Source organism: Cuculus canorus, chromosome 1, assembly GCF_017976375.1.
Source record: "Cuculus canorus isolate bCucCan1 chromosome 1, bCucCan1.pri, whole genome shotgun sequence".
Lineage (NCBI taxonomy): Eukaryota > Metazoa > Chordata > Aves > Cuculiformes > Cuculidae > Cuculus > Cuculus canorus.
The window spans coordinates 197,329,504-197,401,592 of record NC_071401.1 but is presented as its reverse complement, the minus strand read 5'-3'; the positions used below and the strand labels follow the sequence as shown (position 1 = coordinate 197,401,592).

General features: G+C 36.5%; 1 protein-coding gene across 6 annotated transcripts; it reads left to right on the top strand.

The window, feature by feature from the left end:
* The first annotated feature begins 11,720 nt into the window (after positions 1–11,720).
* HGF (hepatocyte growth factor) lies at positions 11,721–68,912 on the top strand. 6 transcript variants are annotated; one of them, XM_054056152.1, is made up of 19 exons: positions 11,724–11,958; positions 17,321–17,417; positions 23,734–23,899; positions 28,495–28,607; positions 29,151–29,265; positions 33,891–34,033; positions 35,711–35,831; positions 40,188–40,306; positions 48,507–48,681; positions 50,447–50,574; positions 51,847–51,949; positions 53,878–54,017; positions 55,991–56,029; positions 56,482–56,578; positions 59,270–59,344; positions 59,926–60,072; positions 60,771–60,877; positions 62,690–62,835; positions 64,849–68,912. In XM_054056152.1, the coding sequence occupies exons 3-19, from the start codon at positions 23,790–23,792 to the stop codon at positions 65,017–65,019; spliced, it is 2,049 nt and encodes a 682-aa protein (XP_053912127.1). In that variant the 5' UTR covers positions 11,724–11,958; positions 17,321–17,417; positions 23,734–23,789; the 3' UTR covers positions 65,020–68,912. The 6 variants fall into 6 exon arrangements, with proteins under 6 accessions (XP_053912126.1, XP_053912130.1, XP_053912125.1 ...); XM_054056153.1 differs by having other exon boundaries at positions 11,879–11,958; positions 17,361–17,417; XM_054056151.1 differs by lacking the exons at positions 17,321–17,417; positions 64,849–68,912 and adding an exon at positions 63,720–64,840 and having other exon boundaries at positions 11,721–11,958.
* The last annotated feature ends 3,177 nt before the right edge of the window (positions 68,913–72,089 follow it).

Genomic DNA, 72,089 nt, shown 5'->3' with positions numbered 1-72,089 from the left:
ACTGGTTGCAGGATGGTTTCCTAATTCATTAGAACACTTCTGGTGCACTAGAACAACATGATTTCATCCCTTAACCTACTTTTTTTTTGCCCCATTGGATGTATTTCTTTAATTCATAGCATTTTATTCCTATTCTCTGCCTCTGTTAATTTCATCACCTTGCAATCAAAATCAATGAGGAAATTTCAGCTAGAAGAAGCTATGTTGATGGCACTCAGAAGGTAGGCATCTCACTGAGAGGAAGAAAATACTTCCAGGATACTTTGAGGATAACTTGAAAGGTGCCTAGAAAATGTATTCTATCTGATCAGGTTAATTGTCTATTTATTTGTAACAATGAAAGTTCAGTGATGACCTCATATGTAATTGCCAAAACCATAGATAACAAGCATTAGATTAAATGAATAGCACCAAAACCTAATAACTACTTAGAAGTGAGACCCTCTGCGTAATATTTCCTTTGGGAAAAGAGCATTTCGGATGGAATCATATGTTTTATGATGTTTGTTTGTGACCAGTCAGTATATGCATGCCATGTTACATGGCATAATGATATCTGTGCTTTTCAGAGTTCACCACTGAGTCCACTGCCTCCAGCCCAGCTGGTTGCTATAGGATATGGCAGGTTGCTATAGCATATGGTTGGTAGCTGAAAGCAGCTCTGGGACAAATAAGTATATTATTGGGAGGAGATGCATACCCGGGAAGCTGGGCTTCCTTTGGTAAGGCTGAGGTCTTCAAGACAAAAATATGTAGGATATATGGGATATAACATGGCAGTAATACAGTGTGAGTCAAGCAAAAATGTATATTTTCCCATCTATTCATGAAAGGATCACAGGTGTAAATGATTGTCCTCTCTTCCTGTAATATTTTTACAGACTTCCTAGACTATAGAATATACGTGAAAGTTTTCTTGTGTTCCTTATTTTCACTTTTGGTTCCCTAGTGTGTACATAAAATTGCATTTAAAAATGGATTTGCGGGTAGGCAGACTTCCATTCCAAACACAGATGGTATATCTGCATTTATTATTTAGGCATGCTAAGTGGAATGTTTTTTACAAGCTTTTGTGACTGTACTTTATTCTCTCTGACTTATTAAATTTGGATATGATACAGTGACCCTTTTATTTAAAATTGAATATTTGTGCTCTCTTACCTAGTGAAAAAAATGGGTAAACAAACTGCTTTATCCCTTCACTGTAGTTACTGTTCTACAACCTTCTTGTCTGCAGAGATTTTACCTATACAGAAAGTTGTGGCATTGCCTTGTGTTTCATCGAGCATTCCATCAGTCTTGGCTTAAATTGTGTGATGCACTACTGAAAAATGCTCTTCCTTCCTGTTGCAGTTATGGCTGGTTTAATCGAATACTGTTTCACCATGGTTGTTATTTGACTAGAATTTTTGCTGGCCAGATGACCTATGATTCTCAGTTGAATCCATATTTTTCCATCCTGACATTCTCTACTTCAATTACATCACAAAAGCTAGCTGTTCATTCAGATTAGACATTACAAGGCTGATACTTGTATTTAATCCATTTTGTTGTGTTTTGGCTCTGGATTAAATTAAACGGGTTTTCCACTCCTCTCTATGAGTTTTTGATCAAAAGTTTACAACTTACTTTGGCATCAAAGTTTTTTGAAGTACCTTCTCCAATTTCATAAGAGTAATCTCATATGCCTACACCCAAGAAAGTTATTTTGAATACATGTCTAAAAACACAAGTAGTCGTGTAGGTATAAATGGGAGATAACCAGGGATTTAAATTTGAGGTCATGTTTTATTACCTCTTTATATAGGTCACCTAAAACTAGTTTATATTATTGGTGATGAAGAATTAAGTGTAGGGCAAACCTAAACTCCCCTTGTGTTACATTTTTCTAAAACATAGCGGAATGAACTCTCAGGAGAATAAGGATGTCTAGCAGACTTTGATATGCTTTCCTGAAGCTGTATATAAGAGAGAATGGCTACAGCAAAAATATAGAAAACTTTGTGTTTACAACAATTTTTACAACAGTTTCTGCTTTTTGGCCCATAGAGTGCCTCAAAGCTTATACGATTTCACAGATAGGGAGAGGAGCATATTCCTGATGTGTCTCTTTGTAATGCCTTCTCCCAACTGTAACACCTTCAGGTGTGATCTTTCTGATCAGTATAAAAGCTTGTCGCTATTTTAACCCGCATCTTCACCTCCCTGAAACAGTAGAGCTTTGGAAGTAAAGATTTAATAGGCGGTTGTTTATTGTGTCAGTACTTTATATGTACTAGAAGGATGCACCAATGTGATAGAACATTTCAAGCTGTTATTATTCCTTTATCTCCTTAAAAGGTTTCTTCGAAAACCTGTAGCACTTCAAAGAAGTATTTTTTTCCTGGTTCTATTGTAACTTTATATTTTGGCAGTTATTTAGGTGTCTGTAAAGCCAGAAAGAGGACAATTAACAGGATGACTGTTAATGTATCTCATTATGTCACCTAAAATGCCTACTAGCTGGAGTTGTAGTTACTAAATTTTGCCCCTCATTTCATGTTACTCTGTAAACTTTACTTCTCTCTCTATATATATATTTATAGAAGTATATATTTACTTCTATATATATATATTTATTTAGCCAAAATTTAATTAATAAATCAGCCTGTATAAATGTATTTTTAATCTGACAATAGACAGGAAGACTTCTGTAATTGTGTGGGTTTTTTAATAAAACTTAATGAAGAGTAGAGAGAGTTTGAGACAGAAAGAGAAAAAGAAGGAAGGAAAGAAAAAAAAGAGAAAGGAGGAGAAAGAGGGAGAAAAAGAAAGAAAGAAAATGAAAGAAAAGGAAAGAAAAGATTAAATTCTATACACACTGTCAGCTACAGGCAATGAGGCATTTAAGTGGTTTACCAGAGTAATTAGCGCTCAGAGTTGTTTTGGCTTTATTTTTTTTATAAATGTGATGTATAGCATTCAAAATTTTTGTTAATTATGCCTCCTGTTTAGACATTGAATATTATTTCCAGATACAGAGTCAGCTTTCTGCACCAGTTCTTTCAACGGGACTATATCAGGCATCCTTGTCAGAAAATACAGATTAATGGTAGATAGTGCGCTTGCTATTTTAAGCTTGGGAAGCAAACACCAGAGTTTTCTTATTATTTTTATTACTCTTTTCCTGGAGAAACTATAAGAAAAGTAGTTTAAATGTTGTTCATCTCAAGCTGAGCAACATAGCCCTCTGTTTCCTGTGGGTGCTCAATGTGCATTCTCAGTGGTTTATTTGAAGTGCTTCCATAACTGAAGGGCATGTGCATAAAATAATCTCAGGCAAAAATACAGTTTGTTGCCATTGCTCTCTAATATGTGAATTGAAACCACATTGTTTCATCTACTGGGAATAACTGAAGAAATACGTCGGAATGTTAAAAATTAGATAATCAGACATGTGGCATGTAAATCTATGTATTTTCAGAAGTGATGGTCTTATTTTCTTATTAAAAATTTTTCAAGTGTTTACACAAATATTAAGTAAAGGACAGAGTATTTCATTGGGTTTTATATTTCTTAAGGAAACATAAACAAATTGTAACACTGAATATTTATTGTTCCATAGTACATGAAAAAAGCATTATTTTCCAGGAGTTTACATGTGAGATGCTTTGTAGTAGAAGTAAAAAGCAACTCCCAGCATTCTATATTTGTAAGTTCCTTGTCCAGCTGATTCATATTGTTTTTTGGGTTTTTTTTGGCTGTTTACATCAGAATCTCTGTAAGCTGCAAAATGAGAGAAAAAAGTCATAAATCACCATGAAGATAATTAATTTCGTTGCACCAAAACCTGGATGAACATCAGATGTTGGCAGGTTGGAAAACATTCTAAGAAATTATCACTACAAACTTGTTCTGTTTTTATACTTTTCCCTTGACAGTCTTCACTGTTTACTGTCGGATAAAATTTCTAGTCTATGTGGACTTGTCCTTCAACCCAACCTGTATATTCTTAACTTAAAAAAGCAATGTTACTAATCTGGGGAGTTAGATATACATTAAATACTAAACTATATATAGCTGTTTTAAGAAAGACTTCAAAAAACCTTGTAGTAATACTGCAAACTCAGAAATAATGTGTTTCAGTTTAAGGTACACCACAACCGGTATTCAGCAGAGAAAATAAAAAAAACACTTTTCCATAAAGATCTTCTATGCCAGTATTGTAAATGCATTCTTTGTTTTATGTTTATTTGTACCGATCTGAATTTACTGAGAAGATAATTTGATAACCTGACTGAAAATACTGAAATAGACCAGGATGCTAACTTGTTTACCAATAGTGCCTCCAATTCAAAAAGTTATTTGTTAATTGATACATCATGTTTTTTATGTGAAGAACAGGATCAAAACTTTGGGATAGGTGAGCAAAGCTGGTGCAGGTGAAAAAGCAGACAGTTTTAGAATTGTAACTTCAAATCACGGACAGTTAAATTCTGCTTCAATGTTATTTTGGCTATAGAATTTGGTAGTAAAATCCTCAACAGAAGAATAGGTTCAGGCAAGAATATATTCTGTCACTGGTTAATGTGCTGTGAAGCCTAATCATTCATGCTCAAATTTCATGTAGAAGAAAAAAGCTTGGCAACAATTAATCTCTTAAGAAAAGTGGGGATTGGGTACTTCGTAGAAATAGACAACATAGCGTTGAGGTATGGAATGTTAAAAATAGCATAGAGAAAAAGTGTATGTGTTTTATTGACATAGCAAATGCAGAGCAATCGCACAGAGTTATCAGTGTCATTTTGGTACCAGCACTGCAAGACTTGTGATAAGATATTTAAGGAATAAAAATGTACTGGAAAAAAAGTTTCACTTTAGTACATAAAGAAAAGGAAACAGCAAAGAAATTTAACAGTTTGCCCTAGTCTTCCTTTGAGAGTTCCTGTCCTGATTCTGCAGCCATGTCTCTTTTCCCTACTTGACTATTTTCCAGTAGCTGCATTACAAAGCTTATATCCCAAACAAGGAGACTTTGATTGAAATAACGTACCCAAAGCTTGTTTTTGAGAAGAATTCAAGCTTAGATTCTTCCTCTGATAACATCTTTCCTAATGTCTTGGCAAGCTCTCTGTCTCTGGAGTTACAAACCTTAAATCAGGAAAGATCAATGCTTATGGCCATGAATTGTGAGTTCATTATTGTTGTTTGTGTTTTCTCTGAGCTGCTATTAATACAACCTCATGTCAGAGAGATTGTTAGGGAGCTGATAAATCTGTATTTAGTTCTTTGTAAAATCTTTAACAGTACCTTAGGTAGAAATTCTCCGCTTTGATATGAAATCCTAGAGAATTTACTCTTGACAAGCATGTTCTGGAAGTCTTCACTCTGGATTTCAAAGGCCTAGTGCTTTTGTCTATGGATTTTCGAACTGCAAACATTATTCCTTTACGTATAATTCACAGTCAAAGTCCAGCTTAATTTTATTCTTTTTTACTCTAAATACATTGAAAATATAGTCTGAGAGATATTAACAGTATTTTTACTGCAATATCTTATTTTATTTACTTTTAAAACACCTCCGTACTTTATTTTTTTGTAGCTGGTCTTTTAGCATCAGTTTTGGTAAGGTCCTTTCAGCATGTCTCTCAAATATGTTTCTTTACAGAACAGTCACCTTGGAAGATAAGGACCCCCTGCTGTCTGCCAAACATATACTATAGAAAACCTGTTTTAAACTTTTTCTCAACTGAAAACCATGTTAAATATGAACAAAACAATACCTGCGCTTGCATTAACATCCTTGAACTGGTTTTGTCAAAATTTTCCTGGAAATCATTTTTCTTTCTTAGACTTTTTTTGTAAACTATATATTTTATAATGTATAAATAAAAACTGTGTCCTGACTTGAAATCCTTCAGAAGTTTATTTTACTTTCAAAATAAGAGTAACTACTGATAATAATAATACAAATACTCTAGAACATAAAAATTATGCTCAGTTTTATGGTTTAGCCACTTAAATGAACATATATTCAGCTAAGTATGTTCTGTGGCTTTACTTAAGTACACTCTTGGTTTTCTCTGACTTAAAAAATGCAGAGGAAGGGGTGAATTATCTGAATATATAAAAGTTATTATTTTCTAAATATATAGATAAAATATATAAAAAGAATAAACATTACTGTATTGCTAAAATCACAGATGTAAATACCTTAGCTCAGGCACTAATGTCATTAAACTGCTTTAAAAAGCAAGTGATTTTATAATCAATGTGATTTGAAGATTTCCTTAGTGGTTGAATATTTTGTCCTGATATTTTCAAGATGTTCAACAATATAAAAGCCTAGAAATATACCTCAAATGGAGATTTCCTTGATCACGGTTGAGCTTTGTAATTTACATAAATATGCAATGGAATGAAGACTTTTTTAATCAAAAAAAGAACAACTGGAAAAAAAGGAGATCTGAAGACTGGGTAATAACCACAGATGAATTTGGCCAAATCATTGATTTGACTATTTTGTCTTAGAGAATGAATCTTCCAATAAGCATGAATAAAACAGATCTTTATTTGCTAAAATTGGAAGACCTGTGGAGAAGTGCAAATGTGTGAGTTATTTGAATGGTTAAGAATTATAGAGAGCAACCATGCTCTGAGAAGTAACTCAGTTACTATGGCATGTAAACTAAGGGCTTCTAGGGCTGCTGCTCCATATCAGATGTATTCAGCTTCTGTTTGTTTTTCCAACGGCCAGTACCACCACTTGATTTTAAGCGAGTAAGGCAAAGAGAGGTTCCTTTTTTCTTACATCCTTTTCTTTAACAAAAAAAAGAAAAAAGTAAATACATTGTAAAGGTTTTTCAGATCAAATTAGGCTCTGAGTAATACTGGCGAAGTATATTAGAATCTGGAAACAATCAAATCGAAACCACATGAAGTAGAACATCTTCAGTCAATATACCTAAACTATGACCACAAGGAACAACTCTTCTGAGTAGAGTGAGGAATTATTTGTGTTCCTAAAAGCACATAGCCATAATTCAGTGGAACCCCAAAAACTTCAAATGGTTGTTTCCTGGAATTTTAGTGAAAATAATAATTTATTTCCTTGTATAAATCGCACTTAGGTGTGGACATATCTAAATTTTGATATTTCACACTAATAGGAATGTGCTCTATATAGATGCTTGCATTTTTCTTTCATTTTTTTTTTCCAAAATAGTGGAAGTATTAATTTCCACACTAATCTTTAAGGCCTATATTATTGTCAGCTGCTGTTGGGTACCATGGTACAAATGGCTTAAATGGCTTGTGTACTAGAATCTAAAATCTGTTTTATTATTCATCTTAACTACTTGTAGCTGGCATATAACATCCATGCAAAAAGCTGTTACAATATGTCTTACACAGGAAATCTGTAGAGGGTTTATTTTAACAACTGACTGCAGCGATGAACATTGGATTATCTGACTAAGGCTTAGGCCCCAGACCTGAGCACCTGGGTATGGGGAGAGTTATGCACGATATATGTTTGAATATACAAATACATGTGAATTATAACAGGTGGAACCAAGCACAACCAAGTCACTTTGGACCTCGTCTTTCTTTTTAACCTCAGCTACTTTAAAACCATACTTTTTATTCCCCAGGACCATGCATCTGTGTACAAAATAATGATCTAGACTATATCATATTTGCTTATGCCTTGCATTATTTTGCATGTTTGTGCCATGAAAGTGCTCAGTCAAGGTGTGAAGTTCCTTGATCAGATGTGTTTTGGGATAGGGAAAAGTGGAACAGTATATTTTCTAGCCAAGTCTTACCATACCTTATACCTACAAAGCCAGGCAATAACACCTGACTAATACTTATTTGTAAATTCTGACATGGTCTGAAGGAATAAGAAGCTTTTTAAAAGTAGATAGCTTATGTTATTATATACACAGGAAATTTTACCTGTGAATGCCATATTTGTAGTTGACTACCTCAAGACATCGCAAAGGAAGGTGTGGCTCTTGCCTTCATGCTTCTGTTTCCTTAGTAGCTGATCAACAAGAGGCTACACTCTCCTACTTCACTATATGGGGCTCTAAACACTTGACTGGTGCTGTGAATTTGTCCTCTGGGACTAATAGTTTGAACCTCCAGCATTTAGTATGATGACATGCAAAATCCTTTTGGCTGAATCTGGAACAATGGGCTCAAGGGAATTTATGAGCTTCTGCTTTCAAGTAAACATTAATCTCTGTGCTTGGATCTTGTTATTCTCACCTTCCTCCTTTTTATTTCAGCCTTCCCACCCCATTTGCCTTTTTCTTTCTGCATGAAGAAGGCTTGGGGATTGAGCAGGAAGGTGCCATGCGTCCAGCTGGAGATGCCTCAGCAAGTACTGACACCTGGCATGTACTGTACTTCTGCTTAAACTATGCCTTTCCCAGCAGTGTTGAATCTCACAGTCCATGCCTCAGTCTTTTTTATTCTTAGTCTCAAGCTCAGTTTATAAAAAAAAATAGAAAATAAAATTATCCTGCTTAAATGTGAAGTACAATTTCTTGTTTTAAAGTTCTCAGGCAGCCTGAGACTTTATCAGTCAAGTCAATGTTGAACAATAATTATTACAAGCACTTGCTTGTTTTATTTGGCTGATTATCCAGTAGAACCTTAACATAGTGATAACCATGCAGGATAAACCAAGAAGTAAAAAGCATTATTTTGAACACAAATGGTGATTCATATGACTGATGTGTGTTCATTTAGAAAAGCTTTCCTTTAAAGCTAATTGTTACTCGGTATTATTCTGTGTGTATGTGAAGTTTCTCGTCAAATATGTGAATATCTACCAATTCTGAACAGCAAGTTACATCTGAAAAACTGATCCAACTGTGGTTATGGTCAGAGAAGGGAATATAAAAACAGGAATTTCTATGTATTGGGTCATGTCTGCTTACTTTTCCAACCAAAATAGAGTTTTTCAAACCTTTTTACTATTGTAGGCTGTCCAGAGCCAATAAAAGTTTGGTAAATTGTGCAGTAACCCTTTTCTTTTTAGATCTCTTCTACATAAATGCTATGCTACTTTCCTGATACAGAGCTACACTGATTTGAAAGTCAGGCTATCGGAGCAAGTTTGCAAAGCTGCCAAAAAAAATAGAAGAATAAAAATAAAAGAAAACCAAAAAACCCCACTCTCAGAAAAAGAGATTTATAGGTCAGAAAACAAGCCCTCAACAGATCAGAAAACACAACAGCATATTCTTGCATAAAACCTGCAACTTTTGGTTATCATATTTAGATCTTTAGTTTCTCTGTGTGCAGGCTGAACCTTAACACGGAATTCTTTTTGAAAACTTAAGCATGAATAGCTGTTCTTGCAGCCCTCCTTTGTACGGAATTTCATTTCAAAGTAAAATTTGATAGAACTGAAGTAAAATACTGTGCTTCAGTTGTAAAATACATGGGGCAAGAAGACACAGAAGGATCATACTATGTTTTGCAGTACGTGACGCAGGACAAAAGAGCATTTTCATTTCCCTCATCCAGATGCAAAATTTCATCTTGACTGCCTACAAACAGAGAATTTGAATATAGCATCTATAGGACCTTTCCTTTTCTAATCTCCTTTCTGTCCCTGGCCCTCCACTCCATATGTCCTAGTTTCCACTGAGGGGAAATATATAGGGCTTCTGCAAAAGGCAGAGATGCCCTCCGGATCATCCCCAAAATTGGACAAATGGAGAACCAGGAACATGGAGTTGCACCTACCCAGCACACAAAAGCAGCGAAAGAAGCGTATGTCCACGACTTGAGATCTCAACTAGAACTGCAGGTACATCATGAATAAAACACAGGACTATGTATTATAAATGGGAATCCTTATAGCAAAATATTTTCTCCATTAGGGAGCACCGTGGTCCCAAAGAGATGCAGTAGAAGTGTTCCTAAAATTCAGGAGAAATCTGACTGCAGTCCAAGTACTCCCCTGAGGGAAGTCAGTGACAAAAAATTCCGCTTGACTTTAACGACACATGATTTTGTGCATTATACAAAAAAGGTCACTCATCACATGCATAGACAACAAGTCAAATATATCTGGTTAACAGAATGTGGCTATTTTGGGCTCAGCATGGTGCTAGGATTATTTCTGTTGCTTATTGTTTATATTTATGTCTGTCTTTAAGCACAAGGAGAAAAACAGAAAACAGAAACTGAGATAACCATGTTCTATCTGTTGCAGTGGACAAGGATTTTGCACAAGGTCAATGGCCTTTGGAATACATTTTCTCTGTTCTCAGGTTGTGCATCTTTAAGGAACTCCTGTAAATCAACTTTTACAGGAGGAGGAAAACAAGAACAGCAAGAAAAAACAGCCCTAGAAATAATTTTCATCTTGCAGATTTCAGGAAGTATTCCTTTTTTCTCACATAAATGTGTTTTTCCCGTAAAGCCAAATGTTCAAAATATTTTCTTCACAGACTCTCTCTCAGCTCCTTTCTGTCCCTTTTCTGTCATTTACCAAGGCAGTGATGTCCAAATGGAAGTGTTTTGTTTTATAACTGGGCATAAATTGAGTGAAAAGAAAAAAAAAACCAAACAACTATGTTTTGGAAATATTGGAAAAAATGAGTAAAAGTTAGGAATGGCTTGGAAAGCAATGCATTTTTGAGAAAAAACTGTTTTGCTCAAAGGTGTTTATCAGCATCATGGACAGCGGTAAGTCTGGGCAAAGGAGTTTGGGCTGGAGGAGACCTGTTTTCTGACTCCCACAACACGAGGCCACATGCAGGTCTCTGTTTTATCTGTGGAAAATGGAGGGAAAAAGCTTTCTGTGTTCTCACACACTCCAGCTGTAGATGGTAGGTGGGTGCATGGGAGAAAGGAACAGTTTAAATTACGGGAGAACTTTTTAGAAAGTGTTTATTTTTCAACACTCACATGTCACGAAGGCCGGACTCATGACTTTAAACAAAAACCAACGTCTTTGCTTCCAGGAGGTTAAAATGAAGTGCAATAGAAGAATTACAACCACTTTGCTTGTGACGGAAGGACAGCCAAACTTCACTTTGGAGGGAGGCTTGTCTCCACGGAGCGATGCCAGCTAGCTGATACTTGACCTTTAGATTCACCAGAGTTTCCACAGTTTTGGGGAAGTGGCATTTGTCAGATGGCCAAAGAGGGTGATGGAAAGGCCAGGCTGGTGTCCAGGGGCAGACACAGGCAAGTTGGAGAAAAGTTGTTTCTCTACTGGGAAACTGGCTTTACTTATCACTGGGCATGGGGTAGGGGCATCCTGATGAAAGGGCTGTGGATGAGGGGCAGGTGTGGGGATGGGGCTGAGGGGCAGGTGGATAAAGTGGGGCATTGTGAAGGGAAGTAGGTGATCTTTAAGGTCCTTCCAAACCAAACTATTTTATGATTCCATGAAATGTCTGCAGGAATGTTCAAGCTGCAGGTGAGAGGGGAAAGGGTATTTGGGGCAGGTTCCTGGGACTGTGCAGCAGCAGACTCCAGCCCTGGGGTTAGAGCCGGGAGGCTCGGCCAGCCCTGCTGCTCCTCCTGAGCTCCTGAGGGATGGAGCGAGGCGAGGGGAGGGATGGAGGGAGGGATGAGGCAGTGGGAGCCCTCTCCCTGGGCTGGCGGCGGGGCGGAGGGGAGGCAGCTGCTGGGGAGGGGAGGAGGAGAGGAGGCAGAGAGGGGATGTTGTTAAACAGTTTCTTACCGTAAGAGGGAGTTGGGACTCAGATCTTTCCAGTTAATCACACAACAAACTTAGATCATCGCAATAAAAACCAGCTCTGCTCACTCTGCCTCCTCTAGTGACCGGCCGTGCACAGGGTCCTTCCGAGGAGCCCTTCTCCTCTTCTCCTCCCCGACAGCCGCCGGGGGAGGAGAACATCAACACCATGCGGGCCACCCAACTCCTGCCAGCCTTGCTGCTCCATCAGCTGCTGCTGCTTCCTATCACCATCCCTGTGGCAGGTTAGTTTTTTCTATCACTTCTCTAGCGACCCTTCCTCCATCTCACGGCTGCATCATTTTCCCTCTCTCCCTCAGCGCTCGGGGCGGTGGCACCGGGCGTACCCCTCCCTAAACACACACACAGGTGGGGCGGGCAGGAAGGCTTCCAGCACTCGGCGGCTTTTACCTGCTCGGCAGGGCTTGTCCCGCAGCCGGGCGGGGGCTGGGATGCGCTGGTACCCACCGAGCCTTCCCCGAGGCTGCGGAGCGGGATAAAGCCGGGTAGGGGTTGGGATGCGCTGGTACCCACCGAGCCCTCCCCGGGCAGGGGTTGGGATGCGCTGGTACCCACCGAGCCCTCCCCGGGCAGGGGTTGGGATGCGCTGGTACCCACCGAGCCCCCTCCGGGCAGAGGCTGGGATGCGCTGGTACCCACCGAGCCCTCCCCGGGCAGGGGTTGGGATGCGCTGGTACCCACCGAGCCCTCCCCGGGCAGGGGTTGGGATGCGCTGGTACCCACCGAGCCCTCCCCGGGCAGGGGTTGAGATGCGCTGGTACCCACCGAGCCCTCCCCGGGCAGGGGTTGAGATGCGCTGGTACCCTCCGAGCCGTCCACGAGGCTGCGGAGCGGTGGGATAAAGCCGGGCAGGATGCTGGTGGGCAGCGCTTTGCGCATTTCGATGGTTTGCGGGGAGATCGCTGGTTCCCATCGCCTCCTCCCCCGGGAGAAGGGCCACTGGGGGCTCCCTCAGGACGGGGAGACTCGGGGACACCGAGAGCTGGAGGTGGAAACCTCATCAGTGCCCGCAGGTGCTCCCAGCCGTTATCCCGTCATAAGGAAACATGTGTCCTTAATTTCCAAGTGGTAGAATAAACGTGAAATAACAGAAGTTGACAGAAGTTCAGCAGTATGAGCATGTTATTTCCAGACCAAAATACTTGTAATTTCATTAGATGTTCCCGGTGAAATCCCGGGAGGAGGAAAGAACAAACAATAAGTAATCAAGTACTAGAAGCTCTTTAGCTGAATTTCTTTCCTGAAGTGTCCCCCTTGGACCGGGTGTCTGAAGAGCTAACTCTGTGTTTTCTATTGGCCCTCTGGGGATACGCTTAAGGAAAAAAAGTTTGCAAAGGTTGCTGCAAACCTTTCCTTCCTTCCGCCAACATTGTTAGGGTCAGACCTTTGCACAGAGAGAGACAAAAGACAGCCACAATTCAGGGAAAGGATCTGCCAGGATGAGGCAGAGCGAGGGCAGGAGCACGCAGCCACTGGGTCCTAGGGCAAGGTCTGAGGACATCAGCCGACGCGTATGGCAAGTGATGTTGATGGCTTCCAAGACATAACTACATTTTCTAGGTAAAAAAAAATAAATATTTTGAAATAGAATTTAAAAGTGGTATATTTTGTGACTGGAGAGTCAAAACCAAACTAGCATCATCACATGCAGTAAAATCTGTCATTTTTCCTCTACAGTAAGTGTGGTTCTGTAGGATGCTGAACATCTCAACAGAGCTTCTGTGCTCAGTCTGCTCAGTGATGTTTTTGTTTTCGTGGGGATTCATGATAAGTGACACAGAAATATGAGCATTATGTTACTACACTTTTCTGAACCCCTTTTCTATGTACATTGTAATTTCCATTTGATGGACATGTGATCTCTCTGAAAAGTGATGACTGGAGCTGGCAAGGAATTTTCTGAGGAAATACTTTTTTTTACCAGAAAATGCTGACCTATCAAAAGTTTTCACAAAAATAATTTCTTTCAACTAGAATCTTACTTTGGCTTGGTTCCCGCAAATCAAATGAGAGAAATTTGCAGCAGGACACATCCACAATGGCTTGTGGTATCTACTGTTGAGAAACCCTCACCTGTGACAGAAAGTCAACAAATGATGAGCTAGTTTGAAAATAAAGCCAAATAAACATACCCTTCCTCCCCCAGACTTATTCCACTGGCCAAAGATGCAGATACTGGTCTATAGTCAAGTTCCTAAGAAGCTATTCCATGGTTACTCGCTCGACATTCAGGATGCTTTTCTCGAGTTAAAGTCCTAGCTATCTCTGACTGTAGGCTTTTAGTGATGGTCTGTAGTTGTCCAAGATCTATCTGACACACCAACAGGAGAAGCTGAGAGACAGCCACAGTACTGCTAGTATCAGTAAGTTGACAATCAGGATCATGCTTTAGTCAATGGGTTCTCCAGTTTAGGAATGAATGGTTCATCTTCATGTGTAGGAAAATTAGACTTTGAAAACTTCAGAATTTTTCAGAATAGAACTTGTTTTCTGGCCAACTTGCATAGTGACAGTTTCTTGGCAGTACTCCCTTTCTCAACTTTCCTCCCCCACCAGCCCTAATATTAATCAAATCTATTGTTCACCTTATGGGCAAGAAAGAGGACTCTTACAACACAATGCCATTGTGCTTACCTTGCTTTTTAAAAATATATGTTCTTCAACAGTAGTGTATGGATTTTTACAAGTTTTGCCATTCCTTTCTGAAACTATGTTGACCACTTTCTAAACTCACATGATAACTGTACAGGATGTTGAATTCTTTTCACTGAGATGGTTCTAAGAAAGGTTAGTGTTTGCCTACATATTTCTTATTTTTATAAAAGAAAAACAAGCTATGTGATGAAAACAATATAAAAACTGGAAAAAATACATCTTTCACTAATGCATGTTCATACATTTTTCTACTACAGTTTTGTCAAAGATGTTTTTAAATGTAGCTAATCATGAGTGTTTTTTCTCCTTTAAATGTATCTGCTTAATAATGTTAATCTAATGAAATTAAAAATCACTTTTTAATCAAAGCAAAAAGTAGACTCATATGGCAAAAATGTGAATATTAAGAATTTATTTAAATTGAAGATACATTATTCTGTGAAAAGATGGTCAGAAAAGTGTGTTTATTCAAATTTCTCAGCACTTTCTGTAATTTGGATGATCTGAAGCAGTTGCTAATGAAGATGTGGGAGTTAAACTTAGTTCCTATAAATACCTATTGCTTAGAATAAAAGAATATAAAATCCTATGGCCATAATCGATATATGAATATTCTGTATTTCCATGGTCCGCATAGCTAAGTATATTTTAAAAATTTAATGTGATTTATACTTCCCCGTCCCAGCTGTAGATAATCATTATACTATATACTGTCAACAAAGCAAAATGGTATTCTGCCAGTTGGAAGACTGTATTCCTTCTGTTTAATGGAATCCTTTTGGCGCTCAGTGCCAGGGGCTGCTTGTTTTGCTCTCAGACATAATACAGCACTTACCCTTCTTAACAGATTTTCTGTTTCTATTAATGCCATTTTCATAAGCGACATAGCAGGAGAATATAGAGTTGAAAGACGTGAGATTAAAATGTTGCGTAAAACTCTGGAAAATTGTGTACTGAAGTCAAGGAAAGGAAAGTCTCTTATTGGAGGAGCTCATCTGTCATTATTGTAATATTTCAACTGAGGCCAGGGCTGGAAGGGAAGTGTGCATTCTCCCTTCGAGAACATAGTATCTCCTCTTTGGATCTTTATGCTGAAAATTAGTTTGCCACTTAAGCATTTCAAACTTCTCCAAGGAGATTTGAAAGCAGGATAACTGGGCCTCTTAATGGGTAAAAGCTTTATATGGAGAGCATTGCCCTGAACACTTGTACCAGATGCGTGTTGGAATTTTACTTTGTCCCCATCTGTTTTGAGGTGGAGAGGTTGAAAGGCAGAGGCTACAAGGCAGGGAGAGGAGAAAGGGTTGATCAAAAAAAGAGAAAGAATTGATCTCTGTGCTTGTTTGGGAAGCATAAATAGTAGCAGAACTGGCAGTATGTGAGCAGTGTTTGTACCTTGCAGTAGGGAAATATGGCAACTACAAAGAATTGGGGAAGGGTGAAGACATCCATAAAGTTATCCCATCTTGTTTCTATAGGTTTATTTTTTTTTATTTTTTTTTTTTGCCAGTGCTCTTAGAAGGCTGTAGAACCTAGATGTAAAGCAGCTCTGCGGCAGAGCAGAGCTGGGAACATGTTCCTGATTAGTCAGATGTGTTGGCAAAGTCTAGCTGCAAGAGTTTTCAACTGCTTGTGGGCCTCCACCCATGTTCTGTCTGATGAGCCATGGCCATCCTCAATGCTGCTGGCCCAGCTGGGGACTGGCTGCTCCTTCCATCTCCCCTTACCTCCTGCATTTCATTCAACTCTCGGCCCTGGCCACAGCACTATTTTTATGTATACAGCACGCAGCAATGCCTTCATCACTCTTCACAGGGGCTGTTTTGCTGCCCTCAGCAGTCCATCACTATTTATTTTGCCCAAATCCCTGCCCTGCCTGCTTGTGCTTTTCTCTGTACCCCACACTCCATGCCTGGACATCCTCAGTGGCAGCTGAGACCTCATCACAAAAGAAGTGCACAACATGCTGGGAGCCTTGGAGGAGACACCAAACACTTGTAAAGATTGTGGAATGCAATGTGTAATGGTGGGGATTTAATTCTTGTGCAAAATACATAAGAAGACAAATCTTACAAGGGAAAATCCTCTCAGTAATTTAGCCAGAGGTTAGATACAACAAGTCTGAGTACAAACTGCAGAACATTTGTTTCTGCCAATGGGTTCTGGCATCCTGCTGAGCAGATAATCTTTTCTTGAAAGAAAAAGAGCTGTCCTTTTGTGTCTACCATCCAATTTTAGCCTATACTATCAGTTGTTAGCATTATCCTTAGCATCTTGAGCTTTCATGCCAACTATAGGAGAGAGTTAAAAAGTCAGGACTCAGCATAAACATGAAGGTGGGTCCCAAGTAACAAGGCAAACTTTGCGGCTGCTCATAAGGAGTATGTCTGTCAGGGGTGGCGAGAGTGACTCGTAATATGCAATGTAAAGCCAGAAGGACATATCCTTTTACATTTCCTGAATCTTCTAGACAACTAGACAGAAAGCCCGTGTAAAAAGAAGGAAGAAAATATCTCTATGTTATACATCCATAGTTCAACTACTTTCTAAAAACTGTGGATTTTTTTCCATGACAGCTCTTTTGCCAAGAAAATAAAAAGTTAAAATAATCACATCAACCTCCAGATACCTTTCTGGGACACTGTTGAATTGTAACAAGCTAGAGATGCGTCCTTGGACATCTAGTTTTATTTTGGTGACTTTCTGTCTATACAGCTAACTGCGGTTTTTATGGGTATGGTTGGTAAACTTCTTTCACTCCGAATTATTGTCTTACATAAACAACCACATTAAACATAACCTGGCATCTAAGCCTATTCAATCTACAAAGTTCTTTTCTTTGGCACATTTCTGAATTGTTTCAGTTTCTCATTATGTTGGTCTTTCTTTCTCTTTTTTTTTTTTTTTTTTACTTTTTTTCCAAATGAGAAGTCATTTGGAAAAGGTGTTCACTTTTTTGCATTCTAACCAGGAATCTGGACATTTCTGATACTGAAACAGGCATAAGGAGAAGTCAAAGTAAATGAAAGTAAGTTAAAAGTAAGTTAAAAGTAATGAGTGATAATCCTTTTTACCAAAGTGACTCTGTTAGGACTTGCTTTGCCAGAGGAAACTGCTTTGAATGTTGTTTAAAAAGTGCTTACTAACTATTCTCATAAAAAACAATACTTTGATGACTCTGTTAACGATTTTAGTATCAACATTCACCTTTAACTTCTTTTCTTTTATTCTTGTGACCATACTCTTAACTTAAGCATGTGTTTTCTGAAATCGTTTAGTAACATCTACATCTACTTTCACCATCTGGTCAAGTTTGTGAGGTGTTTTGTTGTTTTTTTTTTTCTTAATGAAGCCAGTATATTTATGCTGTCATACTGGGGCCTGCACCAGTTTGCACTTTACCCTTGATTTTTAACATCCTTTGGAAAGCATTGTTTTGGAAATACATTATTGAATTTAAGTAAAAATATCCCTTGTACAATGCTCTATAGGCAAGTTAAACAGATCACTATGTTTACATACTGTTCTTCAGTCCCAGTATGCTGAGAATTGTTTTATTTCAGATTCTACTCCTTGATTTTTCTTCTCAAACTAGCTCTATCCAATGCAATTTTATGCAAATAATGAATCAGAATTTTTTATTTTCATATTAAATTGTCACTGAGATAAGAAGTTAGCTTTGATATCTCTTATGAAAAATGTTCTGTCACACTGTGGTAATCCATAGTCTTGCAGATTCTTGCTTTGTACATTTTATTGAGATCTAACATTTGCTTGTTTCTTTTTTCTCCATTCAGATACATGCTTATGAATATCTTTGCTTGGGTGTTACCATGCAATTTTTGTTGAGTATGCTGTTCACTGATAAAATGTTTGCTAGATTTATTGTATTGAACTGTGTTTCCCTGCATTTTCCCTAAGTTTCAAGCCACATGAAATTCAGCTATCAGATAGGTTTTTTTTCTAGCTCATTGGGAGAATCTAATTTTCTTTGTCTTGCAGTGATGATTGTTTGCAAAATTAAGTTAATAACTAACCTGGTTTTGACATTCTGACCTGGTTATCAGTTATAACAGAAATAATTCGTTCTCTAATTAAGCCATCTGTTACCTGCTTATGGTCAAGTGACTTCATTTCTTTAAAAACATTAAAAAGAGATCTAAAATTCCACTTGATACTAAAGAAAAGGGCTCCGTTTCTTCTATATTTCTGAAATAAATGTACCATTTTATGCGACCATTTTTCTTTACTGAATTGTATTTTGGATCTTCAGCTTCTGAGCTTCCTGCACAGTGTGTGGGCGGATTCTCTTTCAGTTTTTCTCCCCAGTGCCATCTTATTTTGCATTCTATTGCACTATTTGGAAGGACAGCACTTGATTCCTGCAGTCCTCTGACAGTATCTTCCAGCCTGAGGAATTTAGGTATCTTCCTTTTCCTGACTTTCTTTGAGAGATGTAGTTTCTCTCTTGACATCTAACAAGCACAATGAACAGCTGTGCTGTTATGTGACTGCCCATGTTTTTTTCAAAACTGAATATTATAGAAGGATTTTCTTCCACCCATGGCATGAAGACCTCTATCCAGCTTACATACATTAGTAACTATAATAATAATAATAAAAAGTCATTACTCCAGACAGTTGAAAGTTTAACACAATAAAACAAAAAGCTACTTAATAAATTGCTCAACTTCTGCAACTGTAAACAAATCGATTGAGGAAATAAAACTCCATACAAAACCATAAAGTTTTCACTACAAATCTTGATCAAAATATAAACCTTTAATTTAAATATATTTCTCTTCTCATTTGGATGATTTGGAGATAAGTTTTGGTGTGGCTCTGTATAATAGAGTGCGCTGCAAAATTAGAAAGAAATGGAAGGAATGAGCTCTCAGGTATTATCACAAGACTATATGATACATTTCTTTAAGAAAGCACTACTTATTGCATAAACTGCAGTAGAACTTGGAAACCCTGTAAGCTGACATGCCTAATGCATCATAACTCAATTGTTTAATAAAAGCTTTGTAGAGTCTATGGCAAGTCCATAAAAGTGGATATTTTTCTAGGGGACACAGCCAGTATGCTCCAGTTGTACTCTGTAAGGCTGTAATGCCTAAGCCTAAATGTACATCTGTATTGGGAAAAGCTGGACTGGCAAAGAAGGAGAAGGGGATTACTGATAAGGCAGACAAAGACAGATGATTTCATTGTAATATTTTGCTGTAGGCAGTACAAGTAGTGTTTTGATCTCGTATAATGACCAGACATAATCTTTAGACTTGTTGATGTCCTGTATGTTATTTTTGTTGCAACAATGGTATAATATTGGCTGTATTAGTTTTTTACTACTAAACAGCTAATACGAAACCTTTTTATGGTCAGAGTAAGACTTTAGTGTCCGAAACGTTACTTGCTTAGGTATGTAAGGCTAAATGGTGCAAAACCAGATCTATATTGAATTTGACTCCCATATGGAACAGTAGCAAACATTATTTTCTGCATGACGTGATTTTTCAATTGAGATATAGAAGATAATTGGGTAGTTTCAGGACTGAATGATGTGCTGCTATGGGAGCCCAAAGCCGTTTTCAGGGCCAAAATAGAAAAAGGAAGTTACTTTTCTGCCATTTTCCCATAAGCCCAATGGTTAGAACATATCTGGAGAGTGCAAGACATCAAAGTGAAAGACCTTTGCTGATTCAAACGTATGTCTCTTGTTAATCAAGGAGTCTTAATTTCTATGATACAGCATATTTTAGTGTCTATTATTCCCAGTACTTGCTGTTTTATTATATAAATGTAAATAAAATTGCATTTAAGTGGCTTCTAGAATACTGGTACTGCAACCTCCTGGTGAGTTTTGTCACCAAAATGCTGCAGAATGATAATTATCTCTGATTATTGATTTGGCATTGACTGTAACTGCTCCAAGACAAGGTTTTGTTGGAAACCTTTTCTCCCAAATGCTCTGTAGTTTGAGCATTCTGTTAGTGCTTCACCTCTGAGAAGATTGTAAAAAAACCTTATATGAAAAAGGTCATACAAGAACCCAAAAGTGGGTTCTAGTAGCTCACAGGTAAATGTCTTTCACTGTGAGGAACCCTATTTCTTCAGTAAATATTTAAAGTGTTTTTTGAAAATAGAAGTTCTCCAGCAGGGTGACTGTAGAAATTATAACTGAGAGTATGGAGTACTTACTTGTCCAGTGCTGCATCCTACGAGAGCAAACGTGGTAGCTCCTTGTCCCTTGGGCGTGGCTTGAGCTCTTCTTTTTTTCTGTTCAACCAAGGCTGCTGTCATGTTAAGAAACAGAAAGAGGCACCACTTTCACCTTTTTGAAGAATTTTTTTAACTTGACCAAAGAAATGTTTTTAGTTAGTGGTTGTTTCTGTTGAAGGAAAAAATGTTGATTCATATTTGACTGGATTCTTTTGTGTTTGAATCAGCTGCTATTATTTTCAGATTTAAGTGGAATGTCAGACTTCCTTAGCAATATGACATTCAACTAGAAGAAACATTGGAGGACACAGCCCACAAAATAACTAAAAGTCCTGATTAATCAAAGACTAGGAAACTGAAATGAATGACAATCGCAAATTTGGAACATTAGTTAACTTCATATTGCATGATAGCCTTTAATGTAGAATATTTCTAGGGCACTATTTCATTGAAGATTTTAATAATAAAAGCACCTAATTTGAGGTAAAAAGGGTCAATTATTTCTATTTATTTTGCTGTTAGAGTTATAAAAGTAATGCTTTGCATTATTCTGATGCTTCTAACAGTCACACCACAGATGTATTTGGCCCTTTGCCTTCTGGATTATAGGCAAGTCACAGAATGTTGTTTGAAAGCTAAAGTAAATCAGGCTGCCATGAATTGCTAAATGGAAGATCAAACCCATAATCCTCTTTGGACAACTGCTAGGAAAAGAATTAAAAAAAAAAAAAGCAGAACTGTGAACCGTGTTTTTCAGGGAGAACGGAATTTCTTCCTTTTTTAAATCATATTCTTGCATGCTAGCTGGTGAGTTTAAGAAGCTTTTATCATCAGGAGTTAAGATAATGACACTTATCAGTAGATGGGAAATGTAAACATCAGGAATTAAAAGAAAATAATTTGATATTTATGTACAGATTCTTACCTCCATTTGTCATAAAAGTCTTGCCTGAGATAACATAGAACTAACAAATATGTGTTTTAAGATATTGGATTGAGAAATTTACCACAAAATATTTATAGAAGGCTTGTGTTTCTGTGGTTTTCTGAAAGAGCGAATGCAATATTTTTTTGCAGCACTTTGACTCTGTCACAGGTACAGAAAAAATAAAGCATCTTCAGTGTAGACACAATAGTTTTCAGGAACTGGGTGCTGATACTTAGGGCAAGAGTGTCCTCACAGCATTTTCCCTAAACACAATGATTCATTTTGGGTGCATCTGCACTGCACAAGATCTGAAAAGGCTTAAGAGGGCTGATATGAGTCCCTAACACAGCACCAAAGCTATTAACATTTGATCTTTCATCAAAAGCTTCTTCATAGAGAACTAACATGGATTTGAAGGTAAATAAATTCTTTTTTTCTCAAAATGTTTGTAATTGGAATTAAAATCGTGAGCTATTAGGTACAGGTGAATAGCACAGTTCACCTTCAGCAGTTCAAAAAGAAGGAGAGTAGGATAGGGTAAAGACTATTTTATAGAGACATTGTGGCAGAGATAATCTACTTATTCGATTTTCTTTTTTTAAAAGGCTGAAGCTTGAAGAATTCTAATTAAAATGTCTTTAGTGTATATTTAGATGTCTTAGGGATAACCCACCACTGAAAGGTGTGATTTAGCTGAACCTAGTGAAAATGTGAACTCACTTAATGATCAGTTCTGCAAAAGGAACATCCTTAAGCCCACTTTGACTTTAGAAAATGCGGAGTTGACAATATACTCCTTCAGAGCCTTAACTATTCCAATATACAGAGTTATACTGAGCTTCTGCACAGAGTGCGCCAAGCAAAATTTTACTGACCTAAGTGCACTCTGCACTTGCATGAGAAATTATCTCTTCAAGATAACTCAGTACTTGGCTGAGTTTCCATATATTTGAAAGGCTGGCAAAATTTAATAAATCGATGCTGAACATTCATGTTCTATCATTGTTTCAGATTCTGTAGAGTAAAACTGAAAAACAGCTGTGAAAACAGTTATACAGAAAGAAGTTAAGAAAAACACTTATCTATTTTGTAAATGAAGTAGGGATTCATTCACCTAACTTTACCTGGTCAGCCATCTAATCCCAAAAGATCATCTAGAATCATTGAGTGAAATAGGAGACATAGATCCAAAGGCAAGTTGTCCTATCTTACTCATCTGTCAGAACAGGGAGAATCACTCTCCAGAGGTACTCATCTGCCTTCACTGACTATGAAAAAGCCTATACTGGCAGACTGGTTTCTATGGGAAAAAAACCCAAAATCAAACTGAAAAACTAACCAAACCCCATGCATACTGTAAAAATTGTGGGTTTTTCATTGAAAAGAGAAAGCCTTTTCCTCTTCCACTTTAGCCAAACATCTTTAGCCAACCTTCCCTGTTCCATTTTATACACCTTCCTCTGGGCCTTTCAACAGAGACAAGGAAAGCATATGAGTGCGTTCCTTTTTGCAGAAATGTTTGCTACAGTGCAGACTATTTCTGTACTATGGCCTCTGCCTCCCCTTGTCTTTTCTGTAGAACAACACAGTTGTAATTCAGTTACAACTAAACTGGACACAACACTTACACTGAGTCTTCATTGGAGTAGAGGGAGGACAGTTTATTATTTCATGTCATTTTCAGTCTCCACTGCTTTTCACAATTCATGAAAATAGTTTACTGTTCAAAGAACAGTTTATCATATTCAGATTGTGCTTTTCTATAATATTTATATCCTTTTTCTTCTAATGGTAATTACATGTTGTCAATCCAAACAGACTTTTGTTTATCTTTTCACTTCAGTTTTCAATGGAAATATATATAAGATCACAGATTATAATTATCAGGAATATTTTGGCGATTCTGAAAAAAATTCCTCTTAACCTTTCTAGCAATATACAACTCTTTATTTTTAATTTATTTTGCTGTAATTCCTGCCATTTCTGTTTCTAAGAATGTAGATCACAATCTAAAATAATAAATTATTTTCAAGTATCTGCTTGCCCTGCATTTTTGCAAATGTTTCTATGCATTAGGTACCAGTGTTTCTATAATTTCTGTTACATGTTATTTATATCTAATACCAACTTTAAACTCAGAGCTCTTATTTAAAGTGTTCTTTGTTCTTCTTCTTCTTTGCTTCTTTCCTAGAGGGTAAAGGAAAAAGGAGAAATCCTCTTCATGATTTCAAAAAAACAGGAGAGTTGATGCTCATTAAAGTAAACAAAACACTGGAAGTAAAAACCAAGCTGTTAAATACCACTGAGCAATGTGCCAAGAGGTGCAGTAGGAACAAAGGTCTTTCATTCACTTGCAAGTAAGTTGTGTATCTCTATTTTTTTATTGTGAGGTTTTGCTAATGGAACCTATATAACACCAAGTGACCAAAAAGTATCTCTATAATTGTCATTAGTGGTAGCTTTTACTGACAATGCTAAAAATTGTGCTTTTTCATTCCCACGATCTTATTCTACCTGTCCAGTGAGTGTCAGTCTCCTTTGAAGCTTTTTCTGAATTGTGCTGTCCTTTTAGCTTGTCCAGTCTGTAATCTTTTCCATAACATAGCTGAAAAAATGTACTTATGTTATGATGTGGATGACTTGTGCTGCACTGTAGTGTTCGGTGAACATTTCTGAGATTTTTATGTCTCTTATAAAGTGGTTATTGTCACACATCACAGCTGCAGTATTTCAGCACCACTTCAGGCCGTATTCTCTCTTCATTCTTTACACATTACTCCCACTCCCACCAGTGGGAACCACACACATGGAGAACAGATACATGCACTGCTGAAGTTCACTGGCAAGTACTACAAATCTGATACAATGAAATCAAACCTTCTGGGCTGCACAGTCATTACAAGTACACCATAACTATTCTTCAGCATCTGCTGTCTCTTAGAAACACATCATGTAGCTGATTGCCTGTCTGCCTTGTACATATGCTCTACTGTTTTTTGGAACAAATCACTACTATTTTATTGTATTAGATTTAAAATTATCCCCCTGGCCTCTCTTAGTCTAGACCGTTAGCAATAAATGAAAGGACATGAATGCAGGAGAATCTTGGAGAGAATGGAAGGCTTCTGTACTGGTGAGTACTGGGCTAACTGTGACCCTGACCTTGAAACAAAAATCTTTTTACAATCACTACATATGAAAGCTAGACCAAATGTGATAACAAAATCTCTTCCTTGGCAGAAAAGGTCCTCGACTGTAACTTAATCCTCCTTTAAGCCTTTAAATCCAGTGCTGCACGATTTAGTTTGCATTGTTTTGTACTTTGACTATTTGTATACGTAAACAATGAGCAGATCTTACTTATTTCTGTTAGAAAATATTTTCCAGGCACTAATATTTTTCACATGGTACAAACCACTCCTTTTCCTTTTGGCAGAGCTTCTACTGATATCATTGCCAAGTGGATCAGGTTGTATTCAAGAGATCTTTGGGTTCTGATAATCAGCAGTGAGGAGTATTATAAAGCTAGGTCTAACAGTTGCCAAGCAAACAACAATTCTGTATTCCAATATCTGTGTAGGAAAATAGTCTCAAGTTAGTTGTAGCTGCTCTGGCTGGCATGTATTCTGTTCTGAAAAAAAAAAAAAAAAAAGTAGGTTAATGTATTTATAGATTATATTTTACATGAATAATAATCTAGAATCTTTCTGCATTTTAAAACTTCCTCATTTAAGGAAGAATTTTTTTTTTTCTATTGGGACAGTGTCTGATAGATTCATTAAGGGGCAAATTCTCTCTGCTGTAATCAGTCAATAAAGCAACACAGAGGAGCCATGAGGGACTTTGAGAACAGAGCTTGGAAGAATCCAACTTATAGAAAACAGAATTGCAATCAGTCATGTAACTGTTTTGCACTGAAGATGAAAAGGAATTGCAAATTTGACTACTCGTGCTCTGAATTTCCAATTTTCCCCTACACTTTTTCTGCAAGGAAGACTGGCAACAGAGGTGTAGGTTATTAGGTCTTGCCTATGCTACCACTATGAAGGAGAACAAGAGGGATTTTCTTTATCTGGGAATGTCCTTGTGGTTTCCCATTTGGCGCAGAGAAGTCCTGTTGTAGCATGCATGGTTCTTTGATGCTACTGTAAACACATATTCAACATATGTTCTCTTTTAAAGGCATGAGTGATTACTAATGCTTCCCTTTCATTCCTAGGATCCCTGGTCTTTAACTTTACACCAGCATATGCTTACTACAAGGTGAAATTTGTTGCCAATGTAAATCAAAACCAATTAATTTACTTGTTGCTGTGGGAGAATTCTAAAACAAGAGGAGAAGTAATATGAAATGACATTTTAAATACTTCAGATAAAATACTTGGATTTTTCTTTGTTTATTGACATTTTTATTACTTAATTCTGATGCTCCATATCCATGCAGCAGTTCTCCATAACTTGTGTCACAGCACTGATGTTTTATTTTCCAGATGGAAACTCAATTTGATTAGGTAATATGATCAAATGAAATAGAAATATCTTTTAACATAATTGTGATAATAACACTGGGAGCAGCAGCCACTGGGACTGTGCCCTGTGACATACACAAGCAGGAGAGTTGGGCCGCTTTTCTTTCAGGAAGTGGTAAAGTAGCAGATTGCAGGCAGTACAGACTTATAAAGGATCAGCCTCTACTTATTTTCTGGGAAAAAAAAAATAAGGATAACTTTTGATTTATTTGTGATGTTTCTATACCACTGATATATGACTGATAGTCATTGATTCTTGCTGTTTTAACACAGACACCTTTTTGTTGGAGTTAGTATATGTCACTTCTCAGAATGGACATTTCCTCTTTTCCCTGTCTATCATGCCTTCACAGACTTTGATCATTTCCAACAGATTTGCAAGGTCGCTATGTAGACTTGTTTCTTCTTCATAACACTAGTTCTAAAACCCTCCATCAAAATATCCCTTAGATTCACCTACCTTGTCTTTTTGACTTCATAACTCCTTGGGCATAATTTAATGCCTTCCCTACCAGATTTATTAACCTGCTGCTAAACTGTTTTTGTTCCTTTGTGTCACTACCATTTCCAGGCGATTCCTCCCACTGTTTTCTTTAAGGTGTCCTTGAAGTTTTTCCCACTACATTTCTTGTGGATGAGAAAAAGATAATATAGTTACTATTTTATTTGCTATGCAGATTACTTTTGCAGACATGTCATTTTCTTACCTACAAAGATGTGCCTGTGTTTTCTTTTGTGAGCCACTTAATTTCTGGAGTGTCTTTGTATTTACACGGAAAGGGATTCCAGTATAGACCACAGGATTACAATATCTGATCAGAAAATCTACCAACTATCTCAGTACAAACAGCAATAACAAGAATTGTTGTGATCGGCAGTATCAGTAGAAGAAAGCCCAAGAATTTGCTTAAATTTGTTGACTTTGGAAGTGTAAAACCTTCCAGATTTGAGTCCAAGAAAAGATTGTTAGAAACTTTTATGTGCAGAAGTGACCGAAGCCAAACTGGAAGGAAACCAAAAGGCAACTGAAAGGGAAAAATCAAAAGAAATGTTTGTAAACAGTGCATTTTGCATTCCCACTTTAGGAGGGAGGAGGGGAAAGGAGAATATAATTAGAAAAACAGGAAAGGTCAAGGATATTTTTGTGAAGATGGAGTTAGAGGCACTTGGATATGCTCATATTTGAAAACTAGCCAGGAGAGAACAGAAGGCTGAACAAGGGCAGAAGGATGAAGGTTAGCAGGTTGGAAACATTTGGAGTCAACAGAGTGGAGAGAGCAGTTGGATGAAAAATCTGTTTGGTGATGGAAACGATAATGAAGAGGATGTTTGAAAGGGAGAAGAGTGGGGAGGTTGGATAAGATCTTGCAATATTTTTAACAGAAGCCAGCAAGATCTCACATAGAAAAACTTGGATATTGAGAGGGGAAATAAATGAAGACCAAGGAGCTTTATGTTGGGGGATGTGATGCTCAGGAATATGGCACAGCCAAAGTGCAGATCAAGTGTAGGAAACCCGTGTGTCTTCTGGATGTTATCAGAAATAGTGCTAAAATGACTTCTCAGGTCAGATCTCAGAAGGCTGAGGATAACTGACAGAAATGTAGACTTTGTGGTAGGCTAGAGACAATAGTATCATGACAATGATTTGTCATTTGGTTCTAATGAGAAATTAAGAGTAAAAAGTTTCTCAATGAGGGTTTTGTTTGTTTCTTTCTTTCTTTATTTTTTCCTGTTGGAATAACTGTTGCCCTTACAACCACATTTCACTTAAAATATTAATTTTTATCTTTGTTTTAGTCTTCTGGTTTCTGTTTGCCTTTCTTGCTCCCCAAAAATCCACTCAAGTTGGCACATGTTGTACTCTATCCTTGAAAACAGTTAAAAATAAGAGAAAAAAATAAAACAAAGTAAAGCAAGGACAAGCTGTAGGTACACTATCACAGTTTAGATTATTCATAAAAATAGAAATAATTCTGTTTTTTAAACAACTCTACTTTTCTAGGCAAGAGTGCTTGATTTTTTCTGAAGGCATCTGTGTGAGATACTTAACTATTTCAGAGGCATATTATAAGCACAGCAACAAGGATGTTTTAGTCTTCTTTTATTTTTTCCCTCAGAAAGCAAAACTGAGGACACAAATACTGTCTCAGTAACCTTTAAAATGAAGATCTTTAATGACAAGGGTACTCACATTAGTGTGAACAACCAAGGCGATATTTAATGTAATGGCCACATCAATTATATTTCTTTGTTTCTTTGTTCTTGTCAACACAGTTGTGGGTTTAAATAGTAATTTAGGCTGTTTCTCTGACTGTCCCAATAAAAATAATTCTGATGTCACTGCATGGTCCTTGGCAGTCCATGTGTCATTGTTATAAACCACACAGAGTATTTTTTTCTCATCCAGATTTTCTTTGCAGGGCCTTTGCTTATGACAGAGTTACAAAACGGTGCCATTGGTTGTCCTTCAACAGTTTGACAAATGGTGTGAGAAAGAAGCAAGACCATGCGTTTGATCTGTATGAGAAGAAGGGTAACTGATTTATTTACTGATTTTGTTTTTCCAGCCACGAAGCGGGGGAAAGCTGAGGTCAGTCAGCAATTTTTCGGCTGTAGGAGCATTCTAGGCATGAGAGAGCTTTATGCATTCTGAAAGCTGCATCCGATAGTTTTATTTACAATAAAAGTTTTATTTACAAACTGTAAGATGCAACAGCACTTCTGTTTTACTGTTGCGCAACTTCATCTACATACTTGCTTTTGCTCAGTTTTCCTGATGGTATTTGCCTACCATCATATGTACTAGCCTGAATTATTACTTCAGTTAACTACTTAAAAGCCCTGTTTTATGAGTTACTTTTATTGACTTAATATTGCTTTTATTTACATCATTAAAAAGTGAGGAATTTAAGTCCTCAGACATGTACTTCTGGTCAGTCACTTTGGAAATATTTTCAGTGGCTTTACTCAAGAAGTTAGTGTTCAATATTTTGAAAAAAAAAAAAAAGAGTCAAGAATGTATGTGAACAATTAAACAGTATTTTGAATAGTTGAGTATTCTCTTTTCTTTCAATAGACTATGTCAGGAATTGTATAATTGGAAAAGGTGCAGACTACAAAGGAACGATATCTGTTACCAAAAGTGGTATCCAGTGTCAGGCTTGGAATTCAATGATCCCCCATGAGCACAGGTAAGAGTTCAGGAACAGAGACAATGGGAATAGTGCTAAGACAGCTTCAATAAAGCATGGTTTGACTTATTAAGAGATAAAACATTTATGAGAATACTGACCTTAGTCAACAAAATATTTTAGGTATATTCTTGTCTTTGCCCAAGAGATGCTGTTCTCCAGATCCCAGAAAATCCTTACCTTCTTGGGCTTTTTCCAGAAATGTTTTTCCTAATGCCAGTCTGTGTGTTTGAATCCCTTCCTTTCCTGTGTCAGTTCTTTTAGCTATTTATGCCCTTCTGATGTCTTAGCTACTGGCAGAAACAAAACATCTGTGTAACTTCAGCCTGGGATGTGGGAGTTTATCACCACTTTGTAATCGACTCCCAGAAAGTGGGTAATTCTTAAAAATATATTATTAGGAAATGAGGAATATTAGATGTTAGGCCACCTATTTGATCAGTATGTAATTATCATTACTACATTTTGCATAGTTACTATCACTTCTCTATTTTTGTAGAATTTGTTTTACTTTATAAAGCACTTAGACCAGCCAACAAATACATGGAAAGGAACAAACAAAAGGTTATTGAAATCCTTTCCTTCTGATCGTACAAGCAATAACTAAAGGCTGATTCAGCAGGTATGGGACTTAACTTCTGAGTTTAAGACAGGATACAGTGAGAATCAGAAGCCATGTGTACCTCTTGAAAGTAAACTTAGTTAACCCTATTGACTAAGGAAAAAGAGAAGAAAGCCAAAGCCTGAAGCCAGTGAAAACAATGGTAAAAACAGATTCCGCTGCAGCAAATGTTGTTGGAAACTAGCAAATGGACTATGAAGTACTGCTGTATTCTTTGACCATTTCTCTTTGAACCTTTATGTGTTGGCTTTAGCCATTCGGATCGTAAGCCCTTAAGAGCCAAAACCAAAGTGTCCTCTTACCCACAATTTTCCTATTGAGGAATAGCTAAGCCGGAGATAGCCAGTGAGGAACTGGACTGTGCACTGCTCAGTCCTGTCCTGACCAAATCTATCCAGTGTGCAAGATGAAATCTTGGAACAACAATAAAAGGCAAAGGATACTTCGGTTCTCTCCTCTTATGATGTGTTACAAAGCTGAGCCTCAGGCTTGGACTTGGCTGCTTATAACAGAGGTGGTAGTTTATCTGATTTTCATTGTGGGGTCAGGCCCACTCCTAATTGTGACCGTATGAAAAGTACATTCATCTCCCACAGCAATAACCTCTTGAGACTCAACACCTTGAAGTATAAAATTTAATCTTATAGAAATGAAAGAATTTTCAACAATTATAGCCTAAGCAGAAATAAACATTTATTCTCTGTAATATACATGTGAAAGAAAAAGTATCTGGATAGCATGTATTATCACTAAATTGAATTTTAATATACAATGTACACAACTTTATCCAATATATTTGGACAGCCACTCTACTATGATGAATTTTATGAGAATGACTTTTCTTCTGCCTTGTGCAATAAGTTTAATTTTTGAAAGGTCACTGGATAAATGAGGTGGCTGCATGCTAATTTTGTTTTTCAACATCAGAAAATATGATTTCACCATCAGAGACATGAGGAAGATGGGAAGAAGCAGACAGTAGTGGTGTGTTTGGAACTTATTAGTATCAAGGGCTTAAATTTTTAGGTCAGTTTTTCTCAACATCTGATTATCGCAAAGTGCCATTAGGAAAAAAAAAGCCTTTTTCATATTCAAGGAAGAAATGTACTTTATTATTTTTTCATGGTCTTTCTAGAAAGAACTAAAACAACTTCAGATTTTAAACTTGTACTTGAATTTAACAAAATATGTTTTTAATTATTTGTATTCCAGTAGAACCTGGAGACTCCCAGCTGAAATCAAGGTTCTGTTATTTTCGTCTCCATCCCAATACAGATGACAAGACCATCTTTTTTTTTTTTTTTTCTCTTACAGTTTTTTTACACAACTGGATAAAAACAATGCAGAAAGACTTCAAATATAAATGGTTAGAGCATGGAATAATACTTCACAGGGTTTTTGCTAGTTTCTATGACTTTTGCTGTGATTAAATCTGTTTTTATCATTACTCCTACTGGCTTCAGTTTTTGGCTTTTTTCTTTTTCTTACCTAATACAGTTGAACTAAATCAGCATATAATTTTAGGAGAGGTTCTGACTTCTGTTCCTGGGTGGGTCTTCACATCTTATCTTTTCCTCCCTCAACAGTGTTTCTTCAGTACCTGTTAAAGCATTCTACATATCTGACCCTCCTCCCACCTTGAGTTTATACTGCTATTCCTTTAGATAGTTTTATAATGTAATGAAACCTTATCTGACGTAATTTGAAAAGCTTTTCCCCGTCCATAAAGCCCATAATTTCCAGCGGGAAAATTAGATAAAACTTTTAAATATGCACTAACGTACCACATTAACACATACAAAGGTTGCAGTGTCCCATCAAAATAGTTTGTCCAGGGCAGTCTTCAGCTTAAAAAAAAAGAGATATTTATAATACAAGACTACAGAGGAAAAATGGAAGGAACAATTTTACAGGCAGAAGTAATGACATAAAAGATATTCTCTTCAAAAATAAGAAAAACACTTTTAAATAATGCTTCCATATTGCCTTGACTAGAACCACAATGGGATTAACGGAGGTATTTTCCACTTCAACTAGTTCAAAGATTTCATTAGCGGGAATATAACAAGATTAAAATGTCACATGTCAGAATTTTCTTATTGTTTCTCTTTCTCTCTCTTTTTCATATATTTTTAATGTATTCATTTGTAACATAGAATTTATCAAGGACAGCAAGAACCATTAATCTCTCTTTTGTATGTAAATCAAATCAATGTCTCTGCATAAAGACTGTCCCAAGTGCTTAGTTTAGTTTCTTAAGCTGCAAGTATCTACAGGCTTCTAAAAGAAGTTACATTATTTTGTTTTTTTCCTCTAGAATATAGATATGTTTGAATTCCCTTGGTGAGTAAAAAGACCCACACCAACACAAAGTTAAAAAAGAAAACCCTAAGAGAACAAACCAACAAACAACAACTCCCCCAAATAAAGTATTGGGGATTTGCAGAATAAATTATACGTTTTAATTGTGATATTTCCACTGGATTTTAAATACACTGAAGAAAAATATGGAAAAAATCTTAGAAAGCTCAAAATCGATTTGTTAAGTTGAATTACAAATTTTGTCTGATTCCCTACATATTTTGTCCAGATTTTCAGTTGAGAAAAAAACAAACCCTTCATGGAATTGAATATAACTGTGAACTTAATGTGTGCTTTTAACTACAGAGATTTAGGTGCTATTTAAGCATCACTGCAATGAAACTGGCTGTTAAATACCACTGGGTTTGTCTGCAACGAGCAGCCTGAATGTTGCTATCAGCCTTTGGAGTGGCATTGAACAGAACCAGCTCTGGGGCTGCAATCCTTACTATGGGGTTACTGATTCCTTAGTTTGTGCAGAAATATAACTACTGTTACTTTTGTGTATGAAGATGTATATATGCACACCTATATTTATCCCTCTTCGTATGTATGTGGGTGAGTTAAACATATGAGTTTACAGACATATAAGAACACAAACCCTTGACCCTGGAGAGTTTATACTTGTTGGAGTGAGCATAAGCAGTAAAGTCTCACACAGAAGACGTGTGTGAGGCAAAAAATATAATATCAACTCACATTTCTATTAAATCACTAAAGAAAAACAAACTGCTTTAGCATTGGCCTGAGAAACCCTAATTTAAGGAAAAAATCCTAAGGGGTATTGTTATTTAATAGTCCCTTACAGCAAATGCAGAAAATATGGTGGAATGGAGAGCAGAGTTTATGTCAGCTAGGTCGCTGTTAAATTACCTAATTTGTATGACAGCAATGATTAGTGGGTCTATAAGTAGCAGACCCTAAGGTGACAACAGCATAGCTTGTGGCAGAATATGAAACAAGACAGCTAAAGAGGGATCTAGGGAAATTTCTGATGCTGAAATGCAAAGCAATCTGTGGTTTTGGGAAGTGGCAGCCTCTCAGCACAGTGTGTCACGCTGCTCGGTCACACTCACATGCTCCTGATGCTCAGTTCTGGCTGCTGCCTGATGGAGGATGGGATGAGGTTTCTCTGATTGTGAGCTTTATGTAGAAGATGCATTTTAAGCCCAGATGGGCTTGCTGTACGCGTGAAATGTGAGTAGGGATGACAGATCTGACATAGCTATGGATCCAGTGAGTTCTTCCCCTATGCACCCAATATGTTTTTCCCCTTTGCCCAGGGACCTTCCAACACTATGTGGAAATTTATGAACTCAGGAAAGAGAAAGAAAGCGAGGTCTAGTAGGGAGTGTGCTGCTGCCTCTGGCTTTGCAGCAGATAGTTGGCTCCGGATGCCCAAAGGATGGGAATGAAACTCGCTAGAGCAAGATATGGTCTAGACAAATTGTCCCAGATTTAGGGCATTGATTGAGTAATAATGACTGAAGATGTGTATTTGTGTATGGATAGCTATTTGGGTGTGTGCATTTGTGAGGGAAGAAGAAATGTGATTATTTTTCTAATTGTTTGTGAAAAATAGTATGATTAATGCCAAAGTTTGCATGCTCTTATACTGTAATGATTGTCATTTTAAAACTAGCTTTTTGCCTTCGAGCTATCGGGGTAAAGACCTGCGGGAAAACTACTGTCGAAACCCCCGAGGGGAAGAGGGCGGGCCGTGGTGTTTCACTACCAGTCCCGAGGTGCGCCATGAGGTCTGCGACATCCCTCTTTGCTCACAAGGTAACTCAACTTGGCTCACACAGAAAGTTACCTTTTCTCTGCTGACAGCAGGTGCGTAGAACAGGTAAAATGAAACGATGGTTTCAATAACAGTTACTCATGGACTTTGGAGAAAGAATAGGTGTTTTCTCGGCAAGAATAACTTACACAGCAAGGAAAGCAGTTGTTAGAAAAAGATGAGATCTTGTTATATTCCAGCACTCTAGAAGAAGATTTCAGGCTCAGCAGCAGCTTTTTTTCAGGTCATGGAGAAGGTGGAACAATGAAGTTCTGATCACACAAACATGACCCCTTTTTTTCACTTGCCTAGTCTATACTGACTCCATTAACAATTTTGATTTTCCTATGTGACAAAATTATCTAGTGACTTTCCATAGTAAAATCAACTTTTCTTTGATTTACTGAATATATGGATACTGAATTACAGTATGAAAACTTAACGTAAGCATGTATTTTATTCTTCAAATGAATATTGTTATTAAGTAGCCTTTAGAAATCCAATCCCATTTGGCTTTCAAGTCACAGACTTCCAAAGATGCTTCATGGGCACCATTGCATTTGTTGACTTTTAAATTCTGTTAACCTCCAGACTAAGCTCTTATATCTTGCTAATCAATTATTCAGTTCCAGTCAATCAACCCAATTAAATTCTCAAGATAGGTTGCCTTTAATTTTCCTGCTAATGTGCCATATGCAATAGTTACGCAGTGGTGGGGAAAGAAAAGGGAGAGAGACGGAGGAAGAGAATGATTTACAAGGAGCTTGAAAATCTATTAGAAGTTAACATTTAAAGATCAGTTTAAGTGAGCTTCAGATGAGATGAGACCTGTAGCTGACTGCAGGATGGAGATCTTGGTAGCGGATGTTTTGACTGAAGAGCGAGATCTGTAGTGGCATAAATTAGTATTTACTAAGTGATCCTTCATTAAAATTACTCTAATTAAAGGGCACTTGAGGAATTTGTTGATAGTTAATTATGGTGAATTTATTTTATATTTAAAGTCTTCTCATTCTAAATTGTGAAGTATATCTTGTTCAAGAGCAATTTCGAATCCCTTTGGCAACTTTTGCCCACTCTGTCAACCTCCCACTTTCCCAAAACAGGGCTGAAAATTTATCATACTTTAAGCTGCCAAAAAGAATTAATATCGAAAAGAAACAGACTCATATGTAGCTGAAAGTGCTGGGAATTTAAAGAGACAGAAGGTACTGCATGAAATTGTGATTCAGCCATCATTCTGGACTTCAGCTTGTACTGTTACTATACTATGACTTACAATGATTTAGAAGAAGAATGCTACTTAATTAGAAAATATCACCCCTAAAAAAATGTTCCTTACTTAGACACATGTCTCTCTCTGCTATTAACCATATGTAAAGTTAACATTCTGCTAGGAACATGTATGACTCACAACAGTTCACACCTACCTGCCTTGAAACCATAAGTGTCTCATATAGTGATAACAAAATTTAAGCATCTGGATTATATCTAAGAAAAAGATGCAGTTCTATTCCAAAGGACATTTCCCATACTAACCTAACTAAATGTTATCACGTTTTTATACCTCTCCAGATTGTTTTCAACTGGTAACAGCAGGGCTTTGTTTTGGTTTTGGTTTTTTTTGTGTGATACAAGTCATCAGCATAATAAATGAATAGAATATATTTTTTTCCTAGTTGAATGCATGACCTGCAACGGAGAGAGTTACAGAGGGCCAATGGATCACACCGAGACTGGCAAGGAGTGTCAGCGCTGGGATCTTCAAAGACCACACAAGCACAAATTTCGTCCAGAGAGGTAAGTCCTCCTCACCCCTCAAATAAATCCATGCAGTTATGTTTTGAAAATTATACATGTTTTGGAACCAGTGGGGCGAAATCAGCATTAGCTAAACTGAAGGTTGTGCAGTACCCCATTTTTAGTTTCTTGGGCTTCTGGCCCATGGTGTGCACAGGCTGTCTGCAGTCATGATTGAGATGCAAGATGAGGACCAGAGGTTATTTTGTGCAGTTGAGGCTATGTCCCATGGCTGTGTGGTGCACTGAGGTAAACGTGCTGTATTAATTGATCAAAATTTCCTTCCTAGCTTCATTGACAGTAAAAAATCCACTCTGAATGTTTCTGTATATGTTGTTATGCAACTACAGTCAGCTTAAAATACCTTAATCATTAACTAAATAATGATTAAAAGCCATATATATTTTTAGAGTTCTTAACACACTTATTGAATATAAACTTGTCACATTGTCAAGTCAGAGTATGCTTCTTTTTTAAATATGCGATTTATTTAACCAAAATATTTGTTTGCTCTACATTTTCTTTTCAGCCTGGGAAAGGAGTTCATCATTCTCTTTAATATTTTATACATATGGATTTATATTTCAGACTTTTTTCTTTTTTTTTTCATTAATTTAGACATAGATACATAATGCCAAAAGACGAGTCAGAAATAGCAAGACAAATAACATCCCTGTTAGAACTTGTCCTAGAGTGTAAAATTCACCCAACTGCAAAGGGTCTTTTGTAATACACCCTTTTGGAAGGACTTCATGAGAGGGTTTAGGCCACAAAGCAGGGCGGCTGTGTTACTCTCAGGCTGGACTAAGGTTTCATTTTAGTTCTACTCCTCTGGATTTTTGACCAATTCCATTTATAAAGGGGATTGAATAAACTCAAACTGCTACAGGAAGACTCAAGAATCAACAGTCTCAGAATAACTGAAACCTTCCACCGAATGCATCTTTATACATGTTGAAATGTTCCACTGAATAAAACATCATTTTTATACTCAGAAATACAGGTAATTGTAGATTTTAGAAAACCTGATTATTCAGCAAAACATTAAGTCTCTGCAGTTTCAGAGTTCTTGTGATATAATCTCTTTTTCCTCTTGGCTCAGATGATCTGTTTCATGAATGCTAGCAGGCTGTCCCATAGTCCTGCTACAATAAAAATTTTGTATTAGCAGGGTGGGACTGAGGACAATCAGTCTCTGAGTCTTGCTATGCACGTGCTTTTCATTCTGGAGTAAGTCACTGGAATAATTTTTTTCCTTGGGAGTGAACATTTATAGAACTTCTGGGTATGAACAATAGTAATTTTACTGTCAGGAGGAAATTTTTTTACCTCTAATTTCGTATAGTTTGCAAAATGACTTTTCCGTCTATCTGCAGTCTTACGAATTATAAACTTTTTCCTTGAAAGATTTCCTGCAGAAAACATCTTCTTGAGAGTTTTCAGACTGTAATAAAAATGCTTTATCATTAAAACAAAACTGATGAAGACTGAGCTGATCTGTATGTTCTTTCAGAAGAATAAGTAGGGTCCAGTACATTTCTAATATGCCATTGTTAATTAATTTCATGGAATGATTACTAAAGGTAGTGACAATTAGGCTTTGATTATACCAGCTTTTAAAAATGCTTTGGGCATTGGTTTATTTGTTTTTTTAAACAGTCATCTAAGTTGAAAATAAGAGATGAGGTCTAGAACAAATGACCCTTTAAAATACAGCAATCTCTAGAGAGGCTTATACTATACCATCTATGGGTAATGTGAATAACCTGGAAACCAGGAAGGACTAACTCGACAGATTTAGCCTTATTTCCATTTATGGATTGAACAGCTGCAATGGGAAAGAAAAAGAGGTAAAACTAGTAATTTTTTCAAATGGTTCGGTCTACTTGCTGTAGGACAATGCTTTCAGCTCAGATTGTATACATCCCACTTTTCCCTTTTGTCATCTCAATGAATTATTCCATGTTTATTGCCTTCATAAGTTGCTTACTGAAGGGAATTGATAATACTTGTTTACTCACATATGATCGAACGTAGCAGTAGACATACCCACAAATACCTCCTACATGAGTTGTTTTTAGCTAGTAGTGAATGCAGAATTGTATTCCGAAACTCCATTGCTCTTGTGTGCTCCTCTTGGACAGGTTTGTGGCTGGTATAGATGGAAGACCATTGAGGATAATGACTCAGATAGCAGTCAAGCAGCATACAGAAGCAACACTTTTCTCCTTTTGTGCTCATACTTTCTGCGCAAAATCAAATATGCTGTAAAAATAAATACTTCTTTCACAGAGGAAAGTAAGACTAGAGCATAATATAATTGTTGAATACATCAGAGTATGTTTTATTAAGATACTCTGGTTTATATCTCCTGTATGGATATTTAGTTTATACGATACCAAGCAAGAAGTCTGTTCCCAAGTGTAGTGGCTGAAGGAAGAGCATGCAGAGCGAAGGGATAAGCTCTGAGGAAATCCTCCACAGTCTTATTGTTGAATTGTGTGGAAGAGTTATAAGCCGGGTTGTTTATTTTACCCCTAATATTTGTGTCTTAAAGGTCTTAGCTGGCCTTTTCTATAGGAACTGAAGAACTGTTGCTTGTTGGATATGAAGGAAGGCAGAAGTGTGCCTGAACATTGTGGGAAGAACCAGACTGGGGAGGCTGTTGTTTCTTGAGAAAAGGGCACGTGGATACAGTAGTTGGAAAGATATAGTTTAGGGACACTACTCCATCCCACAAAGACATTCAAAGCTTAATCCTGGAAGAACTGTTACATCTCCACTTAAGTTTTAGATAGGAAATAACACACTTTTAATATACTGTGGGACAATGTCACACAATATGAGGAAGGACAGAGCATTCAGTGCTATGAAAGACAGTTGCCTTCTAGAAAGTGGATTTTTTGCATCCCTAATTATTTTGAATGTCTTTTGGGAGCTATGGCTGCAGATACCTTGCCATTCTTGGTCTCACCTTTGTTCCTGGGTAGTGCCATGAACAATCCATTGGTACATGACATGGGACATGTTCTGCCAACTTTAAAGCTTATCACTGCGCTTAACATCTTGTTTTCTGCTATATTATAAGACCATTAACTATTTTTTTTTTTTTGTTAAAACCATGGACGCATATTTTTCCTTTATAGTTAGTGTTCTACATAGCAGAAAGCAGGGTACTGCTGCTAGATCTGAAACTACTACATTCTTAACATCCATGGAATTCAGTTGTGTGAGGTTTCTCCTTGGTATTTAGTGGCTTTTTTTGTTGTTTGTCTAAATCCTTCTTAAATGCTGTCCCTGTCACTTGTGGAGATGAAGGAACCTGATTTTTCACAAGGAATAGGAAGTCACAAATACATGAATCAAAATTGGGATGATTGCTTGACAGAAAAAGCATCCTAGCAAAACCACATATAAATCATATTTTCTTCTTCTTGTTTGAAACACATCTGCTTGCAGTTGTAAATAGGTTCAGATTCCCAGGTAGTTAACTTTATTGTTCTCTTACATACTTTTCAAATTTTCCTCAGGGGCAAATCTACTTTTTGTTTCTTTTACAAACATGTTTCAATAAAACTGGAAAACCAAGTCAATTTGTATTCTCTGTAGGAAAAAAGGTATATATTTATCTCCTTGTCTCTAAGTTTATGGAATTTCATATAGCACATTTTTACAAAAAGAACCTCCTTATCATGAATAACTGCCTGACCATTCAATGATGGCATTAGGAACGTGGAAACAATTAAATGGCACAATAGTTTGAAATCTTAATGAGATAAAGCAAGACGGAAGTTAATTCCTCATTATTCTCTTTTTCTGCCCCACTGCTTGAGATGAGGGCATGACCTAGAATGAGCTCTGTTACAAAAATGTTGCTATCATTAGTAACACAGCTATTCAAAATAGCTTCCAGTTTCAACCCAAGGCTGTTGCACTGGGGAACCTGTTTTCTTAATGAGTCCAGTACACCAGGCAGTGTTTATATAATCCACAGTTAATTGGGTTGTTTCAAAAAAGCAAGTGGCTTTAGAGTCTGGTCATCAGTTGACAGACACAAGAGCAAGAGTTTAGCAATTAGCAGAGTTACCCCATCCGGTATCCTGTGCATTAGCACAGCAGGGAATTCCCTCGGTGGAGGTCTGATTTTGCTGAAATATTTGGAAAGAGATTTCAGGTTATTAACTTTCTACGAGTGTTAAAGAGTATATGCACCCATTTCACAGGATCAAACCCAAGGTTAATGGGAACTGGTTCTTATTTGCCTCTTCTGAAGACTGTCCTTTAAACACCTTTCACAAGCCTGTGCAGTGTTTCCAGGAAGGACTTCCCTGACACGTTTCTCATTGTGGTTTGCAGATATCCTGACAAGGGCTTTGATGATAATTACTGCCGCAATCCTGATGGCAAGCTGAGACCGTGGTGCTACACTCTTGACCCTAACACCCCCTGGGAGTTCTGTGCAATTAAAACGTGTGGTGAGTTCAAGCAAAATTTACTACTTCCTTTTCCTTTCCAAAATCTGGACATATATAGTTCAAGCAATATATGACCACAGTTAGTTCATTCATTGCACTTCTCTGACTTTTAAAACCTGGTTTTCGAGGAAGATTCACAGCTTGTGAGATCTGCAGCTGATAGTCTCCTCACTTATCACCTATGCTTCTCATTGCCAGATTTGGCCTGCAATGTTTTGCCTTAATGAACTGACAACCTGTGAAATAATCAATGTACAAGCATGACATCAAAGGTGTTTTCATAATACCTAAGCAGTTTTCTTTATTCTCCTTACTCAAAATGTTTACCACGCCTTGGGAGTAAAGGCAATTTCTGAAAACAAGACATGGCTTTGACTGAATACTGTGGAAGCTTGTCAGCTTCGTGCACCCCAGCCCTGGGGCAGAGCCCCCAGGAATACAGGCAGAAAAGGGGAAACAGTATTTTTCTACTTTCCAAGAAATACGGGCAAAGAGAAAAACTGCCCAGTGAAGCTCACAGTGTCACATTAGCTCATGAAAAAGTCAGTTTTTCTTAGATCTGCAGGTTTGGAAATCTTTTCCAAACAAATTTTCTTTGTTGTTCTGCTTCAAATTTGACAAAAATTAAGTGTTAAAAGTAAGTCCTCAAAACCAGACACTATTTTCCTCTAGCTCTAAGTGTCACTTCAGTAGGTTTATGTCATTTTAGTTTTCATTCAGCTCTCTTGGGAGGAGCACTGATTAAGAGAATATATTACTTTAAAAGGAAAAATAAAGTTCACCTGGAAGTAGATTTACATAATTCCAAAACAGAAGTAAAAAAAAGAATAATAATAATAATAAACACAAAAGGAGTGATTATTAATCACTTGAATCTTCAGGGTTCTCTGTATTTCATTGTTGTTGTTGTTATATAAATCAAAATAAACCATTATTGGAGTTTCTGAAATCTAGATAAAATAACTTGGTGGATCTTACAAAATGTTTCCATGATGTAATCTTGTACTTTTTCCTATTATGTTAGCATTTATATGTACATACTGGGATGGTGGGAGAGAAGAGGGAACGGGTCTGGCATGAACCTTTATGTGTGAGAAGTTACTGCCTAAACGGAGAAGCATCAGATTCTCCATCTTCACTTGGAATTCTTAGGAAAACATATTATTCTGTATTTTCTGCTTCCACCACCAATAGTTCAGAATTTTCTCTCCTTGCTTGTTCTTGGCTTAGGCCGTTGTAATGTCTTGGGGTGTCAGTCATTTCTTTTCAATTAGTCAATAGTTTGAAATCCAGAGGTTGAGTAAGAATGCTCTTAATGTACTTCTTGATGAAGAATGATTAATTTTATTCTGCATTATCATATGTCATTGTAAATCCAATATCTAAAACCCAGATAGTTAAAAATAGCAAAGTTATTTGTAAAAAGAAGGAAGTTAATGTGCTACTTTGGGCAATGTATGTAGTCAGGTTCTCCAGAAAAAGAAGAATATTAACTGGATTACCGCTTCTTTTGTGTCAAGCACTCATTAAGTGACAACAATTTTGAAAGTCTTGCCTGTGAACTACAGTACTTTTCCTGTAATTGCATGTATAGTTTTTAATAATCTTTGATAATGTGGAAAATTCAATCTTTCGCTATTGTGAACACAGTCTTGCTTACTTCCATAACTGAATCTTCTATCAAAGTTTTAGTTAATTAATTAAGTTGGAGATTGTTGTTGTTTTGGGGGTTTGCATTGTGTTTTTTCTTGTCTTGTTGTTGTTTTGGTTTAATTTTTTTTTAACTAAACTGTGCTTCCTACATTTCTCTAAATATTAGGTAATATATGAATCATAGGTAGCATGCTAAATCTATTCTTTTCCCCCGCAGAAGTGTTTTTATTATGGGAAGAAAAAATTCCTAAGTTAAAACTGACTGTTTCACAAATGCAGCTTGTATAAACCTTTATCCTTTGGCATTTCCTGAGCTGATGTGTCAGTGTTTTGAGGATTCACATCTGGCTTTGTTGGTCACGTAAGCTTACAATCCATTCAGTTTTCAGTATCTTCAGTCCAGCCTAAGCTTTATAAAATAGTTGAGTGGCACACCTCTTGCAAACTACTGTAATGTCACCTCTGTGTAACCAAGTCATGTTTAAAGTCCTGAACATAACGTCATAGCCAGAAAGAGGTTCAAAACAAACTCACAATGTAATGATTTAAATGTTGTGACTAAAGTCTCTTGTCTTATTTCCAGGCAGAAGTTAATAGGATTAGCTAGAATATCCAGAACTACTACAAAAGTAGTGATTTTGAAAATGTTTAATCCGGCAGATATTTTCAAAGGGTGTTTGGAGCAGACACATGACACTGTCCTCTACATAAGATGAGATACTTCTCAGTGCTTTCCTTCCTATCCCAGAGAGGGAATTTATCACTGATCTTACTGTTATATCACTAGCTCAGTGATGAGAATACAAACACAACATATCAGAGCTCTGTTTCCAGTTTTCTGTCTTTCTTGAGATATGTAGAAATACTGTTTTTTGACTTCCTAGCAGGGAGCCCCAAACACTAGGCTGTTCTGGATTTCAGTGGATGTTCTATTTTCTGAAGCTGCGACTGTGTCCAATCTCAGTACACTAAAAAGAGAACACGGTTAGTTATACTTCTTTATAGCTTTGTGGTTTGGATTCTCACACAGGTTTTTAATTCTTATGTCGAGGACTGTTTATATATTTTACAAGAAACACTAATTAGAAAAAATGCTTTGCAAATCCAAGTCCTTGGACCATACACAAAAACGTAGGTGTCGTCTCTTCGGGGGAGTGACCACAAGGCAGCATGCTGCTTGCGGCTTTTGCTACATGTCATGAATGCTAGTATGCTCCATAGCCAAAACGCTGACAACAGCTCATATACAAAATTTTTGTTAAAAAAGTCAGTGGAAGGAAGCATTCAGAAAATAAATATGTTTTTAAGACTGAAGAGACAGGAGGGCATTGTAACTTTATTTCCAGGCACAGAAGGCAGCATAAAACATCATGGCTTACATCCAGGGCTGTGAGAAAGAGATGACAGGAGCAATTAGGGATTAGAGATGGCTCAAGCTGAAAAAATTGGATCTGGATTAAGACTTCAGGGACCCCAGGACTGGTTTGAAGTTGCTCACATATGTGTCTGTGGTTTTGGCTTGAGACAATTTTTAGTTAGAAGAGAGGATAAAAGGACAGCTACAACAGCAATAAAGAAGTGGAGGATAAAATGAAGAAATGGAAGCAGTGACAGCAAATATGAAAATAGTAAATTACTGTTACTTTGACCTGAATGAGGACATGGACTACAGGGAAGACAAGAGTGGGAAACTAATACTACTTTTTAAAAAAAGAAAAATGATAGCTGCACTTCTTTGGATGAGTGATAGGGCAGATAGGTGCTGAGGCCCCAGTGGTTGTTGCCTACTTGATTTCCAAACAACCTGATTGATTTTACCGTAGATTTAGCCCTTACTGTCAGTATTCATAGGCAATAGAAGCGGGTGACTGGAAATGAAAAGCCCTGAGAGAATTCAGTAAGTTTGATGAGAAAGATCAATTGATGAAACAGTAAAACTGAGACTATAGGTGTTTAAAAATGTTGCAGTGTACCTGCAACTTCTGAGAAGGCAAAGAGTGGCCAATATTAAATTGCTCATATTTTAAAAACAGAAATTTCAACTGCCCATTTCAGTGTAAAGATGTGATTAGAGTTATTTTTTGAATCACAGTATATAAGCAAATAGAAGTGCCACTTTGATTAAGCTTAATATTTATGTAAGATAAAGATACTTATAGAAAGAAGGCAGTGAAAAGAGGCTGGTGTTTAGTAGCTGATAAAGTATTATCTTTCACCTCCTTTCACAGAGCGGCATAGCATCAGTCCAACATTTTCTGTGTAGGCAACAGCCTGATCTATATTGTCTCAAAAAGGATCCTTCTTGGATCATTTTCACAATTTTTATGGTAGATTTGAAACTTAGATTTAAAAGCTCTGAACCTGCAGAAAAACCATAATAGTGAAAATTTGCATCTGTTTTATTTTTATTTTTTAAATCTATTTATACTAAAAATTGTTTGAATTTGAAGCCTAGTTATAGACACTAGAAGAACCCAGAAAGATCTCTCTGTGCTCAAGGACAAATGGACTACAGGTGTGGTGGTTTTAGGTGATAATGAGTTCTTCAGTACTGTGATTCTTGAGCTTGTATCTAATTTATTTCTTCTGTTTCTCCCATACTTCTACTAAACAATCCCAAAACACTAGAAATCAATGTTTGTTTTGTTTTTTTTTTTTTTATCATGCTTCATAAACAGTGAGATAACACGCTGAAGGAAACACTTGGAAAGAAAAAACTACTACTAACATATAAGCCAGAACTCTAAATTGTATTTCTTGAGGTTTGCTTGGAGGCAGTGTAACTGAGCATGAGCAGCTTCGCTCCATAACCGTCATTTAAGTCTTATATTGACATTTGCAGGACTGCATGGACCAAGTTTAATGAGGACTTTGCTATCTTCAGAATGCTTTATTCTCTGGGTTAGGCGCCTCTTGTCTTTTAAAATCTACTTTTAAAAATCTTGTGTTTCAAATTGGGGCATTTTTATGTTTTATTGATTGACACCCTAGGGAAGACATTGCAAAGTACATAGCTAGCATTGCTATGAAAGAACACTAATACTTGAGCAAAATCCCTACTTTCTTTTAAGTCAACAGGATTTTGATCATTGACCTAAAATTTGTGCAGGATTTTTTTCTGGGTCTTTAGGATTAAAGACAGAAATAGTACTCTAACTGGTTACTTCAGCTGTAGAATGACTCAAGGCCCCTGCTGATTCCCTCATGCTGGCATTACTGTGAGAACCAGAACTGAGAAGGCTATCTGTGGCTTTACAAATGAAGCTCTGGATGATGTGTCATCTCTTTACTTAAGCATCTATGAATGCATGAGCTGACCGTTGTTAATAAAATTATGTCTTTTGAAATATCAATATAGGGATGTTGTTATGGAAAAAAGAAAACTTTGTATTATTGCCCTTTGGTTGGGTACTTCAGAGTGAAGATATGATGGTGAAAATTCTGCTAAGAGGAAAACCTGAAGTACCTATCTGAGTACGTAGTTAATTTGACTTGACCAGAACACACACACACACACACACACACACACACACACAAAACTACAACAAAATTCAGAAGTAGCAAAATGCTGCTAGATAATTAGTAAATCATTCTATTCATAATGAAGTTTCATAGAGGAATAAGAACTAAAATTTAATTAAGAAGTCATAAATAGTAGTCTTCCGTAAGAAGATATTTTCTGTGATCTTCCTTTAACAGTATTTTTAATCTCAATTTGGAACTCTAAAAGCTGAACAAAAACCCAGCGTACTTCTAATATGAAAATACCTGCCTGCATAGTAAGGATTGCTTATTGAATTTAAATTTGTCTTTTAACTTTATTCATAAAGTTTTTCTCATCAGAACAAGCCTTTGGAGTTGCAGGTCTTCATTTATAAAGAAATTGATTGTATGAGAGTAGGAATTCAACCTTACTAATTTTTAGCTTGATCTTGTTTCCACCTTGTAAGACAAGTGATGAGTGTGGTCTCAGGACCCTTTCACCAGTGCTCTGCACATCTGATGTTCATCATCAAAGTTATTAAACTTTAGACAATTGTCTATGTGGGGGGCAAGAGTAATTAGCCTCAAGAACAAGATCAACACTGAAAGGAGGTGACTGTTTAAGGTGTAGGCTTGGACAGCCTGGGCACTAGGGTCTGTAGATCACCTCTGTTATGCCCGTTGAGGCAAGAACCGCTCTTCAAGCTTTTGCATGTTCCGCTGCCCATCCAGGCCACCGTTCATTCATGTCAACAGGTAAACTATTCCCATAGTGCTAGTTTGTGGAAATCACCTGCTGAATTCTTTAAATAGAAATTTTGGGAAAGTGGAGCTGTTGTAAAATCTGATCTACAGATAGAGATCACTGTCCAGACACACAGTGTAAGGTTTAGCGATGAGCTGTGTGGTAGATATATAAGGAGGAACAATCTGAAAAATGACTCTATGACCTTGCTTAAATTGATACATTAATTCATTTCAGTCATGCGATTTAAAAAAAAAACACAAAACACACAAAAATAAGCAAGCTAATTACTTTTTTCCCCAGTATGACTGAGTACAGAGTAGATGTACTATACAGTTCCTTACAGTTGAAATAGTAAATTCTTGTTTTTAAATAAGGACTTTGTAATAGCTTTCATTAGGCTGAATTTTTATATGTTGTTACTTTTATCTAAGACTTTTTGCTACAGTTATATAGTTGTAACATACTGATTTATTTAGGAAGTATTAGTCAAGATGCCATATATATGCTGAAATTTATCATGGTAGGTAAATTCCTTGTTTCCAATTGCACATAACGTCTCTTTCATTTTTAATAAAAGTGTTGTATATCCTAAAAGACTAATATATATTTGAATGTTGCACAGCAATGTCCAGTCTAATTAGCTTACGAGTTATCTTAGAATATAATTTCAATTTGTTTTTATATACATCAGTGATGACTGAAACTACCACTACCTACTTCTATTACATGCACAAATTTGTGTTTTCCTCATCCAATTCCTTATAAAGTGAATAATAATGGTTAAAAACATAGTTACTAGCTGCCAGCCTGGTAAATCAACCAGAAATGGTGTGTTTGTGAGCATGCAGAAGCCTTCTTGTGATATTTGCAGTGCAATGTCCTTTTGACTTTGGAATGAGTTTGAAACTCACAGTCTCATTGAAATGGGACAACCTTTGCAGATAAAGTGACTTGGGAAGGAGAGGCAGGAAACCAATTTGACCGTAAAACACTGATGTAAAAACATCAACCACATGAAGAAAAAAGGGGAAATTTTCTCCAGCATGGAAAAATGTATAATTCAACTGCACAACTTTATCATCTGACAGGGAAGTGATCTTTAACATAGAAGATTAGACAGCAAATCAGCCAAACCCATCTGCTATGACATTTGGTTTCCTTAAGATCCATATTCTTCACAAGTTCATAGAACTGGCTGAAGTTACCAGGAATGAACTATGTTACAAGTAACACACAAATATTATTCTAATCACTGGACCATTTGAAGAAAGCTAAGTTTAAAACTTTCTTATCATACTCATAGCTAGCAACCAATACTTTTAAGGTAATTAATAAAATTATTCTTGTGAACAGCAGCAATTATCAACAGATGGGCAGTTACTTATAAAAATATTACGTTGGGAGATTTTTGGAACATTGTAGTAGTGTTGCTCTTACTGTAGTGTATTTAGTTTTGTACTACTTTGTATATCTCTGATGCAATATCTGTGCCATTAATTTGCAATTATGAAAATTGCATAAGAAATAAAAAGAGTCTTTCGAGTTATGTGAATGAGTCACTTCAAAAACCACTGTTTTTCTGAATTCAGTTCAAGACAGCCCACACCAGGGTGAATGCAGAGTATATCAACATCTGTAAAAGATCTTGGTTCTGATGAATTTGTTAGTCATTAAAACATTTGTCTCTCTGTAGACAATACTGATCTTTGATATCCAAAAGCTGGGGTTTATTTTTTTTTCTGCCTCTAAATATATGAGGCATAAAAGAGAAACTTCAAGGAGCATTTAGAGCATTACTTTATAGGAGGATTTATCTTTTTCTTTTTTTTTTTTTTTTTATAATCTGCATCTTTTTTCCCGTGACTTGATATTCTGGGAATTCTTTGGAGAAAATCAGTTGGGTTTTAATCCTGCAAACATGCATTACAGTGTTTAACAACGTGCACATGGGTGGTCACTCAATTTTGTAAAGCTAAGCAGATGATAAAATATTTGTTGAACTGGAAAGAGTAACCAAGAATATCTCCTGACCTTCAATGATATAGCATAGGCCAGGTGTCTCACTAAACAAAAGCTCTTAAGTGTTGAGATTCTTTGCCTGCTAGCGGATAAATAAGTATAAACTCCAATACCTATTTTCATTTCATCGATGTTGTAAATCTGAAGAAAAGAATATTCTGTAAAAGACATCAGATTGGCAATTTCTCCAAAGAAGTCCAATTACCATGGTTGGAACCACAATGTAGACTTCGAACCTTACATTCTGAGCCAGGTTCAGCTTTGAGAAAATGTAACAGCACTTCTGTGGATTTGCAGATGAGAGCATTGTGAACAGAACTGAAGCGGCAGCTGAGACACTGACATGTGTTCAGGGACAGGGTGAGGGTTACCGTGGTACGGTCAACACCATATGGAGCGGAATCCTGTGCCAGAGGTGGGACTCACAGTTTCCTCACCAGCACAACATCACTCCTGAGAACTTCAAGTGCAAGTGAGTAGAGACATGAGGGTATTACTGCAGTGGGAAAAGAGCTTAGTTTTCAAATGTTTAGAAATTCATGTCATCAAAGCAGGTCATAGGATCCCTGTCCCAGCTCTTTGACCTGATGCATTCACTCTGCTTGATGATGCTGAAAAGCGTTTCAACATGGGATCTCAAAATATTAGTTCTAGATGAACTTGTGTGAAACGGGAGGGTTTTTTTAGTGAAACTTTTCTTCAAGGCTGTGTTCACCAGTTCAATTGATTGTGAAGTGTATGGATGTTTTCCAGACTAGGATCTGAATCCCAGTAAGTTACTGTTGTTTTTCTTTCATGGAGGCAAGTATTTGTTAGCAGTTTTATTTCTGAGTAACTTAATATGTCCCAAATATCACCTAACAGTAATTTCCTTGGAAATACTTGGCACTTATATTTGAAAACACTTCTTTTATTTGCCATCATTTTAATTTTTTTTCTGTCTCATTACTAAATGTGCTTGAATTAATAAGATTGCTTTTACCTGAAGAACCGTTGGTAATCTAGCCTTCCTGTACTGTTCATGAACACCAGGATGTGAATAATCTGTTTATTTTAGGCAGTTACTTTAACCGTGCTCTTTCAGTCCTTTTTCCTCTGAGCACAGAGGAAAATGACTGATTAGCATGGACCCAAAGCCCAGTTTGTTAAAAGTCTCTTTAGTGATGGCTAAATATTAGCCTTGGCTCATACTGGAATTTAGTAGTACTCATCCTGAGTTTCTCAGTCTCAGGACAGCCTTGAATTTACCGGGCAGTTAAGGTCTTGAGCCTGATCTGACAGGCTTTTCTCAGACAAAGCACCACTAAAACCAACTGGGGCTGTACCTGTGTAATGCTGCAGGAGAATCAGGCTCTTGTTGAGGTTTAACATTGTTCCTAGCAGCACAGAGGGGCTAACGATATTAAGATTGTTTATTCAACAATGCTTGAGCTATAGCATGGTGGCTATTCAGACCAATAACTTGTTTAAAATCAACAGAACCACTGGTATGGCTGTCCTCACATGAGTAAAAATTTTAGTATTAGGCCCATTCTTTCCATAGTCTACTATCAGTAAGTGCTGCAGATGGAAAAATACAGAGAAATATGAAGATGCATAGAACATGGCAACAGCTGTCAGGAGATGGGAAAATAAAACCTACATTTAAGAGATTTGACTATTTCATGCAAGCTGTGAGAGACATTTAAAGGTGTTCCCTTGTGACTGACTTTTACTTTAAAGGTAACAGCTGTATAGAATTTCCACATACATTCTTTTATATACCAAGACAGAGTTTCTTAAATGAATCACTGACAGCCTATAGAATTCTGTTTCTCAAAACTCAACAGAACCATTCAAAATACAGGGAATTTTAAGTACTTTGGTAATATTTATATTTAAAAGCACTTATAATGGATTGCAGGTGTATTCAGTGTCAACTTACATGCAAATTTTGATGGAGAATTCTGAATATAAATAAGCTATATTGAAACTATTGTTAATCTTCAAATGAAATCTTATCTCCAGTCCAAACATAGGTTCATTGAAAATGAATTCTCATAACCCTATTCTTATTACTATTACTATATTTTTCCAGACACTGTGTTCTTATTGGCTCCTTATCTTCTTGTACTTGACACTGAGCAGTAACACACAGATCTTAAGGAGCCTGTATTATTGCTGATTCATAATAACAATAGAACACATCAGAGGTTTTAGGTTATCCCTCCTATGAGCTAACATATTTATTTTCACAGGGATTTGAGGGAGAACTACTGCCGAAATCCAGATGGATCTGAATCACCCTGGTGTTTTACCACTGACCCAAACATCCGTATTGGTTATTGCTCCCAGATTCCTAAGTGTGATGTATCAAACGAACAAGGTAATGGAACGATACCTTGATTTTAAGTGAATGCAGTAATGTTCCAAATGGCAGATAGGCAGGCTTGAAGACTGGAGAGTGTTGATCTCAGTACATCTTATTACACCTGTGTAGTTCTCTTTTGGCTTTATTTGCATACTTGGGATTCATCATGGTGTAAATGAGATTCATTTCTCAGTTCACATTTTGATTCCAGCAGGGAAAGCTGTGGCAAAGATTTGCTGTTGGATCTGATTTTTAGAGAAGGTGAATCTATGTGCCTTTTAATATTAGATGGAGATCTGCTCTACTGTCATTCGTAGTTTGAAAAGCTTTTTCCCAGAGCTGAGATGATTTCCTTGGCTCACAATGTTTCTATAATCGCACATAAGGTCACCAAACATGATTTTTATTTTAAGTTTTCAGTCATGGCATAAACTGAGGCTGACTTCAGACCTACAACCCTACATCAGGCTGCATGTAGATCTCCACCTTGAAATTTCAGCATTTTTTTTCATTTAAAATTTGAAAAAGCTGTTGCAAAAGTTCTGTCAGAAAAAAACCTAAACTTCAACTTCCATTCCATGTTTTTTGTAGAGTATCAATTATCAAAAAGTAAAAATATCAATGAATATGAAACAAAATGTTTTATACAAAACGTCTTTATAGTAGTGATGATTTTAAACAATCCTCTTGAAAAGTCCTAAAAAGGCTTGCTATAAAGGTTTATGAATTAAACATAACTTCTGCTGGAGCGAGTAGGCAAGTTTTTGAATTACATTAAAGTCATGTTGATTTTCTGATTTTGCCAAAGGAGAACTTAAATCTACAATTATATGCTGCTGTCAGTATTCAGAATCTATGCGAAGGTAAGTTGTTTTAAGAAGGCTAAGAGTGCCTTTTTTTGAGGACGGTGGATTAAGAGGGAATTTTTGCTTTGTTTTGTATAAATCAGCTCCTGATAACTTTTAGAATATTCTGTATGATACTTCTAAATTACCTCTGAACTATTTCTGAAATACATTTTCCCAGTTTATTTAAATGAGATGAAATTTATAACGCTACTGTGTTGAGAATGAGGGCCTCAAGCAGGAGATTAGGTATTTAAATTTGAAAACTTTCTCCCACTTTCCTTCTGATTTGATTTATAGTGTTGTCTGATTTATGTTATATAGTGTTTCCTTAATATAACACCTGCCTTTAATTTCTTGCCTTAGTGATGGAAAGGAAGAGTTTTATTTCAGTGGTGGACAATCACCCTACACTTCTTTTTGTCTCAACATTCTTATTCAGATTGTTACCGTGGCAATGGCAAGAGTTACATGGGGAATCTATCCAAGACAAGATTTGGGCTAACTTGCTCCACATGGGACAAGAATATTGAAGACTTACGTAGGTACGTATTGATGGAATATAAAGAGACGGTTCAATGAGTCCTGAACAAGTACTGCCTCCAGATGGCATCTCTTTCTCTTCTGCTGTGATTCTAAAGTAGCTGTTTATGCCCTGGAGCTTTAGTATTTTTTTTTTCCTTTTCTTCTTTTTTTTTTTTTTTTTTGTCTCGGTGTTTAAATATATTATGCAATGTGTCTTTGTTCAGGCTAACCACTAATTGCAGGCTTTGGGATGTTTCTTCGTGTTTAGTTTACTGGACTGGTTTACTCCATCTTTGTCCTTGAAAGTTTTGTTCTATGACAGGATAACAGGAATAAAGCAAGTAATGGTTATCTCATCAATCTGATCTCATAACTCATGCTGCTTCAAACAGGGGATTGGACTTGAAACCACCTACGGTTCCTTGCAGCCTGAATCTGAATCTTGAATCTATGATCTAATGACACTGACATTAACTGCCTTTTAAAGCTGTCTGCAATTTCTGTTGTTTATCATTATTTTGGTTTCATATTCAAGTAGTGGAAATGGCAAGTTACTTTATTTGTTAAAGTAAATATGAACCAGCAGTAAGTATAAAAGAAGTTATGAGTTTCCAAGGCTTTTTTAATTATGCCAGGATCCTCAGTGTAGTCTCTGCTGGTTCAGAACTGTAGATTAATAAATCTCAGGAGTGACAAGATCTCCTGATGAAAACAGTTTTCCCTTCATTTTACTTTAGTTTCTGAAGTCAAGGTGATTATGTCTATATTACTTTTGGTACTCGTGCTTTAGTTAGTGCTCCTAATCATCACATTCATATTAGCCATTGTCCTCTGGAACCTGGCTGTCCCTGATTCCTGCGTCCGACTTGATGGTCAGTCAGGTGAAAGCTTCCATTTGGCAAAGCTGTATTACGAAATGCAGACTTCAGTGACGACATCTGGAATAACTAGATAGACTATATGTAGTTTTCCCTACAGAGGATCAGAGACAACATACATCTTCTGGTGTCCTGTCCAAGTAAGGGAGGCAGAGGTTTCAGATCATGACTTCTGAGAACTCTGATAAGCCTTCAGTTAGCTATGAATAAGACAGCTTGGACTCACTGGATGCTTGATGCAATTAGGTTCATATAATCTTGAACACAGATCAGGCTTTCTTCTCTCCTACATATGAATTTTCCACCTGGGAAATTTTTGGGGAAGTTGCTTGTCTCACTTCAACAGTAACCCTGGATATGAGTGTGCTAGAAGCAGTATGCATGGTTAATTATGAACAGAGCAGTGCAGCTGTAACTTAGGAAGACTGAAAGTTTATGATTTTTGGGTTTTGGTTTTTGTTTTTTTTTTGACAAGCCAGAAATAAGCAGTTTTCTTTGCTTCAGATTGTCACTCCAAACTTTCACTTTCAAAATGCCTTGGGTAGGTTTGCAGCTTAGGTGACTGATCACTGCAGTTTGTCTGAGCCATTCATCCTTGCCTGCTGCTCAGTCTTGTTAAATTCCTTCTATTTGTCATTCCTTTGCCTGAGATTCTGCTTTCTTTGAAGAAACAACGCTCCCTTGTGCTGCTAATCTGCAGGGAGAAGCTACCTTTGCCCCCAGAGAGACCTGCAGATTTACTGAGAGCAACAGAGGCACTCTTCTAATCAGTATTGTATCAAGATCCCTCCTCAGAGTATCCAGGGATTTTAACTTGAGTGGGAGATTTAGAAACCTCCCAACTGTCCGGTGGACACAGTGCTTAAAATATCAACCAGAGGAAACTTGGACCTAGATCCAGCAAATATTTGGGTCTCATCTTCCCTTTGATTTTAACCAGCTCTAAACCCTGACCTGTAGGCTTCTCAATTAGCTAATATTACAATGTGGAGCAAAGCAACATTTAACCTTTGAAAATTTGGGCTATAGTATAAAGCTTTTCAGCACTTTGAATTTTTTTTCCCCCCTAGGCATATACAAATATTCAGAGAACCAGATGTTAGTAAACTGAAGAAAAACTATTGCCGCAATCCAGATGATGATTTTCATGGTCCCTGGTGTTACACAGATGATCCGCTTTTTCCTTGGGATTACTGCCCTATTTCTCGATGTGAGTACTTGGTATGCCTCAGGCATTGTCAACTGTGCAGTTCCAGTGAAGCCGCGGTGCCACATGCATAGGATACCTTTCTGTTGTTGCTTGTGGCAGCAGAAATTGTGTAATTCAATCAAGAATCAATTCTGCATGACTGAAAATGGATAGACAGAAGCTGCTTATGCAATATATGAATATGGGGTTCTTTTGCTTGATCAGCTTAGAGAATTCAAGGCTTATTTATGCAGCAGAGGCATAAAAGGGCTATTAAAGATGGTCAAACATTTTCCAACAGATCTAGCTATTAAACAAGGGCTGGATGGAGACAAAGAATTTTCTAGTGGTCAGAATGCTGACTGTGGCCTTGAGAAACCCAGGGACAGTTATCTTCTGTGCTACAAGTTTCATAGTCTCATTGTGTATTCTGTATTTGTAAAGTTAAGATAACTCGCCGTATGTATGCTGATGTGTATATATGCTACATAGATTCTCTTTTTGGATTTTTATGGGGACGACTTAACTGCTGGCAAGAATTAGGAACTTCACTCTTCAAAAGCTGCATGTTAAAATCTAAATAGCTTAAACAAACTGAGTTAAAAGTCATAGAGAATTCAATAATAAACTGAAGTTAAGTGGAACAAGATTTATACAGAAAAATGTGTAATTCATGTTTAGGTTCAGGATTTTTCTCTTAAACTCTTATTTCTAAATCACTATGCTGTATATCCTGAGAGGATATTTAAATGGTAAATCAGGCTTTGAGTGGTTTTCTGTGCTCTCTAGAGGTTAAGCATACTGTTATATTCATTCCTAGCAGCAATCTGCTGCATTTCCTCATAGTCTGAACTAAAGCAGTATCCTTAAGAGGTGATATTTGAAGTCTCAGGTGATGTTTTGGCTTCTGTATGAAGAGTGAAAAAAACGTGCAAAAGGTTATGTGAGTCAATGCACATGAAGAACAACAGCTGAAGAAATACAAATATTCTCTCACTCTGAGTCCATTATCTAGATCTATGAATTCATAAGGAAATATTCACAGCAAATATTTGCAGGTTGTAAGGCAATGGTGAGTGGTACCATTTCTGAGATCAAACTCCAGAGCTGGAACATGTCTGTCTTCCAACTGTAACTTTTGTGGACTAGTGTTAAATTACTACTAGCTCATTCAGGTGCTGATAACCAGCTTAACCAGTACAGACAAAATCCTAGCATTTCTAAAGTGTAATTACTTGGTACACACGTATACATACATATGGAAATTTAACTATGTATATAAATGTATTGCTTTATATGCAGGGATATTTACTTAATTATGGAAATCTAGTTGGGTGAGATGATTTAAATTTTGCCTGTTGAAATTTTCAGCAGCAGCACATGTACCTCCAGCTCATAATGCTGGGTCGCTCTGCAGACTTCCATGAAGGCAAAATTTTTAACCAAGTTTAAACAACCTCGTTGTAATGATATTTTGATTTGGAATAGATAGAAGAACCAAACTAGATTTGGGGAAACATATTTTAATAAGGATAAGGTTTTGCTGATAGCAACATAAATATACTTTTGACATTTCAAAGTTTTGTAAGGAAATGGGAAATGTAAATTAAATTTTATTTGGATTTAATTATATTACTTTTATAGTTCCTAAAGGTTCATAGAAGAGTCATTACTTTGTTTTTCAGTGTTTGCTTGTTCAAATGAAATATGTAAATTCAACATGGTAGATTGCCTGATTCAGAATTCAGCCAAGAACAAAAATACTTTAAATTCCTGTTACAAAATGCTTAACTTTTATCTTATACTATTTAAATGGAATTCTGCCTTATTGTTAGTCCTTACCGAATTATGCTTTTTCAGAGTATTAAAGAAATCAGTGAAGTTTAAAACTTTGTCAATTATTAATACGTTGCTATTTGCTGTTTATTTTTACTCTATTCAATTTTTATGTGTGTTTTAATTTTGCATTATGGATATCTTGTCTATTTGTCTAGGTGAAGGTGATACAACTCCTACTACAACCAACCTGGATGGTAAGTAAATTGGTGGATATAAAGTGCAGTGCATATATCATATCCTTTAAGACTAGCTATTTCTCTCCAATGGGAAACAAGAGAAAGATCAGTTAAAGGTACAAAAGAATGTACAGCTTGGGAAGAATTGCTTTTACAAGAGGAAAATTTAGAATTATATTCCTTTATATGTTTTCACTCTCTTGTCTCACCAATGGTGAGATACGGTAATGATTTTTGGTGTTTGCTGTGTAAATCTCCATAATAAACCTGTTTAAATATATGCATTTTATATTGCTCACGAATATTTATATAGACTGGGTTAGCTTCATGAAGTACTCTAGAAATATATGTCATTAGCATGGGGAAGTTAATCAGTAATAAATATTGACCTTCTTGTGGTCCTTATGTGTAACTGTACAGGTTTCCTACCGCTGTTTTTAGTAAAATGTGATCTCTGGACCTGCTTTCAGATACTGTCATTCCTTGCGCCTCAACAAAGCATTTGAGAGTTGTAAACGGAATCCCAACACAAACTAATGAAGGATGGGTGGTTAGTTTGACATACAGGTAACTATCACTTTTATTAGAAAGAAAATGCATCTACTAGGTTATTTGTTTTGGAACTCTAGAAAATATTGATCATAATAAGAATACTTCTATACTATACTGTAGTTAATCCTTTAAGGACAGAAAATCTGCATTCTTGGAACATCAAGTGATTCTATATTATTCACTCTGTCAGTGAAATATTTATGTGTTCGTTATCACTAACTTACACACATGAGCTTGTAAATCATTCAAAGCATTCTGCTCTTTTTGATTAGCTACTGCAGACCTTTTCATAACATTGGCTTAGCATCCAGCATGAAACTGTTTATTTTGGAGACAGTTACAAAAAAAAATTCAGTTTCATATCAATATTTTCACTTTAACAACAGTGTATTTAGTTGTGCAGTGTTGGATTCAGGATTTATATCCGTGTCAAATCTAGCTTTCTGCTCATATCATTGCTTCCAATTAAAATGTAATCTGCATTAAAAAAAAAAAAAAGTAGGAGCTATAAGGAAACCATTTCCATTCTGTAAAACAGGATCCTAACATATACAGCTGCAAATGTGTATTAGTTTATGGCAGATTTTACTGTGCTTACTTTGCCAGAACACAGAATTACTATTTCCTGCGTTCATTACTCTGGTTCATAACTCATCAGCTGGAAGTGTGAATAATTAATGTACCACAGGAGCTATATCTCATGTATCTGTCCTGTATCTTCTAACAATAAAAAAAAAGATTTTTAAAAAGTCTTTTTTGTCTGTTGATGTAGACTAAAGTGCAGCTTAATTCTATTAGTGTATGATTCACCCTGTCTTTTTAAGCCTTATGGTAAGGTAGGTTTTAGATGAAATACTGGACTAAAGGATAAGATACAAAGCTTAATTTCTTCATCGTCTCATTGCTAGAGAAATTCTAGGGGTCCTTCCTTTCCTTAGTAATCTCCATCCTATAACCTTCAGTCACAACTAGACCTTTCTGGAAGTCTAGCAGATGGTCCAGAAAGACATTCTAGAGGAACACAACTCTATTCCTAGGCTAAATAACCAGATACAGAGAAGTTTATCTTTCCACTATTTTTAAAGCATCCTTGATGTTTAAGGAACTTTAGATAGGAAAGGTGAATCACATCCAGTTGCCTAAAATTTAAATAGCTAATGTTAAGATAGTTGAACCTGTATTTTGTGCTATGCAACAAAATTCTATTAGTCAGAAGAGTGCTTAGATGATTACAGATTCTTTTATGAAAAATAGATTCCTGGAATACTCCAGCAACAACATATATTTTTAAGTATTACTTGTAGGCATAAGAATGTAGTTTTATTTTGTATTGTTACCAAGGAAGCAAATAGAATGTTGTCTGAAACATAATCTTCATGACTTCAAAAAAAACTAACTGTACACCTCTAAATGGAGTTGCTATGAATGAATAGCAAAGGCTTAGTGATACTTACAATCTTGTATTCATATTTAGCAACTAAGGCCCACCTCTAAGTGTTAAATTAATCAATTATGTATTTTCTGATATATCTGAAACAGATTCTGTTATCAGGTATATTTAAGTATAGTTGGATTAATTTCATCTGTTTTGTGGAATCAGCTCTAGATTTATGCCAGTTTTTAATAAGGTTAAACCCTCCTGTGTGTACTAGTCGATCTTCTAAAGCAAGTGATGCAGTCTTGTGAATTTCTTTTGATAATTAGTGATGCAAACATAATATACAAGAACACATTTATACTCCTGATTGTGACATTTTAATAACAAAACTGGGCAGAACCTATATTTTAAAAGAATCCATCCTCTTGGACCAGATAATTTGATCCTCAACCAAAATACAATTAAAAAAATATATATATAAAAAAAGAAATAAAAGAAAAAAAGAGGCAAGCATCTGTGTTATTCTGCTGTCTTTGAACTCCATATAGAGTCTGGGTTCCTTCCAGCAGTTCTTTGCAAAGCTTTGAACATTTGTGAGATTTGAATTTACAAATTGTGAGAGTTTAAGCTTTTCCCAAATTGTTGACAATTCTGATTCACTTCCCAAAGAGCTGCAGAAAATAAATGTGATTTTAGAGGCACAAAGAAGGAAACTAATTAATCTGCATTCCACAGTTGTCTTTATTTTTGAAAGAACTGTCATGCTTAATTGCTTTAATTTTACTTGATATATTATGCTGCAGGTTTTCCATAATCACATGTAGGATGTCATACATTGCAGATTGTTTCCAACTGAAGTATGTGGGGACAGAAATCTCATAGGGCTGGTAATCAAATAAGAACTATCCACCTTAGGGTCAATGCTTTGAATAATACCTACATGAATAATGACCAAATGTTGTTTACATATAGTGGCAGTTGGGGACTTGTTTGAATGTTTCAGGCCAGTTCCTATTACAAAGAATTAGCTTGCTTTTTCTTTTAACAAAAGAAGTCTATAAATTCAGCTTTGAAACCATTAAACGAACAGAGTAACTGAATTTCTCTTTCCTCCTTTTTATACATGCTGGATTAAATCACTGCAAAGTCATATTACTGTAAGTGTTGAAACTGTAGAGCAAAGGGACAGAGCCGTTTCACAGGCTGTCAGTCAGACACCTTTCACCAGTGGGGAGCAACAGTATTCTTTACAGTTTTTGATTATGTAGAAACTAACACTATTACTTTTTTTGTATTCTTCTTCTTTTTCTCTTTTTTTTTCCCCACAGGAATAAGCATATCTGTGGAGGTACTTTGATAAAGGAAGAGTGGGTTCTAACAGCAAGGCAGTGTTTCCCTTCTCGGTACAGTAGTCTGTAGCTTTGCAATATTGAAATATGCCTATTTTAGAGAACTTAGCAGCACAACAGTTCCTCACATTAAATGCAGCATTTTGTCCCTCCTGTTTGGCTCTAGCACTGCTTTCCTGATGTAAAAGCCCTGTGGGACCTTGGTATTTTCTGTTTTTAAAATTATTTACCTAAAAGAGCTCTGGCTATTTTACATAGAAGTATAAATATGTTTTCCAAATGTAATGGTTAAACAACTCCCTCATGTTTTTGATCAAGTAGACAAAATAAAACAGAAAACCTGGGTAAATCTCAAAAAGTTCAAAGGTTCATACTAACCAAAGATTTAAATGTTTGGATACTACTAGGAAACAAAAATTAGATTTCAGTCATAGTTAAAAATAATATTATGTATTGGCTTCAGGCCAAACGCTTACATCTGAGCATGTTGATTTTGGAATAGCAGTTGGCAACATACACTCATGTCTAGTGGAGAGTATTAGTTAAGATCTTCTCACATGATCATGTCAAGCAGAGTTTTTTGAGGTATCTTATTATACACTCAAGAAAATCCTAACCAACTTTCCCTATTTTAGGTACAAAGATTTGAAAGACTACAAAGCCTGGCTTGGAGTCCATAATATTAAAGGAAAGGGGGAGGAGAAGCATAGACAAGTTCGGAATATCTCCCAGTTGGTATATGGCCCCATGGGGTCAGATTTGGTCTTACTGAAACTTAGCAGGTTAGTAGCTATTATTACAATTCTAGGATTTTCACCTGATTAATGAGATTCTTTCTGGATAAGATTTGCAAATTCAGTTCTTTACTATCTCTGATACTGCAGATGGTGTCTCCATAGAGTAAACTTCTTGTTGTAAGAAATCTTAGTTGACACATGCAGAAATGCAGGTTCTTCTGTCTCAGAAAACAGAAGTTACTTCTGAAGATTTGTGCCTGTATTCTTTTTTCTGATAATCAAGTTTAGATTTGTTGTGAGGGTTTGTTTTTGTTTTTTTTTTTAAAAAAAAAACAAAAACAAACCCCATTGACTAGTATATGGCTTTAATTTAAAGAACTAGCACCAGATTCCAAGTGAGATCCTTGTGTGTATATACGGGCTTTCAAACTTTTTTAGTTCCATACTAATGGAACTATATATTCAAACCAAATGCCATCATTTCTTGCTTTTAAGATTAAAACCTAAGCTAAATAGCATAAAAACGGTGACAGCATTTCAAAAAATCTTTTGACAGTTAACAGTTCTAGCACAAAAAATAGGTAGAAGAATCCATCGTGTTCTTCAAAGCTGGAAAAGAAAGGAGAAGAATTGGCACAGTTTTTAATTGTTGTGGTCTATAAAGGATTTAATGTCATTTTTAAGATACATTGTATAAGGTTAAGTAAAATCCATTATATCTATTATTTGTTTTGTGTTTTCAGACCTGCCATATTGACAAATTTTGTAGAAATAATCCGATTGCCTATTTCCGGATGTACCATCCCAGAGAAGACCAGTTGCAGTGTTTATGGATGGGGATACACTGGATGTAAGAAACTATTTTTAAAAACTAAATGAATACGTTGACAGCTTATTTCCTCTTGTCATTATAGGTGAGGCTGATGCTATTGCCTGATCCCACTGTTGTCCAACACTTTTTGTTGTAAAACCTAGTCTCATTTTTTTTTTATTTTGTAAAAATTTGAATGTGTTATGTAAGATAATTTAATATAAAGTGTTTTCTACTACTCTATCCATTTTTACTGGTTTCAGTGACAGAAGAAATGATTCAAACATTTGAAAGAATGAACTAGAGAACAATATTGTTCTACATGTTAAACAAATCTGGCAGAATTGTTTGTCAGAGTTCAAACCCTTGTTTGAAAAATTCCAATTCATCTACTTGAGAAGTCTCTTTCTGAATCCTAAAGCAGGCTGCCTTTGGAAAAACTAATATAGAAGACATAATTAACATACAGAAAGACAGTGAACTAAGGCTACACAAGCAGCCCTAAGCCTGGCATTTCCTAACTTTTGAGTACTTGACTTTGCAACCTTACTAATATTTATTAAACACAGTTTTTGTGTGAAGTAAATACAAATATGTGGGAGAACAGACATTTATTTAGTCTGCTAAATACTATATCTGCCTAATTACGTGTTGATTATAAAGTTAATAGCTGCCAGTTGACAATAATTACTCCAATAATTACTGTGCTCAAATGTCATTTTGCCACAAACCCTGAAAGAGCAACATGAATATATTCACTCTGTCCTGAAAGCAGAGTAGAAACTAGACTGTAATTTTGAGGCTCTCTTGCTTGTAACCATTACTGCACATTTCTTTGTGGGTGGCAAGTAATCTGTACCAGCCCTCTCCCAAAAACTGCCTTTGAAGTTCCCAGCATGGGCATATTAGCCATCCTCTGGGGAAAATGTCTGTCTAGGGGACAGAGAAGTCAGGCTGGAGCACGGTGCAGCATCACAGGAAAGCTTAGCTTAAGAGAACTTATAAGGAATTTGCAGCGTTGTGGAGTTATGTAATACAGTAGATACATAGCATCTGTCATCCAAGGACTTTGTGCTATATTTTAGGTAATACTTAACATAATCCTTACAGCCTCTTAGTCAGGGAAGGAAGAAAGGTTACACCTCCTTTTTTTTATTCAAGAAAGCAAGATAACAGTGCAGTGAAGGGCAAGCTTGGTACTTTCTTTTGATGGCTGTGTAGAGAATGAGCAGGTCCAGACCCTTTATTTATCTTCGCAGGTTGTGCAGACTTGTCTTTCGACATATAGACCAAAAGCGAGCCCCACAGGGCTCCTGCTTCCTGACCTTCACACTGATGAATGGAGAATGCACAAAGCTGTGGCTCTGCCCTTGCAGGCACAAAGTCATTCAGTGGAGCTGAGCCAGCACAGAATGAGAAAAACTCTCCTCTGCTACAGTAATTTCCAAGACACTGTTACCTGTAAACCTGTGTTTAAGGCAGGGAGCAAAATCCTAACCGCATTGATGGGAGCTACAACATTCTCAGCCTCACTTTTTCTGATTTCTAATGGTAACTGTAGGGTAAACCCCGTCACCTTGCCCTTTTTTCTGATACAAAAAACTTCTCCACTTATTCTCAGAGAACTAAACAGACATGCACCAAACAAATTTCTTGCAAACCTCATTTGTAGAAAATATAAGAAATCCAAAAGACAAATGCATCAAAACAATGAGGATGGACAAAAATACAAGTACTGGAAAGAAAATACAATAATGAAAGTTACTTGAGTAAGATTATCCAGACTGCATCTTCATATACCACTTTTTTCCCTAATATGGAATAAAGTTTTAATTCTCTTTTAAATCCTAGTAATTAACTATGATGGCCTTCTCCGGGTAGCAAACCTGTTTATTTTGGGAAATGAGAAATGCAACCACTATCTCAAAGGGAAGATCACTGTGAACGAGTCAGAAATCTGTGCTGTGGCTGAAACCATCGGTGCTGGGCCTTGTGAGGTAAATATTGCACTTTCTAATACATTCTGAGGAGCCATCAGCCTGGGTATGTCTTTCCCAGAAATAGTCTACTAGAGATTTTTATAATTATTCACTCTTCATTGAATTTGTACATAAAAATTATTTTAATCTTTTGCATTGGAAAATAGTTTATGTTTGCAGTGATCTACTTTTTGCCAGAGTGCAGGAAGAAGCTGCTTTGCTTTAATTTCACCATACTATCACACCAGTAAAGGATTTACTTTAGTATAAAATATACTCATATGACTAAACACTTTGCTAGACTGAGACAAATTTGTGTATAGTAAAGGCTAAAGTAGACTATGTGTTAGACATGGCAGTATAATTTGACTAAGTAGAAATCAAAGAGTGGAGCACATGTAACTACTTACTTGCATGCAAAATACATAAAAGTTGCTGCTCAGAAGAGTTGATAGAGTTATGAAAGAAGAAGATCTAACAATGTATTGAGATTCAGTATTAGTCAGGAGGGTGGAGCATTTGCTCTTCCTAATCAAGCCTGAGCAACATACCGGTGAGGATAGGAGAACTACATCAGTTGAAGTATGATTTGATACAATTGTTTTGCTTCAGACTAGTTTTGATGATGGAGAAAAGACATCAGAGAAATGTTGTAAATCATTTATAAGGGGAAGATGTCTTTTTTTGTGTGGGAAATCTGCCTGATGAGATGATGCATAGAAGGAGGGCAGTCATAAACATTATTATCCGTTTAATATCTTGACTAGAATAGATGATTGCCTAATACTGACATTAACCAAGTAGTGAAATTTTCCCTACCCAAGGGTACTACAAAACCATGAGGAAACAAGGTCCTTAGCAGGCTGAGGCCTCTTCCATTTATTATTATTATTATTCCACAGGAATATTTTGTTATTGCAAATATTTTCTTCAAAATCAAATATTTAATCATAAATGAGCTCTTCGACATGTCAAGGCTTACAAATGAAACATCTGCATGGAATTCCACTGGGGACCCTGCACTTTGTTTTTCCCTACAAGAAGAAATGGGCTGAATTAATATTAGCAATCAGTCTTAATCACCACACAGCTTCCTGCTCCCTGAGTTCTCCTTTGAAGCTACTTTCCTTAGCAGAGAACAGACAGAGAAACAAAACCAGATTGACAGGTGAAACTCCAGTCCTGAAAATATTTTTGAGCTGCTCTGATAGTATCAACATAGTTCATTGTTCATATTTGAACTAATCTGCAATCAATCAGAAAAAAAATCCCAAACCAAATAAAGGTCAAACATTGCTTTTTCTCTGTTGATCTAAAGAGAATGCATACTAATTGTTAGCTTTCATATTTTGAAATAAAGTCTCACTATGTGCTATGAACTTCTACTGTCTAGTTTTGCAGCTAGTTTGCTAGATTTAATATGTGTTTCGCCTGGGTGAAAACTGCAGTATCTGTATTCAAGTCCAAAATCTTTGTGAACGTATCTAATTTACTGTTTCAATTTAATCTTAACTGGTTGTATTTTAGTGCTAATTAAGACCCTGATCTCAGTTTCATAGATTCTCATCCTAGAGCCTTGCAAGATGATTGACTGACAGAAGGATATTAACTTTGCTCTGTCAGTGATCTTTGATACAAAGCCTCTTATCATAAAAAAGATTTTTATCAGTTAACTTACTTTTTGCTCATCCGTTTTATATATAAATGAACTAATATATTTGCAGGTAACTGAAAAAGGAGAGTAAGATCTGGTAGTTTGAAATCACTAGAATAAAATATAAGGATGGATCAGAGGGTTTAATTTGCATGGGGAGCAACTAAATGTCAAAGGCCAACCTTGGCATGGTTTACATAAGTTCTGGTTGTGAAAAAACTATTGGAAATTGGGTTTTGTCCTATGGCAAGAATAACTCTATTGACTGTTCATTGAGCTAAGTCATCCCTAAAAGAACCCCATCAGTACAAGACAGGTGAGAGCTCTGTCTTGATGCATTTTGAGAAGTGGCATTCTTTATGTTTGTTTTTCCCTAGAGAGATTATGGTGGTCCCTTGGTTTGTGAACAAAACAAGCTGAAGATAGTAGTTGGTGTCATTGTTCCTGGCCGCGGATGTGCCATTCGAAATCGTCCTGGGATTTTTGTTCGGGTTTCATATTACTCCAGGTGGATACACAAGATTATGATGACCTACAGAAAACCTTGAAAAATTCAACAAATTCCCTTCAAAGAAAGATTTTGGACAGCATGGAATTAACATGTAATGTAAAGATCAACATTTTTTTAAGTACTTGATAGTCAAGTTTGTTGAGCTTCTTTTAATATTTATGGATGTTTTTTGGTGTTTTTGTCTATCAGTGTTGTTTTATAAATGTTAGAGTGACTTACAGTATATGCAAGTAAGGTGACATATCTCCTGAAGATACTTGAATGTGTAAACAGTTTTGCAAAGATATTATTACCAGATGATAAATGTTTTTGTAGAAATAGATCATATGACCTCTTTTATGCTGCTTTTCAGTTTATCTTAGGAGAAGAAACAAATTATAGTTTTATTTAACACACCTTATTCTTTCTATGAGCCATATATTTCTCTTCAGATATGACAAAAGACCTACTGAGAGATATATGCATCTGTCAAGGAGAGCATATATGATCATATTTCTCTTCCCCCTGTATAAGAGGTCAAAGATTTCAATATTTCATTAAAAAAATCTCTTTTGAAGTGAATCTTTTAATTATCAATGGACTTTGACAAGCTTGTCATAAACAGAGTTCTCACAGAAGTCAACATCACTTCCTTTTACATAGTGCTTACAGACTCTAGTTCTGCACTCGGTTCCTTCAGCGTGTATGTAGTCCCCTAACAGACGTCTCAAAACCACTTTTGGATAAGGGAAGAGACATAGAAGTGTATTGACTGGCAAATGTTTGATCATTTGTTTAAAGTTAGTCCCAGAATAACTGTGAATTTACTGTGCTGAGGAAAGTATTTCATAAAGTTTGAAAAATTTATCCTGATTAGCTACTGGAAGCCTTTGACCATTAAAAGAAATTTCAATTGAATATGTCTAAATCTTTCTAAAGAAACAAATGTTAAAAATTCTGTTTATTCTAGCTCTTTTATGAAAGTAACTCTGTATTTACAGCAGAAAAAGGATTAATGACTATGGCACCTGGCAGAGAGACTTAATTCTGGGGAAAGTAAATTGTACATTAATAGTCATTCAGAGACTTAAGACCTTAATAAAACCTTATGTAGATTTGGACAAAATTATATCCTTCATATAATTCCTTTCAGGGTAATAAAATTATTCCAGAGATTGAGATCTTGGAAAACATCACCAGTAGTTTAGTACCTTATATTTCCTGCCTGTATGTAGAACCATGATTTTCTTTTATGTTGATGGGGAAAAGGAACAAATAATCAACACCTACAAAAAGCGCTTGTTCTCCTTTAGGTGTTTATTTGTATGTAAGTATTACACAAATATGTTGTTAGTGGTGGCAGCAAGTACCTTGTAATTTCTGGTAAATTGGTAAGCATATATCCAATTGCTAGTTTTACTACTGTACATGTAACTGTGTAAGTAACTGCACTGTTACTTTACTTGTGATTATGTAATTGTAAATGTTTCCAGCAACAAACCATATGGTATGTGTGTCATATCTAACTGCATAGCCACCTAGGTGGCATCATGGTGGAGACATATGAAAGGACATTTCATTCAGAACACACAGGATTAAATTCTGCCCTGGCAAAAGGTAACAACTCCAGAGGAGCTGTCTTGGGAGGCAGCTCTCATGTTGATTTACCAAACTTGTTTTCTTCAGCAGTGCACTTTGACTTCAGTGGGACTCAAATATGCTCACATCTCCTGGTGAACTGGGATGAATTTCAGCCCATGCTTAAATGGCTTGGCTTGCTGAGATTTGTGTCAAGTATCCAGCAGATTCTTCTGGCACATAGGAAGAAGTCTTTCAGCAAGCAGAGCTTCTGAAATTCCTCCTGATGTAAATAGTCTCTTGGGACAAGACACGACTTCTCTGTACAGCATATCTGAGGTTGTGGATGCTACACAGATCGTTTGTCATCATATATTCTGGCTGCCTCTGAAGGCTTTATGCTCCTATGTGGCTCTCTCACTTACCAGGTCAAAAGAGGGCAGGAGTTAGCCTGTTGTATTTACAGTTAATTATTGCCATGTATGTAAAGAGTGTATTCTTACTAAGTGTATACTGACTATATCTTCTTGAAAGGATTAACTTTTTAAGAGAGACTTTTAAAAAACTCCGAGTGAGTTTTGTTTTCAGTCACAAATAGAATGTGGATAAAATATATAACTCCATGTTCACTCTTTGTATTCTAAGAATTGTTATGTGCTCATTGTATTATATTTGCAGGCATTTTGTTATGTCTATCTAAAAAAAAACGAATCCTAAAATATTTTAGTTATAAGCTTCTGCTGTGCAGAAGACTGTGATTTTTATATATATATATACACACATATATATAGAGATGATAAAAATACTGTTTTTTGTTAGACAACATGTAAGGATTTTTACCTGTTTGTTCTGGGCAACACCTCAGTAAAATAAATTATGAAGAGTTGATGCTCCAGAACTTAACATGCATGTATGCACTTGCTTATCAGGTGCTCTTGCTCTCTGTATCACAGTATGGAGGGCATATGAGACTCTGAAGAGCAAGAGAAGAATGATGATATGTAGTAATGAATTTGTACTTCATTTATTCCTGTGAATATTTCTTGTTGGTACCAATGGTACCGTACCAGGCATCTGTTATAACTACAGGATTCTCTTAAGAAAGGGCACTGTGTATATATTTTTTCACTGTTCTAACATTTTTCTCTATGTGATAACAAAGGAAACTGATCTAGTGCCCATCTAAATTCTAGAAAGCCTCTTACTAACTTCGGTGGTATCTGGACTTCAATTTGTAGATGTGATTTTGTTCATATTAGAATTATAGGGTACAGAACTTAAATTTTTAAATAAGGACATTGTTAAAGTCAATTGAATTTCATCTTCATTCTTGCTGTAACTAACCCTTGGTTTCTGAAAGTGTAACAACCGGATATATAACTTGAGAAGTAGAACACTAGAGCTGATTTTGTGTTACTGAAGTTAGCTTGACTTAATTACTGATTTTCTTTGGGCATTGGAACTGGCTAATGATTCTTCCTTTCATTAATGAAAACATTTTTCCCTTAAAAAAAGGGGTTTTCTCTCTCTCTTTTTTCTGTCATAAACCTTGTGACCCTCAGAGAAATGATAGTGTTCATTGGGAATGTACTGGTTTAGATTTTTGCTACTACTGCTGAAATTTTCTTCTCTACTTTAAAATTAAAATTCGCTGAGGCATTCTGCAAACCTTTGCTGCAGGTAATGCCAATGTACTTGACAGAGCTACTCACTTGAATTAGAGCTTTTCAGACAAAGGTCCAAATATATCTCTGAGGGTCAAAATCTACTCAGGCAAAATGTCCCTGGAAATCAGTGAATGTGTTGTCAAAAGAGCAGGGACTGAAAGTTGCTCAGTGCTTTTCCCTATGGCCATGCTCTGAACTGCATCCTTGTACACTGAAAAGCACACAGATTTTTAACGCCACAGCAGCTGCAACAGGAGGTGCGCCTTTATAGCCATCTTTTTGGAAGGCTGATTGTAAACCAGCTGACCCCCATGGAACCTGTTATAAAATTTATTGGATTGCTTCTTCAGCCTTGTTTTCTTATCTGCTATTTTTTTCCTCCCTCATGTACACTGGTATATTATTGTTTTATAAATGTTGGAGCTGCTGGCAGGAACTAACATGGCTTTTCACCCTAAAATTTCACAGTGTTCCTTTTAAAACGTACTCTTGGGCATTTACATATGGTGTTTCCTTGCATGGGATCTTATTTCAGGGAGCAACTTGTGGAATTCAGTGTATGATAAGAGTATTTTTTCATATTTAAATAGGAAAAATAATGCTCCCATTAAATACAACTGGCTGAATGCCTAGGGAAAAGGGAACACTGTGGTTATAACTTGTATTAGGAATCTTATGTAATTAACAGCATCTTCATTAGTTAATAAAGTTGGTATTTTTGTAATCTTGTTTACTCTTATTATTCTTAATAAAGTATTTTATAAAAAACCCAACAGCTTAATTAGCATTATATTTCTTTCTCAAAGAAGAAGTTTTGGGTCCTCATTGCTAGACAAAGACGTAGAAAAATGGGTGGCTCCCAATTCTAATTTCAGTGAGGGATTTTAGTATACAGAGTAAGGAGGACTGGTAATTTAAAGATCTTCACATGTCCAATAGCAAAATTACACATAAAATGAAAGATACAGCCAAATCCATGCTGTGATCCTGATGAGTGTCCCCAGGAGCTTCCTGCTGGAATTCTACACCAAGAATGGCTGAAGCATATTAGGGAGACAGCATATTTGCAGGGGAAACGGTGTGCTTAACCTAAATGTGAGTATTTGTCAAGAAGTTTGTAGTTCCTTACAATTACAATATGAAAGGCATGGATTTTTAAGTACTTCTTTTGAAATATTTCACACTTCAGGAAAGGGCTGTCTTCACCGTGTTATTTAATACTACTGGTGGTAGATAACATAACATAACATAAAGGAGAACAATAATTTGCACGAACCTAGGTGCTGCTGTACTTAATATCAAAAGCAGCCAAGAGCAATAGCTGGCAGAAAAGGAAACAATCAACACCCTTACCAGCCACACCAGATTGGTACTTCTGTCCAGCCGAGTAGTATCAAACCCCTATAGCATCACAGCATTTTGGTTTGGTAGGTTTACATAAGGGTCAGTATGTTCATTGCTTCTTTTTCATGTCCAGCTGAAATGTCAAAGTTCTAAGTATTTCTGGTTACACTGAAATTTTGATGATCTATGCATCTATTTGATAACAAGTCCAGCTATAACAAGAATACATCATTCTTTAAATAAACTCATGTGCAAAGTATTTGAAGTCTGATTCTGAATTCCTATTATAAACATCACTTTCTTTTTGTTTGTAGTCCAAAAAAGGGATTTCCTAATTGGTTAATAAAATTGGTTAATTTTATCAGGAACTCCTGAAATCAATGGGACACTTGCCAGTAACTTCAACCAGACAGGAACGCTTCCAAAGTTACGAAAATCTAGAAATAGTCCATATGTCAAAACCATATCTTACTATAATTTTACATTTGAAGTGTTAAGGGTATGTTAAGGTAGACAGGTGACCTCTCTACCTCCTGGGACCCATGAGAATTAACTGCTTGTACAGCAATTTGCACAACAAAGATCTATAAAGGGATATTGCCTTCATAATACATTCTGTTATGATTTTATCTTCTGTAGTTGCAAGAATCTTATAATCTGCAGATGATAAATGGTGAAAACCCACATTGATGCTCAGTACTTCCTTTCTGTTCTTTGTTATTAAACAGCGCTCATGTAAACAGAGAAGGACATTTAGTAGAGTTCAGTTGTGTATCATCTACTCTGCCTTCAAAAGCTATGTTCCAATAAAAAACAAGCACAATAAATAGGAAAGAAAACAGCTGTGAGAAAAAAAGGCAGATCGTAAAAAGGTTAATACCAAAATGAGCCCTAAAATGAACGGATTTTTTTTTTTCTCATGTTGTCTCAGTTTTCGTAACATAGGATATATGGTGTGAAAAGCTGCAATTGTGTAGCTTAATAACCTTAGCTTTCCTAAAGCTGTTTCAATTCAGTTCAGAACACTTGGGAAGCAGCAATGACTTCTCCATATGGACACAGAAGATGTAATGCAAGTAGTTCTTCTGTGTCTAAGGAACTGATCGTAGTTGCATTGAAATCACTGTGAAAACTCCTTCTAGGGCTGATGGATAGGTCCTAAATTCTCCTGAAACCTTTGGACCTCATCATGAGAGTGTTTCAGATCCTGAGTCAGTGTCATGTTAAACAGGTGAGATTCTGACAGGTGGCTGAGGACTGTAGACTCCCTTGCTTCCTAAGCATCCCCTCAGAGAGAAGCCAAGGTGCAACTGGACCTAATCTCTAGTTCCAGACTTGGTTTACAGATTATGACTAAAATATTGTGTGTGTGTGCTTATACATGTTTTGCCACAAATCAGAAACAGTTTACCAGTGAGAGCCTTCTTAGAGGCTTGTACACGTAGGGTTAACGCTTGCTGCTTGCTGCCTGATCAGTGAGGCAGGCAGCCACTTGCAACAATGCCTGTCACAGAGACAATTTCACAATGCCGAAGGAAGTGTTTTAATTCAAGTGACAGATTAAAACAAATTTGGATTGCCATTTATAAATTCACTTGCTGCATTAGCGCTTAAACAATTATAGCCAGTTAATGATTAGTACACACACATATGAATACACATACATATGAACATATAACAAGTAACTATAAAAACTGAAGTTAGTGGATATTTTTCTGAGAGGAACATCTGACTGAGTAAGACACACGCAACTCTCTCCAACAAGGTATCCTTCTTGGTGGAGGAAGAGAGGTGCAGGCCCATCAACACGTCTGTCAGGTAAGGTGTCATTTTTTTTCCTCTAAAGAAATGGTTTTAAGGTGCCACATTCTGAAAGTTTCTGAAGACTTTTTGTTGGCTCTTGGTAAGGCAGGACTAGGTGAATTAGTATGTGTTGAGTGGTCCTTGGCAAGGCCACTTGTATCATCAGAAGCAAGGACTTAACTGTTTGCCTTTGAGGCAGGGAGCTCAGTACATGCTTTGGGGTCCACTCTTTGCTAAAGCAACATCAGGCTGTGAAACTTCTGTTTAACTCCAGGTATCACTTAGATGATATGAGGATTAGACCACTACTCAATCTATTTGTTCTACCAGATGCAACTGTCCATTGCTGGCAACTCTGTCTTGCCAGCCTCACTCTTTTGCTAAAAACAGCTCTCCTTTGCAAACTCACCATGAGTTTGGTGTTTTGCTGACCACAGGGACCTCGCCTAGTTTATTATATCACACTTAGTCAAGAATTCGGGGCATGTTCCAGACTGGTACTGAGTGGCAGAGAAGAAAAGCACGTTTTACTTCAAACCTTGGCATTAGAGTCTCACTGCAGACTATCAGCTTTGCTCAGAGTCCAATTGGATATAAGGATTGATTTATTTGCTTAGTATTAAAACATTTTTCATTAAAACAATTATAAAAATTTTGAAACCTAATGGACACCCTTAGTATGGATGTAGTTTCTATATACAGTAATGAATTCCTTAGGGAAAATCTCTTCACTTGA

What these genes read in the sequence shown, in the direction of transcription:
- HGF (XM_009568579.2), top strand. Translation starts at nt 11,883, where the DNA reads ATGCGGGCCACCCAACTCCTGCCAGCCTTGCTGCTCCATCAGCTGCTG. An exon ending in AATATTGAAGACTTACGTAG is followed by an intron (nt 51,950 to 53,877) that starts GTACGTATTGAT and finishes TTTCCCCCCTAG; the next exon opens with GCATATACAAATATTCAGAG. An exon ending in TTACTGCCCTATTTCTCGAT is followed by an intron (nt 54,018 to 55,990) that starts GTGAGTACTTGG and finishes CTATTTGTCTAG; the next exon opens with GTGAAGGTGATACAACTCCT.